Source organism: Paramormyrops kingsleyae, chromosome 12, assembly GCF_048594095.1.
Source record: "Paramormyrops kingsleyae isolate MSU_618 chromosome 12, PKINGS_0.4, whole genome shotgun sequence".
Lineage (NCBI taxonomy): Eukaryota > Metazoa > Chordata > Actinopteri > Osteoglossiformes > Mormyridae > Paramormyrops > Paramormyrops kingsleyae.
The window spans coordinates 5,616,868-5,681,513 of NC_132808.1; the positions used below are offsets into that span (position 1 = coordinate 5,616,868).

At 41.9% G+C, this 64,646-nt stretch overlaps 1 protein-coding gene and 1 long non-coding RNA gene across 3 annotated transcripts; one reads left to right on the forward strand and one right to left on the reverse strand.

The window, feature by feature from the left end:
• The first annotated feature begins 6,272 nt into the window (after positions 1–6,272).
• LOC111837675 (serine/threonine-protein kinase 32B) lies at positions 6,273–60,401 on the forward strand. 2 transcript variants are annotated; one of them, XM_023799931.2, is made up of 12 exons: positions 6,273–6,830; positions 17,833–17,888; positions 22,532–22,683; positions 31,284–31,457; positions 41,272–41,309; positions 43,617–43,706; positions 49,334–49,437; positions 50,286–50,402; positions 52,102–52,227; positions 54,690–54,821; positions 55,329–55,393; positions 56,994–60,401. In XM_023799931.2, exons 1-12 carry the CDS (start codon positions 6,779–6,781, stop codon positions 57,133–57,135), a joined length of 1,248 nt encoding a protein of 415 aa, XP_023655699.2. In that variant the 5' UTR covers positions 6,273–6,778; the 3' UTR covers positions 57,136–60,401. The 2 variants fall into 2 exon arrangements, with proteins under 2 accessions (XP_023655699.2, XP_072574646.1); XM_072718545.1 differs by lacking the exon at positions 6,273–6,830 and adding an exon at positions 15,647–16,047.
• LOC111837676 (uncharacterized) lies at positions 31,139–37,540 on the reverse strand. The gene is made up of 3 exons (XR_002836707.2): positions 37,360–37,540; positions 34,831–34,986; positions 31,139–31,356 (listed from the first exon to the last, which is right to left on the reverse strand). It is a non-coding gene; the product is annotated as an uncharacterized lncRNA (long non-coding RNA).
• Positions 60,402–64,646: the final 4,245 nt, after the last annotated feature.

Consider the following 64,646-nt stretch of genomic DNA (forward strand, 5'->3'; position numbering starts at 1 on the left):
AATTATCTCTATGAATACAGAAAGCTTATATTGCTTAACAGAACATAATATTGGATTGCCCAACAAGTTAATAGTCACAACCATACCACTATTACCCTAATTATATAGGTACTTTTTAACACTTTAGTTTTTGACTTTTTGGTTATTTTTTACAGAAGGTCATGCGAAATGAGATGTTAATAATTACATATCTGCATGCACTATTCCTATATAAATACATCTATATTTTAACGTTTAATAACAAGAAGCACATTTGTGGTTCATTATATTGTTATAAAAACAATCTGTATGTTGAAAAAAATGTATGTAGGCCTATGCTTATTACGTGCATTTTATTATAACTGCAATTTATCTCGAATGTCTCAGAATGAAAAAAACTTCATTACATATATGTTAATTGAATATTTCAGATAATAAACGTAATGTCTCTGCTGTTAACAGTTTTAATTACTTTAATTACAAACCTTCACAAACTAGGCTATTAACAGCATTATAAGCTTTAGAGTAAGACAAAAATACCATTAACACTTTACAACATCATATGATTTATATTAAAGTCTCTGTTTCCGCTTTAAAGGATACCGAGGATAACACAGAGCTAACAAACAATAGTTAATAAAAAGTTTTTTACAATTAGTAACACAAATTTAAAATATCCTTGTCAATAACTGATTAAATATAAACTTGAGGCATTTTCTTCTCTATATTTCTTCTCTTTTTACTATCCATAGGATCAAGACTACATTTATTCAACATTTTAAAAAATACCCTCTAAGATGAATGCTTTACAAAAACCTGTCGCTAGGGGTCACTCTGCAGTAATAACTTCTGCAAGCCAAAATTCATGCAATGATTCATTTGCTGGTTTAACGACTGGGAGAGCAGCACATATAAATTCCAGTAGTTACATATGAAAACTACATAATTCTAATTAGCTGTTCCAGCGTCTCTCACTCCCCTTCAGTTAAATATGCGCAATGATACTAACGAGTGGCAAATTTTAAACTTGGATGCAATATTGTGAATACGGTGACCAGGCTACTTTTGCAGAAATCCTCAAGGGCTGTCTACCATACAGCTTAACGTGCGAAGCTCTACGGAATCATATTTTTCTGAGCATTGATTTTGTCATGTCGTTAAGAAACGGAAGAAGCACATGACATGTCTGGGGAGAGCTGTGGAAAGTTATTCCTGGGTAGCGCTGTATGTTACAGGTCTGACAGTCTGAAATGAAGTGATACTTTCGCAGCATTCAATAAATATATGGTACAGTTACATTCTGGCATAATTAATAGTCTTGTGCCCTCAAATGAAGTGTTACTGCATTTTGAAAGAGTGACATATTGCCATTTTTGTACAATTTGTTAATGCAGGTGTCTACATAGATCCTTCTATCAAATAGCAATATACAATATTTTAACTGGTTCTACTGGTATTGTAAAGAACCAACAGCAGTTCATATCTGAAGACATCTCAGTATCTGGATCTGAATTAAATTTGAGGTCACTGAGGTAATTTTAATTGGGGGTCAGTGCTGTAGGGTGATTAGCGGACAACTTAAATCAGACAAATTTTAAATGTGTCATTATTTGGTGTACATTCTCCTAACATATTAGAAATAAAATTGTGGTCACAACAGGTACTTAATATGCTACAGCTGGATTTATTTAATATTTATTTATCTATTTGATAACCTGTTAATGGAGTCCTGGAGGCAGGCCGGGGCAAGACATCAGTCTGAATGGTGATTCTGTCAACCTTCTATTACACCGGCCGACATTTTAAAATTATTTGTTAGGTGATTTAACAAAAACAAGTGCATGTTCTACAGTTTTTCCATGTAGTTTCAGAATATGGCTTCCAATTTGCCGCCACACATCTGGTTTTCTCACAATTTACAATTAAAGTTCAACATAAATTATAGCAAGTGTTGCATGAAATATTTCATCATGTCTTTGCTGGTCACTTAGCAATGCGAAACTGTTTCCGGTATGATTTTCTTTTGTATGAAGCATCAGGATTTTGTCTGTACAGACTCCAACAATAATCAGCCATCATATTTACATTCCAACGTCCTTGGTATCTTCGCTCCATTTAACTAATCTTGGTGAAATCTCTCACCTTGCTCACCCAAATTTTCAGGAAAGTAATCAAGGTGCGAGTCTAGGAAATGCATCTTGAGACTCATTCTACATCCAAGATCATGAAAACGACATTTCATATCCTTGACGTGAATCTCAGATGACTTCTTGTTTCTGAGAAATCCATCAACGACTTTACGGTATTCTTCCCAGGTTTGCCTCTCCACTGTCACCATTTTGGCTGCAAATACACTGTCCTTCAGCAACCTTCTTATCTGTGGTCCGCCTTCCGAGTACTGAGTGACAGTACCAGAAAGCGGACCACAGTTCTGCATAGAAAGGTCGGCGTCAGTGGACCTGCAGCAGCATACCTGTAAGTTTACATAACTGCAAGCTGCCTGTAGACCCTGCTGACTAGTTTGTACAAAAAATTAGTCTATGACAGGTTACTGGTGATTTTATATCACTGGTATCAGAATGACATTATTAGGTATACAATGCATTGTATATGGAAAAAAGTTAAGTCGAAATCACAGAAAAACCAGACGTGCTGGAGCAAAACTAGATATACTAAAAATGTTTGTTTATGAAGGGTGTTTGAAAATTTTAATTTGATATTATTCACCAAATTTGATGTCAGCTAGTGTTATTTAAGGTCAGCTTCAGCATCAACCATCATGCATCTTGCTGAGCTAAACTATCTAATTGACTTACAGTCACTGGGCCTTGGCCATATGTAATGCCATAATTGGCCATACGTAACATGGCAAGGTGTATGCTTTCCCAGAGAGTCTCTGTGAGCCATCTGGACCACAGAGGAACCACTGCTTGGTTTATCATGGATGTCTAGCAGAAACCCCACATTCTAATGCGGTTACCTTCTTTCATCCAAATTTCCCCTATGTTGACATATCTGATGATTTTACTGATGTTAGGAAGTGTTCTCATGAGGCTTATGATTAAAGCCAGGAGTAAAAGGCAAGGCAGGAACTGCATGAGGAAGTGAATAAAATCAAGCATTCGGCCAGCAGTAGAGAAAGAGGGCAGGCCCACCTTCTTCTGGTGCCCAGTCTCCACTGTGACAGCTGTAGTAACCACTGGGTACAAGCGAATACCTGTACTATGCCTCAGACCTAAGTATCTAATGACATTACGGAAGCAGCCGAGACAAGCTCCACTGAGTGTACTTATTTCACTAATGTTTTCCCCCATGGCATCCTCTGATTGATAATCATTGATTTCTGGGAAGTTTCCAGGCTCACCGAGCCCCGTTTTGTACAAAATGATATGGACTGGGATTTCTAAATTTGATGAGTTTTGTAAGGAGTTTTGGTGAGTCTAAATTGTCCCTGTAGTTGTGTGAGTGTGAGTGTGGCTGTGTAAGGGTGTGTGCCCTGTGGTGTGTTGGCGACTACCTAGGGTTGGTTCCTGCCTGCGCCTATTGTTCCCAGGATAGGCTCCAGTCCCCCTCGCGACCCCGGTTGGGATTAAGTGGTTTCAGAAACTGGATGGATGGATGAATGGATGGATGTAAGGAGTGTATTTAATGCTTTTCCACCAGCAGAAAGTCACTGGTAATAAAAACATTTATGGAAGATGTGTAGATCTTCTATCTATAGTTCTACTCATGAAAAAAGCTGGGTTTTTTTTTGCTGTGCTGTGTGGTTTTACCCTGGTACTCCAGTGTCCTTGTGCTTTCCTAAGACATGCAGATATCCTAATATGTGTCTCTAAATTGTCCATAGAGTATGATTTGTGTGTGTTTGTGTGCGCTCTGCGATGGACTGGCATCCTAGTCTTGTGCCCTACATTTATTAATAATTGATATATTGATATTAGTAATTGGAATGCAATGTTTTTACTGAAATTCTCAGTAAAAATCCCGGTTTCACTGAGACAGTCTCGACTTTAGGCTATTTATCATGGTGTCCCGAGAAATTGCTGAAATATTTGCCCATCTGAAAACTGCTTAATGTGCAGCAAGCACAGCTCAGCTGACACAATCTGCTACATAAGTGTCCTGGTTTAGCACTTTGAAAACACTGTATCTGGTCGTCCTACATTAGCAGTAACTTTAAAGTCATAATGGAATATTATTTCTTCACTTGTGCTGACAATGCAGTATTTTAATAACTAAATGGGGGAATAGTATGAGGAAAGATTACACAGAGACCTGTAGTGTCCCTTCCTGGTTGTAAACAACGTGAGAGCTTAGCATCTCATGCGGAAGCTGATAGAGGACAAGGGCAGCAAAACAGGGTTTATATTGTATTAAAACATTCATCTTCTGTTTTGAGAGCAGTGATATAAACTGAGAATAAAATGAGTCTGCTGGTGGACATAGTAGAGTGGAATACTTTTATTTCTTTGCAGCTTTACTAGACTCATGCAAAACTGATATAGGCACTATTTATTTTTATCTTTATTTTGAGACTTCTCTGTGGATTAAATACATTTCTATACTGAATATTTCTTTTTCTTGATGATATTTGACATGACTGTATAAGCAATTAATCGCCAAGTTGTTTGCTTCCCCATAAAAATATATGAAAGAAAGCTGTCAGAGGGAGCTGGCAGCCCTATCTACAAATTGGTGAGTCATTCTCAACAGTAACTCTATCTTTCTTTCTTAATTCAAAATATATTTACCTGGCTGAACAGGTACTTTTTGAGGAGCGTGCAGCTCTCTGATAATATTACGTGCAGCCTCCATTTCCTCAGAACACGCTGACATCTTCAGACTGTTATTCACTAGCTAGCCGACTAACCAATGGATATTGTCCACTGCGTGCAGGAAGTGTCACACCTGCAAACGTCAGGAAAATGACAGCAAATTTGTATGTCACAATTATTTCTTTTGATAATTACATGTTATTTGCATATGTATCATGTACAGGTATGTGTATATTAACGTGTTGTGATGTCATCGTTTAAACTGTGAAATAGAATGGCACTAATGCATAGCTTTTGCAGATTTTTATCATGGTATGCGACTATACATAGCATGTATTAGGAATGCAGAGGCAAAAGCCCTGTTTTGCCTTAATAGAGTTAGAGGTGAAGGTACAATCAAGGTTCACAGGGTATTTGTATTTTAAATAGTGATTTTTGTAGAAGAGTTGGGTAGTTGCTGATTTCTATAGTAGAGATGAGAAGGGGTAATTTAGAACTCTTAGGCTGAAAGCCAAGCCTCCCTCAACGACATGTATGTCATGTAACTAGATAACATTCAGAGTAAAAGGCATGAGGGAGGTATATATGAGGAATATTTAAGATGCTGCACAGAAGCATATTCACACATGGCCTGCACAGAATTCGCTCAGTGTAGCCTTGACCTGGGTACCGACCTCCAGGGGGGTTTGTGTGCTGCTGAGTGTCTTACCAGCCAGCATTGTCTCCATGATGGACTCATTTAGCACTCATGCAGTCACATTTTGGGAGTGACCTCCACCCCCAAATTAAGAAACCGAGTGGGCAGAACACTTCCAAAGAAGATAATACGGAACAACCACAGAACCTGACTTGAACCAGACTGAACCACCATAATGGCTGAGTGATTTCTTGTGTAATATTTTTATGTTCTGGTTGTTTTGCTATTTTTAAAGTTGCTTCATTTTTGCAGAATTCCAATAATTAGGATATCAAACTAAATTGTTTTTTTACCTAATTAAACTTGCAGAAAATATATATCCCCCAAGGAACAGTATAATTAGGCAGTTTAACGACAAGAGGCACGAGCCTAATAGAGTAGTGGCATATTATCTTATGTGGCCTACAATGTGTATCAACTCAGAAGCAGCTAATTATCAACAGTAAAATGTATTATTCTGATTCTATTTTAGATAAATTAATACAAAGGGGGAAAAAACAGGTTGTTTACAAACTGGGAGAAACATTTCCTGTATCTAAAGTATATTTTTAATAAAGCTAGCAAATAGAAGTGTTCAGAAACTTTGCATCCTAAAATCGTTAAAAAAAATATTAAAAACTTCTAAAAAATATCGATATATGTACACAGTTTCGCAGAATTATTTGCATTAATGAATTTTAACGTTGTATAAACGTTAACTGGCAGCCCGGTTCTTCAAGCAGAAATACAATTAAATTGAATTAAATGACTCCTCTCTCTCAATCCCACATAAATGATCCATGCTTTATCAGATTTTTTTCTTTGCCTTAGGCTGGGGGCGGAGTGGGGTTTCCTGCAGACAGACGGAGAAATCGCGTTTGCAGGACCTGCCAGCAGGCTTTCCACTACATCCCTTTTTTCGACCTCTTTCCTTTTCATTTTCATTGACTATCAATCCTTTCGAAATCCCCCGCACCGAAATAAAACCGAATTAGTCAGAAGCTGGATGCGATTGTTTTAAGGCGCAATGGATCGTCCCCATATACAGCTGGGATTTCTTTTTATTCTCGTCTAAGACATCGGCGCTTCTGTTTAGATCCTTGGTAGTTAAAGAGAGATCAGTTTGTGAGCATGGACGAAAAGGTGTGGGCTTCCACTTTGTTTGTGGCATAGTGAATAGGAGAAAGTCCAGATGAATTAGGAAATCGTATGGACTTCTGTTATCCCGGAAGAAAATACAATAACAACAATAATAAAAAAGCAGAAAAAAATATTTTACTTTTCGTGGGATGCCCGTAACTGACTTATCGGACGACTCCCCGTGGGTTGTGGAGAAAAGCTCCGGAATATGGGCGCAAATCACTCCCACAAAACTCCCGTGTTTGATGAGGACGAAGACGGTAAGGAGCTGTCCAGCGTGCTGTTTTTGGCTCGCATGGTTCAGGTTATCCGTGTAGCGCATACATCCTCAACAATATGCTCAAAAAGCGAAAGCCTAATCGTTTTTTGTGCTTAAAAAAATGTAAAGTTTTTTCTCTGTAGTGAGATGATTTATTAATTCTACTCATCAAACATAAATGAATAACTATTTTTTCTATACATGCCATGATGGTTTCTTCGATGTTTTGGTTGTAAATCTAGTAGCCAGTTTAGCAAGACACTAGGATAATGCTAGTACGACAATTTAGATGCATAAATGTAGCGTTCTACATGGTATCTTTCTACACTGATTTTGGCTTTGACTTTTCTGAGATTTGTACTGAGATTGTATATATAGTGTGTGATTCTGAGAGTGCGTGTTTCGCTGCGATGGACTGGCATCCCATCTCGGAGGTCTTCCCCTAAGCTGCCTGGGATACGATCCAGTGTCCCTATGACGCTGTGCTGGATAAATGGCTGGAAGAAGGATGAATGTATTATTTGTAGCATGGAGTTTTCTGAAATGTATGGGTATATATCTGTATAACGGTGGATCTTGTGTCAGCAATGGTACCGATATGAGGTAACAGAAGGTGTAGGTTAAGGTAAGTGTTATTGAATTCTTGTGTATTTAGTCAGGTTTCAGTACCACAAGAACTGAAATTACTGGCCAACCTCTTCCATAGTGGGCTGTCTGAAGCAATAACAAACCTCTATCAGACTTTTTCTGTTCTGCTGTAGACTTCTTCTGGTGTTAGGCTGCATTAAAACGTAACCATAAATTGAAAAAGGAAAAAATTGTCAGTGAAGGTTGTGTGTAAAATTCTTTTTGTATTACTCCTGTCTTTGACACACACACAGACAAACACACATGTAGGGTAAACATATCCTTATGGGGACCGCTCGTTCATTTCAATGGGAAAAATGCTAACGCTAACTATGACAACCTTAACCCCTACCCTGCCCTAACCATAACCATAAGTAACCTAACAAAATACAAGAGTTTTTGCATTTTTAGTTTTTATATAGCATTCACCAATTTTTATAAAATTGAGTTTTTTTTGCAAAAAAACGGATATTTATCACGTTATGGGGACATTATGTCCCCATAAGGATAGGTAAACCCGCTCACACACACACACACACAGACACACTTCTCACCTGATCAAATCAAACTGAACTGTATTTGTAAGTCTATCAGTAAAGACAGATGAAATGCAAGGGTAGAATCTGTTATTTAACTCCTCTAAGAAAATCAAATTTTAATAAGTCGCCCACCATAGGCATAGAAAGATAACAACATATTCTTCAGAATTAATTAGGGATGAAAGCAGCAGCTGCAAAATATTGCAAGGGATGGCTGATAAAGACAGTTTATTATCAAAGAATCACACAGGTTTTTCAGCTGTAACCATGTAAGGGAACCAAATAAAAAATAAAAATAAAGTGACAAACGAGGTTAGCTGGAGGCCTATTGGGAGCAGCGAGGTGGACAAGTTGTGCTGGTGCTGAAATTCCATGTGCTTCCTCCATCTTGCTGGCTTAGGTTCGGTGGTCTTTGGACCCTGTCTTTGACGTTTGTGGGTGCTTACTTCCCGATTGGGTTAGTCTGCAGAGACATGCTACTACAGTCAACTTTCACAAAACAGCATCTGAGTAACAGAAGGGTCCAGCTCCCTATTCAGCCAGAGTGGCGAAGCCTCATTCGATGGCAGTTCACATCAGAAAGGCCATTTTCATGTTTCTTAGTGCTGAACATCCTTCTAATGCACTTTATGAAATCTCTTGTGCTTCTGTTTTAGTTTGAACATTTGAACATCAGCTATTCTGATTATTATAATATTGCGTGATTAAATTATTCAGATAAACGTTGCTTATTAACCGACGCGCGTGGTCACCTGCATTGCAGATGGCCCCTTTAGTACGTTACTCAGTGAAGAAACAGCAAGGCACATCACACAACTGAGATCTAAGAGCATGTTTTAAAAGAATAAATTATTTATGCCACACGCTGTCAGCTCTGAGCAGCAGCAAACTAAATTAAGGATACGGCAGCACTCTCAGCGTAAACGTGAAAAGCAGCTATGTAAACTGGACAACGCAAGTAAAGCCACTGCAAACGCAATAGTTCTATGCTGAGACCTCATAATATTTTTGTTCATGTTATACTGATCCTAGTTGGTTTAAAAATATACAGCGGATTTATTTGACATTTTTTTGGTATAACTCAAGTGTCTCTGAGAAACATCAGGCTTATAAATAACTGATCTTAATCAATATCTATGTATAGGTGCATTGTTGTCATGTTTAAAAGGGCTAGCGTTAACGATTTACGATATGAAGCGAACTGATACAGTTTCCCGTTGGTACTGTATTTCTGTTTGAAATACTTCTGGGCCAGGTAGCTAATTCACATGATATGGCGAAGTTTCCCTTGTTATAAACATGTACAAGTCCCATTGGATAAAAAGTGCTAAATACGCTGCTAAAATATATTACTAATGATTGATTTAACCTAAACCAGTCCAAGATTGTATTGAGGCGATAAAATATGGTAAACAGTCACTGTTTGGTTAGCGACCAGGCAGTAGCCGGAATACTTTGGAGGACGGATACATTATTCATGGCTTCACCAGGCAGCTGTCCAAGGGAAAACTGGGCAGTGCTCCTGAATTCATGCTAATCAGCTAACCTACAGGTTATTCCCTTATCAGCTGTGGAAACAGGTGCTTACAGGTAGCTAGGGAGTAGCAAACGCTACGCATATGTATAATGTAATAATCTCACCTTTGCAATATTATGAGTCTCCTGCAAGCATAGCAGAAGTACTAACTGTGTATGTGTGTGTTGGGTGTTGCCAGTTTGGCATTCATTTCTCAATTAGCATACATTCTGAGAGCGTGCTGTTTCCAGGTAAGAAGTTGAAGACTAGAGAAGCAAGGGGAGGTTAAACAAACATGTGTGAACTCAAATCAACTCTTAAAAATGCCAAAATTGACATATTTGGAGATTAACTATAATGCAGGGATGGAGTACGAGGCTCCTTCACAGCAAACGAACGATCAGCCTTGTCAAGTTCATCATCTGGAGCCTTGGAAAGCCCTCATCACAGAATCTCTCTTTTTTTAGGCCTTAGGTGAGCAGGGCAGGGAGACAAGTTCACTATGGATTCCTGCTGTTTTACCATTTAAAATAAGGGCTGAACCTGAATTGTACAAGCAATCTACTGGTGTTTTAATGAATAAGGACAGCTGTCTTTATGTTTTAAATAATTATTATTAAATAATAATAAATTCAAATAATTATTATGATTGTCTAATTATTGCAATATTTCTTATGGAAAAAAATAGCATTTTCACCTTTGGTAAATGTAGCACCATAACCATAAGTAAATGCCTTCACTCTTAACATTCAGATTCCTGTGGAGGTGACAGGCACCTCTGCATGACACCCAGGTGCCCACATGGGGGCCCTCTAGCTTTCTAGCTTCTCCGTCATTTCACAGTTACTGGATGTACAGAAGCACACCATCATCAACTTAGTAGAAGGTAACTTTAAATGGTCTTCTCGTAACACCAGTGATGTAGACTACTTTACTGTAAGAGGATCTTGTTGTGCTCCCCCCCCATGCCTCTGGCATACCTCGTGGCCTAGTCCACTGGTTCTCAATTATTTTTGCACCACAACCCAATTTTTACCATGCCAGCTCAGTGGTGACCCTCTATCCAATATAGGTCTAAATTAATGCTATGATCAAGCGTGCAGTGCACTTTGCAATTCACACCAATCAATGCCTATATAAACTTGCAAGTGTGGATGTGCCAGTGAATTTTAAATTAAGCATCGGTGTTTTGGCTTCTTGGATTGGTTGTTTTCACTATATTTGTGATAAGCAGTTGCAGACCCAAAACCCATTTATATACAGTAGGTTAAATTCAAGACTGCGGATGGGAAATCTGATCATAGGAGATTGGTTTTAAAATGCTTACATTTCCAACTCAAGTTTGGGTTGTAACCCACGGATTGAGAATCACTGGCAAGTCAGAGTTTGGGGAGTCTTATTCCGATGAATCATTGAACATACCTGTGCTGAGCCCTACTAAGCGAACATAATGTTCATTTAGTTCAAGTTGCCTTTCACTTTGTTTGTGTTGCCTGGCTACTAATGACCAGATTATGTTCTCACTCTTAGATCATTGGTACTTGCATGTTATCTTGTAGCATTGGGATTTAATGAAGCTAACTCGCATTTTTGTTTGTTTTCAAGCTGATTTTTCTTCAGTTCAACTTTGAATTTAAGGAAGATTTCATTCACTGTAATTTTATGAATTGGTTGGCACCTTTCTGTCATTTTCAGTTGGTCAGCTGTTCAAACAAACATTGTTCAGATGAAGATTGTCCTAACTACTGTATTTCTATCCAGACACTTTTTGGTATTAAAGCTTTTTTTTTTTTTTACCAAACAATGGAACTTAAACAAGAACCAAGAAATATTTAATCATACAAAGAAAGCAACACAGAGTTCCTCAGGTGTGGTGGTTAGTAACATCAGTTTATGAATTGTGCCTGGGTATCATCAAAAAGCCAAGTATTATTGGTTCAACAAGCCAGTTGAAGCAATAATACTCAAAGCTGTCACAGACCCTCCTGGGGAAATCCTAACATTTGAAGACATTCCAGTCAAAGAAAATATTTTCCCTAGGTTCGGTTCAAGGCACAACAATCTTTCTGGAGTTTGAAGGCAGTACCTTCTTGTTAGGAGAAAGGCCCTTGGTCCTCCTTTCACAGCCGTTGAACATTGTCAATGTCGATTGGATCAGTTGTTTTGGAATCCCTGTTTGATGGAGGCAGCCCGGTGTTCGTATTTGTTGAGGCGGCTTTTGTTTCTTGTTAAGATGGCCATGAGTGCATCCAAAAGAAACAGCCCTGTGTTGAGATGGATCATTCATGAATGCCCTCTTTCAGGGAGGAAACGGTGCATGCCGGGGGAAGTGACCCGACGCGTGCTTCTGCCTGAGGGATAGAGGCCTGCCTTTTGATGCAGCTGGAGACACAGATGGCAGCCGTCAGCTCGACTGCGTTCGGCCTGTTGCTAGGAGAGAACACAACTGGGACAAGAAATCAATACACTGATGTCCTGACCAAGCAACCACTCACTGCTACAGGATGTTTTGGAGCCAAAGGAAGCTCAATTACAGGTCCCTAAACCTTGTTAAAGATGAGGAGGCTGCGATGGATATCATGGCGCATTTGTTGGAGATTCATGAAAGGGACGGGGATTGTAGGACAGAGCGACAGGAAGACATCAGCCCTTATTCTGGATATTCATTTTCAAACTGACATCACTATCCCCTTTCTTTTCCATACAGGTGACATCTCTTGGTCCCAGACACATGCCAGATATTTATGTGCAGTGCTCTGGCTATTGTGAGATGGGCAATATTAGGATGTACAAACTGTCTGGTCCCTTGGGTGTCATTACATGTTTCTGTTTGTACTGGATCTCAGGCACCTCTCCTGTTAGAGGGTGAGAGGGTTTTACAGCTCTCACTGGTGTGCCGGTGTTTATCAGGTAAAGCACAGTCCTCCACTTCAGGGCAGAGTGCTAAATCTGCAGGAGGAGAGAGGCAGTCGTCATCTCACATCACCAGGGGTGTCACTGAGACAGAGCCAAACTACTAACAGCCACCAAAGTAAAGCATTGAGCAGCTAAGACATTGATATACAAGGATGGGTGGTCAAAGGGCCAGAACCAGGAGCGCTGGCTCTCAAAAACACTGACAGTCACTGTGACTGGAGCTTTGATAACTTGAAGTACATGCATACTGGGGACCTGGGAGTTGCCAGACCTGGACACTGACAGGGTGAACCTCAAGAGCCAGTGGATCAGGAGTTGTGACACCAGACTCTCCCTCATTTTATGAACAACCCATTCATGCTAGGGCCATATATTTCAGCTGTTCTGAGCTGGAAGTCTGTCCCTCGTCTTACTGCCATGTCACGTCAGTCTTGTTTATATTCAGTAAACCTGTAGGTCAGTGTTGTTGCAAAAGCAAAATATAAGCAGGTTTATTTTTCCATGTCCTCTAATATTAGGCAGCAGTCTCTAGAAAGATCTTCAGACTCACCTGGATCTTCCCCTCCATGTGGGCAGATGAATTCTACTCTTTCACATATAGTATCTGTTTTCATCCACTGTGTAGGTGTACGTATTGTTTCTGTGTGGCAGCCATATTCTAGCCTCAGTCTCACATCTTAACCCCCCACTTATCTTTTCTTGACCAAATGGGAGCAGCTGAAGGTGCATTATGAGTGGCAAGTGCAATACGGGCATTGATAAGTCACCACCATCTGCTGTAACCTGGATTGCATTTCCCGGACAGTCATTTCCGTTTCTCTTTTTCCTCGGCGGGCATTTAAGTGCCCACGAGGTCGGATATAATAGCATTTAGACGTTTGATGATGCATTAACACTGATACTTCAACACCAAGCTCCAAAAATTTGATACACACACACTTTCTTCCGGCTACACAGGGCTGTGGGTGAGGGGGCAGATCTGTAAATTGCTTCCTTATGTCATGAGTACCTCCCTTAATGCTTGCTTGACTGACTGCAGTAAAATGTGCTTAAATTCACAATTCAGAATTGTAACTCCCCCCCCCCCCATCTACCAACTTGCCAACAACACGAGGGAATGTGTTTCTTACTAGGGTTGCAAGGGAAATGTGTCCTTAGTATTTAAATCTGCACTATGAGTGACTTGCACTGACAGTGAGTTATTTCATTTAATATTTTTATGAAAAGTCACAGTGTAACATGAGACCGCAGCACACATGGCACATTCTTGCATCTGCATCACCTTATTGGCCACACGGCTTCAAGCTTGGTGCAAAGCTGAAGCAGAAATGTTAGCTTCTTTAAGCCTTGTGCCTGTGTATCATACTATTACACTCAAACTGTCTTTTTTCCTTTTCAAATATTCTTTTCCTTCTTGATTTGATAGGTATCCTCATGCACCAAGCGGATTACCTTCTATGAGGTGCCAAACCTGACAAAATGAGACAAAATGAGACATTTGGGAGCAAATTAATATATGTGAGAGCAAATCATAGTTTATCTATTTTAAAATAGTAGTTTAATACCCAAGCTTTAACTGTTTTATGAGCACGGTTTCAATGATTCCCATTGCTCACTTGCCTCTTTCCCCATCATCATAAAAATAGGCAGCGTGTGGCTCAGTGGGCTAAGCCTGTGTACCTATAATCAGAAGGTTGCCAGTTCAAACCCAACCTCAGCGTGTCTGTGGGTCCTTAAGAAAGGCCCTTAACCCCCTGGGTGCTACTATGGGCAGCTGCCCTTTGTAGACAACTTGCTCTACAAAGAGTAAGCTGTGGGAGACATAAAAACAATTCCCCCATGGGAGCAATAAAGTGTCTATTACTATTATGCTATTTTCATGTTGATGTGGGGAACAAGCAAGTGGGTAAAAAGTGAATGCATGCTCATAACAAACAGTTAAAGCTTCATTATTAAATTATCATTATTATTATAAGCCAGCTAAACCATGGGTTTCTTTTAACCTAGCTACCTGTCAATGTCCCTTTTCATCTTCTAGTAATGTGTTGGTCCCGTCTGAGAGCTGATTTATTTTCTTTTTCTTTTCGTTTGTTAATTAATACAAGACAATAATAGGATCAACTATTCGCATCACTACTGCACCATTCATGCTAATGGTGTCATGCCCTGTATTGTCTCCTTATTGTGGCTCTAATGAGCCACGCCTGTTCTGTGTGCATCTTACCTCTCGTTTCTGCCCTTGTGTGGATCACTCCAGCTGCCTCTCATTTGCTCCTTCATCAGTCCTGGATAAAAGGGCTTCCCAGTCCTGTGCTCCCCAGTCCTGTCATTGAAGTCATTCCATGTGTGTACTCCAGAGTTTTTCCCGTGTTAACCTACCTGTTTGACCCCTTGTGGTCTGCCTTGTTTTGCCCGGTTTCTGTGTTTATTTCAATAAAGCCCTTTTTCATGTTTGTTTTCTTAAAGGCAGATTGAGCAGGATTTGCTAGAAAGTGTTGCATGAATTACCTTCAAGGTATGGCAACTTTACAATAAATTTCATAAATTCAACATATTAAATTTACTGACAAAGCAGAGGGATATTACAGATCATTGACATTAGGCCTGGCAGTACGAGTAATTTAGTGCTGCTAAACCTAGTCTTACACATGCAAAATAAAATATTATTGGTAGTATGTCTAAGTCTGAATCTGACCCAAATCTTGCCCTATCATTATTTTAGTGATTATTTCACAGATAAGCCTAGCAACCCTCACCCCCTAAAAAAGAAAAAGAAAAATGAACAGCTCTCGGAAAAGAATCGAGCCATAAGATCCAGCTCCTTTCAAAGAGCTGTTATTCCCATCACTAAAATGGAATGGCTCTCTAAAAAGAGCCTGAATTCCCATCACTATCATCTGCTATCTTTGTCTTCTGGAGAAGCTTTTCATAATGGACAGTCAGTTACAAAACTAGGAGCCATCAGCCAATAGCATTTGCTGACAGAACTGGCGATGAGCCCCTCCCCAAACTACCAATACTCAAATGCAAAAATCTTATTTGAGTGCAGAGAGCTGCTGAAGGTAATCCGCTTGGTGCACGAGGATATCTATCAAATCAAGAAGGAACAAAAACATTCAAGGAATAAAGACAATTTGAGCGTGATATTATGATACACGCGATTATTCTTTCTGTGCTTGTGAGTTTAACATTTGCGTATGTAAATGGGATACTTACACCCGCAAAATGTTTAAACTTCCTGGATTATATTTTTCACATTATGTTTTATTGCCTTTTAGTTTTGACATTGATGTGATGCCATAATAGAAGATAGATAAATGTATATATGCTTGAGAATGTGTGTGTGTAGATGTGTGAGCAGAACTGCCACGTGTGTCAGTGTTTGTACTTGAACATTGATGCTTTCAGACGTTTGAACCTTGGTGTTTGTGCTGATCTCTCTATAGATACAAAGCAGATGCGTCTCCATCTCGGCTAACACTGCAAACAGCAATTGACCTGTTTAAATTCTTCTCCCTAATGTTGTTGTGGGAGGAGACTACGATATGTGGTGTTTTCACAGCGGAGGAAGCCAAGTTTGTGATGTCACAAAAGATGGCCATGGTAGTAATGGAAACCCTGTGAGTTTAGCAAAGTTTAATACTTAATCTTCACACACTCAGAAACATTTCAGATCTAAAAATCCATATTTTATTCTTTATATGGCTTTGGTTGCTGGCCTGTCTGAAATGTGAAGGCCACCCACTGCCTGTAACTGAATGCAGGCATTGTCTTCCTCCTGAAGAATTGGAAGGTGTTTAAGATGCTGGGCAGACAGCGTACATGGAGGCATGACCTTCCTTGAACCCCTTCGCCTGTATGATATTCTGCACTGGGAACGAATATGAGGCCAACACAGGTTTAATTGCCTTTTGGGATTCAACATCTTTCCTCTTAACAGGTGTCTCCATTAATGGGAGGAATATTCACACAGATGCATCCGTACAAATACACACAAGCCGGCTGATTTTACACACCTTATCGGCTTCATCTCGCTCAGCTACCCCACAGGAGCACGTCTTCAATGAGCTGAGATCCTTCTCCACTCCCATGAATAAATGAAACCCCGCCCCCTCCCCCCCCCCCCCCCCCCCAACTCCCTGCAACAGCCCCAGAGGCACCAGAGGCAGTTGGCTTTCTCACCAGTGAGATATCAAAGACCTCATTTTCAGAGCGAAGTGGAGGGTGGGGGGGGGGGGGGTGGAACATCTAAAGTGGTAAGAAAAACAGCAGCTCCGTTGGGGAGTGAGCTTCTCCCGGTCTCATTTCCTCTTTACCTTTTTATTACTGGGGGAGGCTGCGCAGCTCACTTCATCCCACGCCAGTGCCAGATCAGTGGTTTGTCGCTCGCTTGATGTCAGGTGAGGCAGTCGACTTTGTCATTTGGGTTGTTCTGGCCCCTTCAGGGCCAGAAGTGACTCGCAGAAGTGAGGATGCATGTGGTGGCCTCTATAGCTTCGCATCTGCCCAGCACACTAATGACATAAACAGACACACACCTCAAACATCCCTGTATACAAGTCTGATCTACTCTTTCTTACCTATTACGTGTCTATATGCCTATAGTCAGATAAAAAATAAACAATTGCTCCTCCACTTCAGAAGGGGGTGAGAGAACCCCTCGTTCTATGTCATGCCATGTCATGTGATCCTTTTCCTCATCCTTACCTCGTGAGTGCACATGAATGAATCTCATCATTTTGGTCAGTAGTGCTTAGCATTTAGGTCACCAGGGTAACATTTCCTTGGCGCAGGCAGTCTAAACCTCTGAACCCCGCATGCAGACTATGTATTTGAAATGTTCGAGGCATATTCTTGGTCGGGTTGGGTGCGTATTATTAATTTCTGTGATGCTGAAAGCCTTTGAAAATATGGTTCTCATACTTTCAAACCTAGATATAATTCGACCCATCTTTGCTCATTGTTCTACAGTTAATAGAGCTGGCAGTGCCCTGTCACGTAGTCCTGTAATGTTTCACATTACAGTATTAATGCCTGTCTGCATAATTACAGGGTAAACATTCAACCAATTAAAATTCATTGGAGATTATTGCGATCGTCAGTTCAGAAGCAAATGCATCACTTTCAGCCTGATGGTTTTTCTGTATTTTTATATCAGTGTGCTTATCTTGCAGTATAACCCACTTCTACAGCACAAAATTCACACAATCAGCTGCCTTTTGATCAAACCATATAGCTAGCAGTGATTCCCCTAAAGTCTTTGATTACCGTTCTTGTTCCTTAATGGCTTTTCCTGCCGCCCAAAATTTTTGAGTCATTTATTTTGTTGTATAAAAATCTCATCTTGACGTGGAATGTATTATATATATTAAAATTAACTTTGAATGCCTTTCATTTTCTTCCAGTTAACTTTGACCACTTCCAGATTCTCAGAGCCATTGGGAAGGGAAGCTTTGGGAAGGTGAGTGAACAATGATCCTCTGACAGCCAAAACGCACTAGAATAGCACTTCCGACAGTGTCAAGAGGAGAACTGTGTATCTGCCCATTCATAGATATGCTGTGTTGCCAATCTATATGCTGTGTGGAGTCTATTAGATTTTCCACCAAATCTGAATGACTTACATTGGAGAAAAACACCTGAAGAACATTCAGAGCCTTGGTGTTAATTATGTGGCATAAATTAGTGCTGGGCCATTGTTTTACTTCCATAGCGGTAATGAGTGACTGAACCACACAGTAAGACTCTGTGCTAAAGTTTGGTGCTGATCTCCTGTCCGCCATCCATCTCGACTGACCTTACATGGAAACATCATGTTTAATTATGGCTGTAAAAAGAAAATTGTGACCATAATTAGTCAAAATAGTGTGGTACCACGCAATGCAGTATTTGATAATGGATCTCAGAGTATAAATAAACATACAGTGTAGCACTGTAGCAGACAGCACAGTCTTTGTGCGTCACTGTCACTGCCCAAGTCACATCTTTCCGTGACGTTGTCAGTACTTGACGTTGACTGCCTGGCAAAGGAAGCTCTCTAGAGCTGCAACAAATGGCTTACCGCAGTACAAATGGCTTCTGCGCTCCACACAGTTGGGTAACAAAGGGCAGCTCGTTAGGGATATTTGGCACGGTCGCCATGGTGATGTACACACGTCAACTCCCTGTCGCTTGAATTGAGACTTTGAAAGGAGATGACGGCAGGAATGAGTGGCTAGAGAGGGTTCCGTCACAGTTTGAATCAGCCGTGGACATATTGTCGCTCATGCACACACACACACAAGCACCGCACACACACACACATACACACACAAACACACAATTTTTCATAACATTGAGATTCCAGTTGTGGAGGCTGAAAAAAATGTTCTTATCACATTGTGGGAAAATTTGGTCCCCATGATGTAATATATACATGATCTCACACACACACACACACACACACACACACACACACACACACTATATATATATATATATATATATATATATATAGTCATTCTTTCATTTGCTTACTGTCAGCAAAATGAAAATGTGCTTCATTAAGTGAATTGTTGACAATATACTGAATCTATTCTGGGGCAATTCAAATTAAAATTAGAAAATTAGATGGTGAGCAAGACTGGCAAAACCTCATCAGCAATGAGATTCTTAAACAAACACAGATACAAAAGCACAAGCTTCAGCATTTCCATAACAAGGCGGACACCCATGCTGACACCTACCTGCATCCACCTTACACCAATTCACACACACCATGTAACCCATGCACAAATGAACTCATTCACGAATACAAAAACCACACCACGAACACAAAACTCATGTTATGTACAAGTCTCTTCTTCCATTTTCTGTTTATGGGGTAACACAGGGGCCATGACTGTCCCTGTAGCGTGTTTCAGTATCTTTTCATTTTATCTTCATGTTTCCACACTATACTGGGTTGACCCAGGTCTCATGCCACATATATGACCCTGATAAAAGACATGCATCCCTAACTAACTGCTTCTGTCACATTCATCTGGTTTCACTCATCACCTTGACATCATGAATGAAGTAAAGCCCGAATTAGAGGATACCTGAAAGATGAAATGCACACTTGGTGACTAGTGTGCCAAGTCACACTGCAGCTCACAACTGCAGAGCTAGTCATCCTCTATCAATGTATGCAAAGTCCTCTGAGTCATTACTGTGGAAAGACACAGTGAGACTATCTTGCTGGCATTCAATCAAGCAAGATTTCCATTATTGTGGCTGTTCGCCCTACCATGACCAACAATGGTTTTGTTGTATTATTTTCATCAGGATCAATTATTGAATTGTTATGCTCACTGTGATAAATAATGACATGCTTGATTTTCAATTCTGTCCATTCAGGAAATTGCAGTTTTTTCTTGCTTGCCCCCTTGATGTTCGATAAATCATAATCGTTGCCGTCTTCAGCTTTGTTCACAATGGGAGACGCCTTCTTCTAGTACTTTTTCTTGTGCTGTATGGGGCCAGGCATACTGTGTTGTAAGTACATGGAAGAAAATGAAACGCTGTTCTGTTCTGATGATATGTGAACCTCTGCCTTGCCCTTTCTAAATGACATGGCTGAATGTGTATTGGAGTACAGCCTACACAAGGACATGAAGCTTTTTAGAAATGAAACGTGTGTATACCACCGGTGCAGGCATCAAAAACAGAACAAGTTAGATATCAGAATTCAAAGCGATTATGCTAAGAATTATGGTCCCTTGCTGCTGGTTTTATGGATGCGTGTGTGTGTGGGTGTGTGTACGTGTGTGTGTATATTTATTTTGATAGCTGACAATCGGTCCATCAAGGCCCCTGCCTTTGACTGCCACCTGATCTACATTGCACCCCCATGGCTCCCCCTGCAGGTGGTGGCCCACAGGAGGGCGGATCCATGTTATTTTTTCCGGCAATGCCTGGCTGGGCCCTATGGAGGAAGGCCCAGCCACCAGGCGCTACCTCTCGAGCTCCTGCCCCAGGCATGGTTCCAGGGCGAGGCCTTGGTCTCCCCAATCCAGATGGGATAACATGCTCCTGTATTGCAATCATCATAGGAGTCTGTTTGAACCGCACTTACTCTGGCCACTCACCTAGGACCAATTTGCCTTGGGAGACCCTACCTGGGGCAATTGCCCCGGACAACATAGCTCCTAGGATCATGGAGGCACACAAACCCCTCCAACACGATAAGGTGGTGGTTCATGGAGGGGTAGAGGAAGTAGAGCTGGAAGACTTGAAGGATGATTTGCCCATCTCTGGGGCTGAGGTCAGTGAAATAGTCAAACAACTACTTGGTGGTAGGACTCTAGGGGTGGATGAGATTCACCCTGAGTTCTTGAAAGCCCTTGATGTTGTTGGGCTGTCTAGGCTGACATGCCTCTTCAACATTGCATGGGTATCGGGGAGAGTGCCTTTGGATTGTCAGACTGGGGTGGTGGCCCCAATATTCAAGAAAGGGGACCAGAGGATGTGTTCCAACTTTAGGGGGATCACACTCCTCAGCCTCCCTGTGAAGGTCTATGCCGGGGTACTGGAGAGGAGGGTCCGTCTGTTGGTCGAACCTCGGATCTAAGAGGACCAATGCGGATTCTGTCCTGGTCACTGAACAGTGGACAATCTCTTTACCCTCGCAAGGACACTGGAGGGTTCATGGGAGTTTGCCCAACCAGTCTACATGTGTTTGTGAACTTGGAAAAGGCATATGAGCATGTCCCTTGGGGGGCCCTATAGGGGGGGCTCCAGGAGTTGAGGAATGAGTTCCGTGGTCGCGGGCCATCAGCCAAGGATAAGAGTTTGCAACGTATGCCACGAGCCTGATACTCTCAGGGCGTACACATACACACACTATGGGCAATTTAGCCTGTCGTAGGAAACCAAAGTATCTGCAATAAAGGTGCACAGCTTGGGGAGAAGATGAATACTCCACACACATGGAGTGGAGGTGCCAGGGCTGACCACTGAGCCATCATTCCATCCATCTGTGCATCAATTTTTCAATAGAGAGTAAACAGGGATCTAGAGCCTATTCCAGTCAGTATAGGACAAAGGCAGGGGTACCGCACTGAATGGGATAGCAGTCTGAGATGCCACGCTGCGCATAATTTTAATAGTGATCATTACAATAGTATAGTAATTGTTTTGTTCAAAAACATGGTGGGTTGCTTCTTCTTACAAAGGGAAAACAAATCAGACAGTAATCATTAACGTCTTTCAGGGGCAGCGACGTGATAATATCTCGCTGAGCATCAATAGAGGGAGATGTGTAGAGGTGGGTCTCAATGTAAACGGACAGAGGGCTCGATTCTGTGCAGGGGATGGGTCACTGAGATAAGACTTTTGTAGGGTTGAGTTCTGAGGTTCAAACTCAGGTGAAGGACATGAAGATAATAATAATAAAAACAAAGAAATAGAAGAGAATAAATCATTTAATCTCCCTGCCCCTCCCTCATCATGGGCCGGCGGTTAACACCAGTTCTCAGGCTCTCAGCATATGATTGCTTGGCAGCAGCTTTGCTGCCTAGATGTGTGTGTCTGTGTGTGTTTGTGCTAAGTGGGATGTAAACGGGGGAGATTCAACTGTTAGATTTTGCTCATAGATACAGGAGGCTACTTGTACCCTGAGTCTGGGAGTATTTACATGTCAGCTAATTGGCTAAGCTAAGTGACGCTAATGTCACTGCGAGCCAAGTGTCAGCACATCGTGGCGATTTATGGCACTCGGGTACAATAACAGCGAGTGTCAGGTTTAATGGAGGTCCTGCAGATTCTTCACTTCATCCTTAAAAGGGGAAACAAACCTTTTGAACAGCAAATTGGGTTATTATTTCTACAAACCTTACTGCTCTCAAGTGGGTGAAATCCTACTTTGTAGCTAATGAGGCAGCTTTCAGCTACAGGGTTTGTGTTTAACAATACAGTTATTCATTACACGAACCTCTAACTAAAACTCTTATGGTTTATTTTTTTTAGAATGAAAATTAGATTTAGAAATAAAAGTGCAGTTTGGAGGTGGGGAGGACCTTTAAATGGGGGGGGGGGGTGAAATGTGCATGAAGGACGTCGACCTTTGGTCTTTGCTCCACCCAGGTATGTATCGTGCAGAAGAGGGACACCAAAAAGATGTACGCCATGAAGTACATGAACAAGCAGAAGTGCATCGAGAGGGACGAGGTGCGCAATGTCTTCAGGGAGCTGCAGGTCATGCAGGGCCTGGAACACCCATTTCTTGTCAATCTGTGGTGAGTTGGACCCTCCCCCCCCCCCCCCCCCAGCCTCGCATCTGAATTCTGAGCCTCAAAGACCAACCTTCTTTGCTGCATATTGTGTCATTGTACTTGAAAATGGTTTCAAGGGCTGCCAAAGTAATGTAAGCTTATCCTTCTTATTGCCTTTAGTCAACGTATCCGAACCTTAGAAATCATGCAAAAGATCTACATTGGATGCAATCCAATGCTGCAGTAGGAAAGACTGGAAAAGACAATTCAGACAACTCAAACACAGACTGTTTATCATCATGAGGCTCCTGCACCGTCTGCCAGAGCATCTCCAAGTGATTGTAGTGCCTTTCAGGCTCTCGTCAGTGCAGAGTCTGCTGTATAAATCCGCAGGAAGCTAAAAACAGCAACTTAAATTCTTACCTCACAGATCTGCACAGGCCTGCATTTTTGACCTGGACAAAATTGGCAGTTTTGCCATGGAAACCAAAGAGGGCAGACAGCCAAGCCCTGCTGGGGCAGGTCTATAAACCCCAACACTCATCAGTTCTGGATAGAGTGCAAATCTGTGTGACTTCCTATGTCCTACTTCTATCTATCTATCTATCTATCTATCTATCTGTCTGTCTGTCTATTTGTCTGTCTGTCTGTCCGTCTGTCTGTCTCTTTTTTTCGCTTGGATTGGGGAGGGGGATTGTTTTGCTTCTACCCACAATGCCTTTACTGGGCTGTCAGAACACGTCTACAAAATGTTTTTGGGGGGGATCCCTGCACCATTGATAACTGGCCATGGATCAAGCTGTTGCCAGCACTTTCCTCACAGAAGGACTCCAGTTCAGGGTTTCTGTTTGTTTTTGTCTTTATTACAAACCTTATTCTGAGGACAAAGAGCTCAGATGTCTGTTGCTGATGTTTATCTGTCACTTTCAAAAGCCTTTCTTGTATTGTGATGAGACAAAAATTTGAGAACCAAGACCACATTCTACCCACAGATATAATGTTAGGCTTTTCAAATAGAATTATTCATTTAAATCATAATCCTTTAAAGTAAGGGTATTTTTAAATCATGATAAGAGTGGGGGTTTGCATGTAAGGCATTTTGGCCTGGGAATGTGGTTGCATGTAATATGCTGATCAGACGTTCTGATGTGGACGTATAGCGATAAGGGACAATCCTGGAAGTTTTGGGAGGTGACCTCCCCGTGGTCAATCTCTTGCAGAGGAAAAAACACAATGACTTTTGATTCTGGGTGGGGTGGGGAGGGGGTGTGGATATAGATGGATGTAGAGCCTCAATCACTGGATTAAGAGAAGATGGGGTGCGATTCCTGAGGCTGGCTTGGGGGGGGGGGGGAGCCTGGCCTGTGGATGACAAGGCACCCTCACTGTGTGGGTACAGAAGCGGTTAAGGCACCAGAGTCTGCGCCCGGTCAGGTCTGGGGCTCGATCCCAGATGGGATCCCCGCTGTTGAGCTCTGTTTCTCATCGTATGGAGCATGCTTCTTACGTTATGTAACCAGACGTTTTAGAACGGACTAGAGTTTTAAAATGCATAGCTCTCTAGTTGCTCAAGCTTGCTTTAAAACGCTTGATCGACCAGCCATGGGCTGATGAGGCAGGATGCAGGAAGCCAGACCTGTCATGTGATGGCAGGGAAGAGTCTCCCTTTCCACACAGGTCCTTTCCAGGGTGACAGACTCAGCGCATCAGGCTTTGATCCTGACTGCCTCCCAGCCAGTGATTAGGGCCTGCTGATGGCCCCCTCCTGGGAACACAGCAGCTCAGGGAGACAGCAGCCTGCACTGATAGGTGGCCTCCGAAGCCCTGATGCTGGCCCAGTGGGTCAAGCTGCCACCAGGAGGCACATACTCAGGACTCTCTTGAAGCTGCACCTGGCCTTTAGTCAGCAGACTCACTATCCTTCTATATACTTAGCAGTGACTTACACAGCTTTTGGGGTCAGAGAGAGCAAAACAAGCCTCTCTGTGGCAGTTAGGGTCAATGATTTGGGTGACAAGGGCAGCCATGGCATTCAGGCTGACAACCTTCCAGACATACATCTACCCCTCTGAGCTACACACAGCCCCCATCACCATTCCACTCTTAGGGCTTCCCCACAGAACCTCTCTTGTTATGGCGGAGCATAATGGAAGGACGATCCACACAGCGGCTCTCAACAAATAGGGTTTAAAGAAACCTACATCATGATGTCAGTATAACAGTGCACTCTGTAGGTATACATACATGTGTGTGTGTGTGTGTGTGTGCTACAGTTTATGTACAGTGTGTAACTGTATAAAGTATATCTACTGTATAGTATGAAATGCAAGTGGAATACTGTAATATGAAACATTACAAAAAGTTTACAGCATTACAATACAGTACACATTGTTGGACTGTATACCTGTTTTCTCAAAAAAATGTTTGAATGACTGAGGACACAGTTGTTCTCCCAACATTCGGCTGCACCCTTTGACCAGCTTCGGTCATTGTAAGGACATGATTGAGGATTTAGTCCACAATTGTGACCCTTATTTCATCAGGAACGCGCCTCTGTTCTTGGCCTCTTCCACCTCTTCCTGTTTTGCCTCCCTACCCTTCCACCATGCAGCCTTACTCCTCTTCTTACCGGCTGTTAATCCTGTTCATTTCCTTTTTGCTCTACCATTGTCAAATTGTAACATGCTGCTGTGCTCTGTCGATGTACGCTTGCCAAAGTTCCTGAGATGCACCTCTGAGGTATTTTAGAGGACTGGTTGATCACTGGTCAACTGAGAGAAATTCATGACACATTTACAAAAAAAAAAAAAAAACTGTAATAGAGATCTATAGAAAATACGCGTGACAGATTATGACAATTTTGACAACCATTTTGCATGTAATGACTTATACAATTAACTAATGCCTAGATGTTTTAGGGGGTAGGGCTATTCAACAGAGAACCGTTATAATACATTTTGATCAATATGACGTAACCGATTGATAATGTAGGAATCAGCAGATGATTGTATATAATCATTTTCAGTACTGTGCCAAAGCATTTGCAATTTGAGCAAATGAATGAGACTTCATATTTATGCGCACAAGTGACTTGATGATGTGGAGATTGTACAGGTAGTTATGAGAATTTCATTTCTGATCTGAGAAATGTATCAAAGCAACTGAAATAACCTATTACAAGAAGCACAACAATAAGCAGGGCATAAGAATATCAAGGAGGGTGAGGCTGGTCTCTAGCCAGCCTCAAACCCATGATGATGTCCACTTAGCCCATTAAGCCACACAATGGCGAAGAATGAGGAAGAAGGGAACACATTAGGTACTAAGGACATAGGATGGCCTGCTGGCCAAACAGGGAACAGACATGGGGCAGGGACTAATCCTGACACTTCCTATTACCGGTAGCATCATAGATGATTGTACACGCCACTAAGGGGGACTTCAGCCACCCTAAAAATGTGATTGTTAGGGATCTGGGGGGTAGCTTAGTGGGAGCTGAGCCCACTTAAGGCTCAAAGTCTACATTCAAAGCTGGTTAGCATCTTCGGTGGTTGGGCGATGCAGTACTCTCGCTCTGAATATGCTTCTCGATCTAGCACTGAAGAGCAAAAAGTGTCTGAGGCTGTGTAGAGGGGGGAGGGGTGGAGTTGAGGGTTTGCAGTCCTTTTGGGGCCTGCACCGTCTCTCAGACACGGTGGATATTCTCTGCTCAGCCGGGCATAATCTTTAAGGCCTCTGTGACGTGCTTAGCCCTTGTCTGATGCCAGCTCTCCTAACATCAGGCCAAGCTCCATTAACTAGCCACATTGACATGGGGACGGATGACTCACGCTTTTCAGAGATCTTTTTTACCCAGAGACTGACGTATTGTCTCTCGAGCGGCCAACAGCAACAAATAACTTCCATCTATTGAGTTTTTAGCTATTTATCTTCAAAAAGCTCTTATCTCGTGATTAATTGCACACAAAATGCATATGCAAGCCATTTGACTATACTGGCAATCATAAGTATAACTAGGCGCTTATGGTTACTGTAACTAGTGAATGAATGCAAAGTGACAACATTATAGGAATATCATTCAGACCACCCTCTCAAGTTCCATTCTTTTGTTAAGTAGCTCCACGGGTTGGGGATCAGTGGCAGTGGTCTTTGGAAGGTCTGCAGAGTAATCATAATATGGTTCAGCCCTCGAGCAAGAACCTTTATTCCAACTGCTCTAGGGATACTGGCTGACCTTGCTCTCTGCTCCTCATTTGCATGTTGCTTTAGACAAAGTATCTGCTAAATGAGCATTTTTAAATATGAATATATTTATATATTATACTTTAAATATGACTTTTAAATACGAGTTGTATTCACCCCTTCTTTTATAAGTCCCGTCTCTACTGTCCTTAGATTTCAGTTTAGCTAAGCACTTAATTAAAATGACCTATGCTGTTGTTTGAACGAGTCATTTACCTTAAAATTTGAATAGCTTTTCATTAAAATCATGTGAAGTCAAATGCACTGCCTAAAGACTTTATTTTTTACAGTTTTGTAATAAATATTGCGGTGTTGGTGGCCCAAGCGCCGACCGGGCAGCATTTTGCATGTCCCAGCATGCCCCGTGAGTGACTGTAGATAGCCCCTTGCAGTATTGTTGTGTGTTAATACTTGTGCTCCCATTTGTTGTGTGTCTGTTTCCCTGTGTCTTATGTGAACCCTGTCCAATCCTCGCCTGTCTTTATCATTGTGTAAATTACCCACCGTGCATGTACCTTACCGTCTGGCATCTAGCCTCCCTGCTTTTCCTTATGTACTATTTGGTTTGGGGCTTGTTGGGTCCTCGTGTGAGTCCTTGTAAGGGCTGTGATAAAAAAGCCTGCTGTTCCCTACAAGCAGGCCTCCTCATCATTTGCTACTACTGCGATTCTTGGGTTTGCCCAGAGCCACATTGGTGTCAGAAATGGAACGCTAGAAGTGGCCCCACATCGTGCAGCAGGTCCAACTCCAGCCTGGCATGCCTGCAGGCAACACTGAAGCTGTGAATCAGGAGAGGTGGCGGTTTTGCAACCATGCTGGCCTGGGAGAAGCTTGTCTGCTGGGGGGCACCAGTTCCACTTCTGCCCAGAATCCTGCCCTAGACCAGCCAGCAGAAGGGCAGAAAGGGCCACAGAGAGGGAGGCACTGCATGAGAAGCTCCGGGCCTGTGCAGTGCACCCTGAAGCTGCCCCTGCCAGCCCACCAGATCCCTGTATCACTGCAGCAGGCCCTGAAGCTGCCCCTGCCAGCCCACCAGATCCCTGTATCACTGCAGCAGGCCCTGAAGCTGCCCCTGCCAGCCCACCAGATCCCTGTATCACTGCAGCAGGCCCTGAAGCTGCCCCTGCCAGCCCACCAGATCCCTGTATCACTGCAGCAGGCCCTGAAGCTGCCCCTGCCAGCCCACCAGATTCCTGTATCACTGCAGCAGGCCCTGAAGCTGCTCTTGCCATCCTGCTGGCTCCCCGTCCGAGAATGCGTCACTAATCGGGGAGTTTGGGCACTCACAGAGGCTCTGCCTGCTTGCCAGCCACTAGCAGTGGAGCGACCCCAGCCATGAGAACACCCAATGGAGGCAGCAGGCTGAGACTGCTCTTCTTAGTCATGAGGCCCTGCAGGGGAACCAGCCTGGTGGTAAACAACTGATCCACCCTAAAGTCGCAGAAGAAGAACTAAGAGGTCGGGGGGACCGGGATCTTGCTAGCCGCCCAGCACCTACTAGGAGCCCGGCTCCTCCAGAGATCCATAGCTGTTCCATGCATTGGCAGTCCCGGAGATTGGGTGCTGGCTGTGGGAATCACTGGGTGTGGTGTTCCCCAGAGCGGATGACCATTGAGGGGGCGTCCCTGTCATGCCACTGACAGCCAGCAGCTCAGCCTTGCTAGAGCTCAGGAGCTGACGGCTTCTTCCCCCTCCTCATCGGGGATGAACCAGCGGCCGCTGCCGGACCCTGGAACTTTGTGCCGAACTGAGGTGGGACTGGATGTAAGGGGTCGCTGGGATGGCTGACCCTTGGCGGGGGGGTCATGTTGCCTCAGCAGGCCAAACCCCGATTGGGCTAGATTTGCATGTCCAAACATGCCCCATGAGTGACTGTGAATAGCCCTTTGTAGTGTTGTGTTATTGTTAATACTCGTTGTACTCTCTTATTGTGGCATGTATGTTTGCCCGTGTCTTATTCAAACCCTGGCCAGTCCTCACGTGCCTTTAGCATTGTGTAAATTACCCACTGTGTCTGTACCTTACTGTCTGGTGTCAAACCACCATTTTCCCCCATTATATTTGGTTCAGTGTACATTGGGTGCATGTGAGAGTCCATGTAAGGGCTGTAATAAAAGAACCTGTTCTTCCCTGAAAGCAAGTTGCCTCATCATTCGCTGCAGTCACAATACTTCAGTCTGCCCGGCACCACAATATTAGTGATAACAGTAATGGTGATAAAATCAGTTTTTCAAGTCTTGCTTGAGTTATCTTACATCTGGCTAATGGTGAGACTCATAGCTGAAACATACACTGAGCTGGGAAGCAGTTCTTATTTTGTAGTTTTCCATACTGGGTAATCAAGAGGCCGTCCTTCAGTAGGGTCAAAGAGGCCTGACTGTAGGAGGCAGTCATCATCCTGCATCTCTGACATCAGCAACCAGTCAAGGCCTTATAGATCATTCCGAGTCCAACCGCCGATGTTTTTTGGGATTATGAGCAAAAGGCTCAAGGATGGAATACACCAAGCATGGGAAATCAATACATTGCTCGGGCACACACAAAATCCTACACACAAGCACATGATACGAGTAATTTAGAGATGACGGCAAGAGCGGGATGGCGTGGCAGAGAGAGTGTGCATGTTTTCCCAATCTCTCTGTTGGACTTGTGGGGCTCAGTTAACAGTCAACCTTCAGGTAACATTTCCACAGCAAATTAATTCAGCGTAATTGACTTCCCTTATCAATTCGCAATGCTGCTAAGCCAAAAATTGTTATGGGTTATATTTAACGTGTGGCCAAACATTCCGGCAGATTTCAGAGGAAAACAACAGTAATAGCTTGAAATAGAATTTACTTTAATAACGACACTATATCATGCTCCAGTTGAGTTTCCAAAATTATGGGAACAGGCGGTGTTTTTATTGCTCTATTATCTTAATTGTAAATACAAATGAATGCTGCACCATGAAAGCCCCCCACCCCCCGAGAGTCTGTCCTCCCATCAGCTCTCCCCAGTATTTCCCACTCTGCAGCTGTGACACATGGGCCAGACCAGCATGTCCTCTGTTAGTCAAGGGCCTTGTTGTTCTCTGCTCTGAACCCACTAGGAGACTCAGGTGTCCAAATGATCTCCACAGCAGTTTTCCCATATAACTGCCCCCTTATAATAGAAAAGTCGACTTTTTGACATCTTGGAGCTTTTATGTCAGTTTTTTTTTACATTTTTAAATGCATTAAGAAGATACTTATTACAGAGATTGTTCATGTTAAGCTGTGTAGCCTGACATTGGAGGGCTGTGGGTTCTGGTCCAGTTTGGTTTTAGTTTTTAAGTCGATTGAAGATGGAATGCAGGTCAAGAATGTTGTTTTTTTCTAGTTAAAAAACAAGAAATGAAGGAGCTTGAGAAAGACTTGCAGAACTTTCTTTTTTGTCAAACTATAAAGTATTCCAGCTTTAGGACATTTTAATGATCAGCTGTCTTGCCAAGAATGGCTTTCCTTAGATGTTTTATAACAATGGATTTCTCTCTTTGCTAGGATTTATGGGACTGGATTCTTTTGATCCAAGTGTCAAGGAAATGGTTGCAATTAGTCCCTTTCTGTGTTATTATTGCACATACAGATTAAATCATGAAAAATTTCATTCCACAGACAGGGAGTTTATTCTTTCAGAGGCCTTTGACCTTTAGCCTTCATGAGGGAGGATGCTTTCCTGGACTGACATGTGACTCCAATGATATTTCATAGCTGACTGTGACATCACAACTCTAACATTTTCAGTCAAATGCCTTTGACAACCAGCTGGCTGGCCCTTTAACACACCCACCCACAGCGCACCCTGGCTACTACTTGGATGTTAATTTCAGGATGTGCTTTAATAAGCTAATGGTTACAGGGAGACCTCTGAGGGCAGAATAAAACATCAGAAGAGGGGCATAAATCGTCGGGGGTATCGCTGCCCCTTTTATTACTGCCCACTCGTGGGAAGGGTTACAGTACATCATTTCTTTAGTCAGCACTTAGGGCCCTTAGGCCTCCTGCAAAGTGCCATGGGAATTCACTCCGTTGAAAGTATGTGTAGCATGCAGGACAAATAAAGTGGCCCCTCTAGGACTCCATAGGGCAAAAAATATCACCAGCTAAAGTGAATGTGGCACGGATATAATCAATGCATAAGTTTTATATATTTTCCTTAAAAATGCGGTAGAACTGACAATACTCATTGTTTCACTTATTGCGTTAATTTTATTTTAAAGCTTTTTCAAAATTTTAACACAAGGAAATAACACTGTTTCCTGTGTACACAGAGAGAACTTTCTTTGTATTAGAACAAGTCTGGCGTCCAGCTTAAAGCAGTCAGATTTTCATTGTGAGTGGTGCCTCCTCTTTACCTTCCAGGTACTCCTTTCAGGATGAGGAGGACATGTTCATGGTGGTGGACCTTCTGCTCGGGGGAGACTTGCGTTACCACCTGCAACAGAATGTACAGTTCAAGGAGGAAACTGTGAAGCTGTACATCTGTGAGCTGGCCTTAGCCCTCTACTACCTGCAATGCTGCCACATTATCCATCGGTGAGTGCTCTTACCATAGCAACCAAAAACACTGACACACTGCTGCATGTTCTCATTGTCATTATCATTGATATTATTGTTGCCATAATCAGATGTCATTGTTCTTTTCATTAATGATATTTTAGCATTGTAATGGTTATTATTGTTATTCACATGAATAAATATATTCTTGAAGGCATTGTTTATACCTAATGATGTCACAGTAAAGAACCAAAGGCTATTTTCCCTGTGAATAAATCTTTGCAGCTCGTGTTAAACAATCATTCGGTTTCTTAGCCATCTCAGCAGTATAACTGCAGGCTGTTAAAAATGCAATAAAAAATGCAGCAGATGTCCGTGTTATTGGAATTTGCTTATCTTGTCAACATCCCATGAAAAATAATTGTAATATATTTAGTGCATATTTAAATGAATTGCACATTTCCCTTTTTTGGTTGTAACACTCATCAAGTGTGTGACTATAAAGATTCGGTTTATTTGAAGCAAATGACTGGTCTTAAAGGCACCACATGCAAAAATAGAACTACAATAATCTAGTATAAAAAGCCTCTTTGAATTAAACACCAGTGATGGTATCTGTCTTGTAATTAGAGGGAAGGCTACAATCTAGACTTCTGCAGAAAACAGAGAGAGCAGACTTTAATTCTACAGCATATGCCAACAAAACGAATGGCTATGCTGAATGGTAAGCAGAAGATGAATCACCTCTAAACAGCAAGGATTATGAATAAACAATGTACTAGCAATCCTCTCAAACAAAGTATTAAGTTTTGTTTGAACACTTACAGACCATCTGTTTAATTGATTAGGAAATAACTCAATATAGTTTGTTATTCACAAAAAAAGGGTGAATAAGGGAAGTGATTAAACAGCTGTAATCTTGTTGGCTGAGGTCTGAACGATGTTCAAAAGGGAAGTATCATGGTGAAAAAGCCCTATTTTGCCAATGCTAATTGAAGAAGAGAACTATTTTCACAAGATCATCCCCAGAAATTATCTATAACATGACTCTTTCATCTTGAAAAGCTAGACAGCCAAGCAGGAAAGACTAGCATTAGTAACAATGAGGATAAGAAATTGCTATTCATCCTATACTTGGCTGCAAAGGGGAACTGACAGAATGAATTATTATCTCAGAATCTCAGATGACAAGGATTTCACTATTGTGTTAATTGCAAGTGAGAGCAAAAAAGATTTGTTTTTCTGTTTGTTAACATGTACATATATTTGTATCTTCTTTAAAACATGCCATACCTTATTGAAGTGGTAGAAATGTTAGTAGCTCATTACAATGTGGATTTCTAACGTGAAATCATGTGTAGTTAGAGAATTAACATTAACCCAATATAGTTTCCATTTATATTTATTTAACAGACATTTGTCCAAAGTGAGTACGAGGGAGGTAACACAAGTGTACAGTTATCAAGGAGACTATTTAGGCACAAGTGCTTCCAAGCTAAGCTTCCAGTGAGTTTCCAGTAACAAGTGCAAGATTGGTCTGTTGTGAAGTAGAGCTATGTTTTTGTTCTGCGTTGAAACTATATTTAATCTTCAGAGAATACTAAAAGAAATCTGTAGATTCCCTTTGCTGTTTAAGCACCAAAGTAACAATCTCTACTTCTTCAGTATTGAAGTACAAAGAAGATTTTTACTCTACTCAAAAACTCGCTTCTTGCAAAGTCCCTGAGGGATCACAGAGTAATTCAAAAAGCACTTTGCATACAGTCATCTGTATAATTCAAATTCCCTTGGTTACTGACCTCACAGATCCAAAAAAAAATCTGTGACCCCCCTCCAGAGTAGCCCTCAAATATGAAAGGCTGCACATGAATCACAGACATCGATTTTCGCCAATTTGTTTCTGGACACCATATTGTCGTGGCTGCCTTTCTCTATTGTTCAAATAAATTACAACAAACAAGCAGCTTCGACCATGCCATTCAAATAAAAAGTGCTATTGACAAGGTAAAACTGTGTTTAGGTAGGTCACTTGGTGGCAAGATGTCTACCTGTTGCTTATTATTGCTGTTGTGTACTGGTTTTGTAAGAATTGTTCATTTTTTTCTAGAGGGATTTTTGTACAGAAACAGACTTGATATCAAATTTGGCTCCCTTATGGAATCTCAGGTTTATTGGTTTGCTCAGCTGAGTCAATCATGTTCTGTGGAGTTTATTTACTCGCTCCATTATGCAATTGGAGAACAGAGAATACACTGTAAGTAACCATGTTGGGATTTGTGCTCACTCTGCTAGAGATAATGACCCCCGGCTCTCCAGTGTCAACAGCAGCTCAGCCACACAGGACAGGCCACACTTACACAGTGGGCACTGAGGCGAGTCCACATTATTATCCTCGACAATCTTGGTGTCGTTCTGTTCACTCTGTGTCTCGTTGATCCCTGGGAGCTCTAAACTCAAGAGATACTAGAAATTGTAACTCAAGCAGCTTCACACCAAGGACAACCATTGGTCAAGGAGCGGAATGTCACGGGGGCTCCGACAGTCATTGGCCATGTCAGAGTCAGCTGCTGTTGTCCCAGTCTGTGCCCTTTTCCCCGTTGTCCTAGTCTGTAGTGTTCCCCCTGCTCCCCGTCGGCCACATGGCTCTCTGAGATGAGTATGCAGTTGTCTGTTACTCCCTCTGTTGTATGTTTGAATCCTGCCTCTTCTGTTTTTGTATTTTGTTCCCTAGTGTTTCATTTGTATGAGTTTTATAGTTCCTGTGTCTTGTACTTGGTTTTGATTTCATGCTTTGTGCCTGTGCTTGTGTTTTTTACCTGTCTGTAATTCCCCTAGTGTAGATTCTGTTTCCTCATTTCTGTCAGAGTTTTAGTTTTCCCCTCCCAGTCCCTGAGTTAATTAGTTCTACCTGTTGCCTGTTCTTGTGCCTGCCCTTGTGTGTTTTCCTGATTGCTCGTTGTCCTGCACCCTCCCCGATTGGTTAATTGTCTATCTCACTCCTGCTGTCTCGTTACCCAATGCAGTTTTCATATTTAAGTTCCTGCTTGAGTTCAGTTCCTCAGTGGTTCATTGATTGTGATTGTTGATGTTAGATGTATGTCCTGCCCACATTTGTAATTAGTCTTTGGTTTACCCCTTGGCTTTTGACCCCTCGTGGTCCTTTTTGTTTTTTGTAGTATTCCTAGTGTTTTCTGTTTTGGTTAATAAACCCTGTTTTGTCCTTCGAGCCGTAAGTGGGTCGTCCACATTTCTGCCAGCATCATGCCTCGTTCTCGCGCCCGAATTGCCTCGTTTTGTGACAGAATGATTCACTCAAAAGGACGATCCCCAGGCTCCATAACACCCCTCATGCTGGGATATGTGTCCCTAGCACCAGCTACTGTGCCTGCAGTGCTCGAGTTGGAGAACTCACCCCCTGGACCAGTTCCTGTTCCTGACCTGCACCGACATGGTGAAGTCCGTTCTCTGAGTGCCTACTATGGCACCCGCCTGGCTTTTAAATGTTCCCGGTCTCCTGTGGATACCATCCCTCGAGTCCACAAGTTCCCTAGAAAGGGGAGTTAAGCTCCTGCAGAATCAGCAGTGGAGCAAATAAGCAAAAAATAAGCAAAATGCCAAAAAGTGTTAAAGGTATTATTGTGACACTGGGAATGATTTTCTGTAACATTTATGCATTTACTAAATATCTAGTCCGTTGACTGTATTAGAAGATGGCCAAAGATGATAATCTTGTCCATGACTCATTAATACAATAATACCTAGACATTCAATTTTTAGCAGAAATGTGAAACCCTTGACCTTCAGGAACTTGTCTAAAGACTAAATATGATTATTATAAATCACGAATACCTTAATAAGTGATGTTACTTATTAAGGCTTGAAATGCTTTTGATGGTTTTGAATAATTTTGAATAATTTAAATACTGTGGCATTTAATATCTCCTAATATCTAAAAAACTCAAGTGCTTTCATTATTATGAATCTTGACTGAGGTATCAACCATATATTCTATTTGCTTTACATATTACCCATGTTAAACAGAAAGATAGCTTTTTTGTTTCAAGTATACAAGTTTCTTTTTGATGACACTGGATGACTGAAATATAAGTCATCAGATGGATCAATAGTCATTTTTTAAAGCTTTAGCCAAGAGTTTCAGCACTGAAAGTTGCTGGAGAGGCTGATCAAGATCAAATCTCTATCAACCACCATTATCTCTGCACACTTCTGATTTACCTCCACTATTGAAAAAAGCGCAGAACTGCCATTCTGAATGCATAATGGATGGTGTGTTATTCTTTAAAGCATGTTTTCAACAGGAAAGGTATTTGCACAGGCAGCTTTGCACTGCAACGGTACCAAGATGTGGTAAAAGCTGCATTTTCTGGGCAAAATGTGAGAACATTGATAACCTCTCTAGGTTGCCATGGAGACTCATTTATGGAATGGGAATCTATCTCGGGTCTTTTGTAATTAACTGAACTATCTCGTGTTTTCTTCAAGCCTGAAAAATAGGTCTAGTATCTGTGTTAAACTAAACACCCGCTAGAAGCATTTGCTGTTTATTGTGTAAATTAAATATTGTCCCTGAAATGCAGGGACAATGCTACAATGTCTGTCTTGTATGCAGGCTGGATCCAAATTTTAGTCATTTGAAAGTAAGCTAATTTATCCAAATACACCCTAATGCAGGGGTCACCCACATGGTTCTAAAAATGTTCTAAAAATAGCACAACTCACCAGTAAGCATTGTCTAAAATTTTATTTTATCCTGTAGCTATTCTTCTTTAATCACATTTGCATTTATATAGATTTGAAAATGACAATATCTTAAAAAAACATTTAAAACATGTTTATTATACATGAAGTTTAGATAAGTTTAGGAGGGCGTTTTAAACTGGTAGCCATTCGTATGTAAGCATGAAGTAGCTCTCAGTTTCAAAAAGGTTGGTGACCCCTGCCGTAATGTGCTACAGGAGCGTAAGTAGTATTATAAGCAAAAGACTGGTGAAGTTATGGAATATTTAAATGAAATATGGAAGGAATGTGCTGAACTGAGGGTTTTAAATATAAAAATATAGCAAAGTACCAAGTTAACATACAGGCATATTGATAATCAAGGATGAAATTACAGGGGTTCCTTACATGGAAATATAACATTCAAATAACTTTCTGAGGGATAGCCAACATGGATTTAGGATAGGTAAATCCAGTTTAACTAATCAAGTTCTTTGAGGAAGCTACAAGAGGAATTTATCACAAAAAGGCCTACGATGTGATCTACTTAGATTTCCATAAGGCCTTTGCTGTTGTCCCCCACAAATGGCTCTTGCTTAAGCTCAAAGCTGCAGGGATTTTAGGAACTGTAGCAGCTTGGATCGAAAACTGGTTAACTGACAGGAAGCAGCGAGTAGTTATTAGAGTCACAGTGGGCCTGCGTTCATAGTGGGGTACCACAGGGTTCAATTTTTGGACCACTATTGTTCCTAATTTACATTAATGATATTGACACCAATACATACAGTAAACTGGTTAAATTTGCAGACCACACCAAGGTGGGTGATGTAGCAAATACTGATCTAGCAGCAGAGAGGCTACAACGGGATCTTGATTTAATTAGCGACTGGGCTGATATCTGGCAGATGAAATTTAACGTAGATAAATGTAAGGTAATCCATGCAGGGAGCAGAAATATAAAGTTCAGATATTTTATGGGTTCCACTGAAATACAGGTAGCTGAGTACGAGAAAGACCTCGGCGTGTATGTTGATGCTTCCATGTCCCACTCTCGCCAGTGTGGGGAAGCAATTAAAAAGGTCAATAGGATGTTGGGTTACATCTCTAGGTGTGTGGAGTTAAGTCAAGGGAGGTGATGCTACGATTATACAATTCCTTGGTAAGACCCCACCTAAAATATTGTGTGCAGGTTTGGTCACCATACCTTAAGAAGGACATTGCTGTCTTGAAAAAGGTTCAACGTAGGACTACAAGAATGATTCCTGGTCTTAGAGGAATGTCTTATGAGGAGAGGTTAGCTGAGCTGAATCTGTTCAGCCTAGAGAAAAGGAGATTAAGGGGGGACATGATCCAGGTATATAAGGTCTGATCTGGATGCTATTCAGCCAAATGGCTACTTCAATATTAGTTTAAATACTAGAACTTGTGACCATAGGTGGAAATTAGCGGGAGAACATTTTAAACTGAATTTGAGAAAACACTTCTTTACAAAGCATTTAGTTAGAGTATGGAATAGTCTTCCTGCTAGTGTAGTGCAAGCTAAAACCCTGGGTTCCTTTAAATAAGAGCTAGATAAGATTTTAACAACTCTGAGCTATTAGTTAAGTTCTCCCCAAACAAGCTTGATGGGCTGAATGGCCTCCTCTCGTTTGTAAATTTCTTATGTTCTTATGAACTGTTTACAAAAATCCTGTCTGTGTAAAAGATTCACATAATCCTTAAATGACATCCAACCAGGACACTTGGAAATGGATTCCCTATATCCCTCATCAAAAATGACATTGCCCCCTGCCTCTTTAATCAATAATATAGGTCAGGAATTGACCTGGATTTGAAGTCACATTTTCCTTATTGGTGACCTCTGCAGACCTCTGCTGCCTCCCAAGCCATTCAATAGGACCCTAGAATGCACACGAGTTATTTCCATATATATACCCACATTGTTACAAACAAAAGGGTGAGAAAATAAATTATTTTATTTATATTAAATTTAAATGTATTCATTTTAAATAAATCCCACTGGCTTCATACATCAGGAAAAATAAACAGCCAATTCCATTTTAGGTCCCAGCATGATTAAAATTGAAATATCAACAGTAGCTCAACAATAATGAGGAGAATCCTTTCAGAAAAATCCATCAGTACAGTCTGATTTTGCTCGGATAACATCTCTGGAAATGTGAGACTGACTTGCCTCGTTTTCAGAGATCTGCTCGAAAGGATATCCACAGTAAACCACCGTAGTACATATTATGTCTGTTGTCTGACTGAATGCAATTTATACATAGAAATTATTTATGGGCAGATTAATGTCTGCACTGGGAAGTTTGGGGGTGTTTCCATTTTTTCTTTATACCTCCACTGAGACCATTGCACATGAGTTTGAATGTTTTTCTCAGTCTGATGAGAAATACAGTTGTACCTCGGTTCTCGAACTTAATCCATTCCGGACTCCGGATCGAATCCTAAAAAGTTCGAGTTCTGATCGAATTTTTCCCATAAGGAATAATGGAAAACCAATTAATTGGTTCCCGGCCCAGCAAAATTGCACCTAATTTTTTAGCATTTAAACACAAAATGAACAGGATAAAACAAGAAGAGCATTTTTTTCAAAATGGCTTCCAAAACAATAAAGATCTTATCCTAACATTACCCCTGTGCTGCCCTGATCGTCCGCTCCTTCCGTGTGCCACGCCCCCTCGTTAACCTCGTGTGGGATCCCCATGTGATCAGCTGTTTCTGGTTGTTGTCATTAGTCCGCGTTTTAGTTTGTTTCCCCAGTCCGAGAAGGGTCCAGCTGCAGACGCCTGTAGAGTGGAGCTCCACCGGAAATACGTCACCTCCACAGGAAATACATGATTTTAAGGGGCGTAAAGTGGAGCTCCACAGGAAACACGTGACCAAACTGTGTGTTACAGCGCAATTTCAGTTGTAAAATTCTCAAAAAGTATGTTTTTGTTCATTTATACGCTAGAGAAATTATTATATATATATATATATATACACATATATATATATATCTGGTCTGATCTAGTTTGTGGAATATATATATATTGGTCATAAGATGAGCAGTTATAAACATGCCATACATACGCAATTGCTATTATGTTACTTTCCATACACATTACTAATATATATATTGGTCTTGCCTTAACTGTTATAAACATATATACGATTGCTGGAACAGCGCAAATGCGTACGTATTTTATGTGCATTTGCGCTGATATGACAAGAAATTATTGTGCATTTTAACCTGTATATGCTAATTCGTACTTCATTTGCGGTATATAGGTTGAAATGCACGGTATTTTCTTGTCATATCAGCGCAAATGCACATAAAATACGTACGCATTTACACTGTCACAGCAATCGATTGCCGCACGTATCGCTTTTAAAGGTGAATGCGTACTTGCGTACCAGTTATATGCAGCCCTGTATGTGTTGTATAAATGATGATCAACATGTAACAATTATATTCAATCAACTGCTAAATTTATTTAGACAGCAACAACAAACAGAATTAAATAAAAAAAAAATCAATCAACACACTCATGTGCCAGTAATTTAATCTTTCTCATAACAGACAGCATTAACCCGGAGGCCCCGCTGGTCAACACAGGCATGTAAAAATAATTCCATGTCACGTGTTTCCTGTGGAGCTCCACTTTACGCCCCTTAAAATCACGTATTTCCTGTGGAGATGACGTATTTCCGGTGGAGCTCCACTCTACAGGCGTCTGCAGCTGGACACTCTTGGGGCCCAGTCCGGTCATTGGGTGCGTTCGACTTGCTTACAGCGCTGGCTTAAAGCAACGCATTCTGATTTCTGATCCTGACGCAATGCATTACGGTTAGATGCATTGCGACCTCTCACCCGGCTACACAAACTGGAACCGCCTCCGTGACGACACACCTTTGCCCTTATTGGCTGAAGAGTTTAGTTTACACGCATGACGTTTGTATCCCAGGCAGCGTAATCTGCTATTTCTCCAGAATATTACGTAAAGCAGTGAGAACTGGTTTTCAGTTAATTTACCTGGTAAAATAAAGTTTAAATAAATGACATTACTGCTCTAATAGTACATGTAAGTTAGTGGTTTATTTATTGTTAGTTACTGTAATGTTGCGCTGCTTTATCTGGTTAATCGTCCAGTCTGTGAAGAAGGCATTCAAGTAAGAATTGCATTGTAGTTAGACTCATTTCCTGGTGCGTACAATTTATATTAGGTCAGCGTTCACGCTTCGACTTCTGATATTCAGATCGAGTTCTAGGTCAAACTGGTTTGTTCGACTTTTAAGAAATTCGAGTTCTAGTGAGTTCAAGAACCGAGGTACCACTGTACATCTTTCTGTGTGTGGGAATGTGTTACATTTAACCCAAATAGGGACTTAAGTAAATGTTACCATTTAACCCCCTTTCAAACAAATTACATATGGATAATCTTTGGGTATAGTCTCGGATTTCCTCGTTTATTTCATGCCTTCACCTTTGGACGTCACTTCAAGTTCGCAGAAATGGAATCCTGGGTACGGAAATGGAAATGAAGGCACATTTAGTCTTCCAAAGGGGACTCTGCTCATTTACATAAATGCCTCGCAAGACAATTTGCATTATTTTAGTGGGAATTTCCCATTCCTCTTCACAAAGACTTGACTATCTTGATTTCTAAAAGGCTCTGATTTATCTTGCGTACCCGTATAGCAGATACCACAGTGTGGTGTCTCATTAAATAGACAATTAAGAACAGACATCAGATTGAAATATAGCTGATTGCCCTTTGGGAATGTTTATGCAAATTCTTCACTTCGTTTTAATTGGACTGCACACTCATTAAAATTGAGATGCAAATGCAATTTGCCTGTCTAAAAATACTCCCGCCTCCCCCTGATATGCATCTATCTTGACATCTGATGAATTACTGTGTGTGTGTGTGTGTTGGTAGCTAAATCAGTAATGCAACAGGCAGCTTCTTATGAGCAGTGCAATGTCAACACTGTGCCATAAGGATCTCTCCCCATCAGTGTACAACTGGCTAATACCTGATAAATGAACTCAGTATGCATTTATAGGACAGTATGTCTCATATGTACCTTTCCTTCTGTTTTCCCTTTCCAGAGATATAAAACCAGATAACATTCTTCTGGATGAGCATGGTAAGTTGAGCTAAAGGACCGCATTACTTTCTTTTAAAAACTTATGAAACGTTACACACTAATTTCATGCCTTGTTTGTTTACTAGATTTCCATCAGACTAGCATGCATTTAATCCGGAATGTCGTCCCCGAAGCACTACTACCTACACAGATCTGCTATGGGTCATTTCTGTTGCATTTTAGCCTCACGTTCAGTGGCTAAGTCCTGCAGTGAGCTTCCCTTACCCAGCAGCCTGTGCTCCAGCTGGCTCAGAGATATTAAGCTCCAGCCTTGGACTGGTCTTCAAGGCAAACATAGATAATCATAGAAAATCACAGAAATGTGAAAGGTGGGGGAAGGAGGAAACTTGATTCAGTCCTTAGCTTGTTCAAGTTGCTCCTCTACATTCTGATGCTGAGTGCAAGGCGTTCTGACGGATAAATGCCAAACTATTGGTGAAATTAATAGTGGCACTTGTGTATTACCTAATGCTTCATAAGAAATAATGGACCATAAACGAACAGATGCATGAAAGGTAAAAAAAAAATAAAAAATCAATGTAATTACATTACATCGCCTGGAGTATTTTCAACAATCAAAAAATCGTTACACAATGCCAGTAACTTCACTGGATTCTCCTAGTGTTCCACATTTTCATGGATGGAAGCACATGAGCCAAGAAAATATTTCTCAGACTACTGAATGTCATGTGGACACTGATTTATGAAGAACAATCAAAATCCACTCCCTCCCTCTTGGACATTATAAATTTTGATGGCTCTTAAAACTGTTTGCTAAATACTCCCTTCTTCATAAACCCTCAGAGCAGCAATATATTACTGTGTAATATTTTATCCCAGAATTATTAGAAGCTCATCATGGTGGTCTTTGGTTTGAAGGGAGTTAATGTCAAACCAGCGAGACAAAATGCTCATGTTAAGGGTGAATGGACAGACATACAGATGGAAGCACTTGTTGAGCTCAGGGTGAAGGGCTGGGGGAACCTCTCTTTGTTGGCCTGAACTTACCACTCTCACGGCATTGCCCCAGTTCTGCAATATGTTTTGCAATATCTGCCGTGTCATATTATCATATATCATATTATATACTGTATGACGATCCTTTTACTTTCCACAAAAGCTTACGGGTTGTGGTGAGCTGTAAGCTTATGCCAAGTAGCATATCTCGAGAAGCCTAGACAGGCAGTCAGGTCATCACAGAGCACAGTATGGGCAACTTAGAGCCACTAAATCACCTGAATGCATGTCTTTGGACTGGGGGGGAAATTGACTTTCATTTACTGAACTAGTAGCATAAATGAAACCAACAACTGAGCCTACAGTGTTACATACTGAGCCACTATAAAAAAAGTAGGTATGCAATTTTAATTTTACACTCTTTGGGTCATGTTTAGTTTCTTGGGCGTTCATAATGTCAGTGTTTGTTACATTACTAGAGCCTGTTTCTGACACTGTGACAAACTTTAGCACACAAATCCCAGTTAGCATCAATGCCCACAAATGCTTGCAAGATGAACTCCTTCAATTCCACCACTGTGTGGGGCTTCCTCTCAAAAACCTTCTCCTTTACTATGCCCCCAGAAAAACTCCACAGGTGTCCGGTCAGATGAACGTGGTGGCCAGTCAATGCTGCCCCGTCGACCTGATCCAGCGCTGTGGAAAAGTGCTGTCGAGTTAGCTAACGTATGTCACAGTGTCAGGGACAGGCTCTAGGAATGTATCAATGTTGACGGAGAACATTTCAAACAACTAAGAGGCTAAATATGACCCAATAAGTACTGTAAAATAAAAACTGCATACCTACTTTTAAGAATAACTTTGCAAAATTAAAACTTTACTTTGCAAATAGAACATTTACTTTGTAAAAAAAAAAGAAACTACTTTTGACCCACCCTATATATGTGTATATTATATTCAGATTATGCTTGAAGGTTTTCAGTGCCTGTTTTTCTAATCAGGGTAGTTCTACAGGGTTCCAGAGCTTATAATAGGAGGCATACAGAGAATCTACACTGGAAGGGACGTGAGTTCATCACAGGCCAGTAGCACACATTTGAGCAAATAGCACAGCACAGTGAATTCCGTGTCTTTATTTAGGCACACAATCATTGGCACTGCCTAACATTCAGTCTCATTTATTATAATGAAAAAACAGTAAAACGACGACCATACAGTATGTCACTGTTGTTCTGGTTAAGCTCCAAAGCTCTATCCAACCCAGCTGGGTGTTCAGCTGGACCTGGAGGCCCATGCTTGGGGCAACTGAGGTTCTAAACAGACAGCAGCTCTCCTTTTTGTTCCCTGCAGGTCACGTGCATGTCACAGACTTCAATATCGCCACTGTTTTGAAGGACTCCGAGAAGGCAATGTCCATGGCTGGAACCAAACCCTATATGGGTGAGTGGGACTGGGGCTGCACCACTATTTGCGTTATAACATGTGATACAATTCTCATTCTGATCTTTACTTAAAACGTGAGACTCTTAGTTAAAACTGAAAAGGAGAAGGGAAATGTGGTTTTGCTGAGGAAGATTTTTCCCCTGTATCATTGTACCGAGTTGTAAATTCACACAGTGGTTTTTATCACGTTCTTCAAGTCCACCTCCACAAGGAGGTCACACAATGTCTGATAAATGTGCCAAATGAGTGATGCTTAAGCAAAAGATTTTTATCAGAGAGATGAAAAGCCCACAGACGATCAGAAGAGCTGGTGGTCCATCTTCAAAGGCAGCCCCTAACCCTCTCCCCATTTTCAAAGACGCTGCATAATGGATCATTGGTGACAGAAACAATTTCTGGCCCGAATCAGTACTTTCATATTTGGGAAATCAGGCACTGTCACCCTTGCAAAGTTTATTAGACGTCATTTTGTGTTCCAGACTTGAAAAGTGATGGAAATATCCATCTTTACAAGTGGCAAATGTCCCTTCCAACGCATGAAGGCCCAATACCCTTCATTGCATCTGTTAGTAATTTTCACACAAAGCTTGGTTGTAAAATCTCTTTAATGATGCATTTGTCCGTTTTATTTTCACCTCCTCTGCCTAAGCTAAGGATCAGATTTGGACCAGAATGAATTTATACACTGTTTAATCCTCCCCCAAACGCTAACATCTGCTGCAAGAAACAAGGCGATAAACAGCAAGCTTTCGCTTTCATGCTTGGGAACGAGCCAAAATCAATTAATTTTTTGTGGTCAGGGACTTTCTGCTACAGCCAGTAATCTAAAATAGATTAGATAGAATTTCACTTTCCAAGTTATAACTGAATACCAAAGGCATTTATGAGTGATCTTGAGACCTGTCACATGCATAAACATCTGTAAAAATCACCAGAGTAACATTGCTAGAGACTCTTGTATGGGCAATTATATAAAGTATGTACCTTTACAAACATGAGTATGACCGCATAAAGTACAGATTGCAATTTTGCACTCATGTCTGAAAATCAAACCTCTCTTTCTTTATCATGGTGCTTCAATATTTTAATTTAGATATGAAAACAAGCATATTTGAGTATGGCTGGTGATGAGAAACAGGCTGCAGCAGTGGACTGTAAACTGTCTCTGAACAGCCCTGTTGTTGGAGGGGAAGCTGTCAGAGGAGGTTCCCACAGGGCCCGGAAGCCACTTTCTGGTCCTGTTGTTCTGTGCCTGAAGGAGGCAGTCAGAGCCGCATCCGGCATTCAGGAAGCCCTCAGGGAACCAGGCTTCAACACTGCAAGTCTTGCGGCCAGGCAGTAGGGAGACATCTGTGGTTCAGAAAATAACTTTTTAAAAAAGGCTTCCACTACAGAGTCATGCTGAGGGAGACGAGAAACATTTCCCGTCTTTTGCTTGTATGTTCCTGAGATTTGCTACTTAAAAGGCAGCAGGCAGAGAAGAAATTTAGTCACCTCTCCTGAGGATTGACTGAGGGAACCACAGCACTGAAAACGTCCAGAATGTACTGCAGCTCCAGCTCCATAATTCTTTCAGTAATGGTTTTTCCTACATCTTTTTAAAAATTCAATTCAGTTTATTTTGTGTAGTGCTTTTCACAATACTGTCGCCCCAAGGCACTTAACAAAAGTGTGTGGTAATGCATTACTACATCATTTATACAAAATGGTGCATGAAACAGGGAAAAGGGAAATGTGAAAGAAAGAATGTCAAAAGACAACTGCAGATGGGAACCAAAAACTCCAGAGTGAGGAGACAATAAACCTAAGGACCAAGGTTAACTGGTTGCCTAACCCCCCTCGACATGCTAATATTATAGAAAACAGAGCAAATACACCTAAAAAGAATAAGGTGGAAACCCTAATGTATCTCTTAGTTTCTTGGATAGCATCTTCTCTCTTAGGAAATGGTCAAAGCTGATGATGCAGCTGATAGGCTAACTGGAGCAAGCAAATCACTGGGTGGAGAAGTAAGGTGACTGTGGATATGGCTCAGGATTAAAGGATCATGGTCAACCCCCATTCCTGCTCCTCATAGAGATGCCTGTGGAGGCTCATAGCTCTTAACAGACAGAAGCACAACAAAGGTAGCTCCACTTTTAAAGTTATACAACAGAAAGCAAAACATATTGCATGTACAGCCAGATATGTGACAATCAATGATCACTATAGTAGGAACAAGAAAAAAAGATTTGTCACAGGGTCAAACTGAATTAAAGCACTTAGGGTTCATGCGAATCAGCGTTGGAGAGGCTGCATTTATTAGGGGTCACAACAGAGATGGGTTAGATAAATGAGATGGAGAAACATCCACCCCAATGCAAACTCCAGTCACAACAGCTAGAATAGCTAGTTATGCAGGCAGTAGTTCCAGCTCTCTTCCTAGGTCTAGTCAGGGAGGCTTTTTACAGGGAGCTATGGTGCTGGGGACGTTGGAGCAGCTGGTGTGACCATTGGCCAGTGGGTCATTGTGGGTGTGGCCTTGTGGTCACATGTTGCTCTGCTCTCCAAAACACTAGTCTTGAAATTTGAGAGATGGGTGCTGTCTGAGGTCCTGCTATAAGCACATGGTCACCTTTCCATTGGCATGAGTGTGAGGGTCCCAGAGGTGCTTTCCTGGTGCACTGGGCGTGGTGTGTGGCTTTGTGGGTCAGACCTCTGTGTCTGTAATTGGAAGGTCTCTGATTTAAATCTCGTGATTTGGCAGAATAGTCATGTAACCATTTGCCATTTAGCAAGGACCCTTAACCCCTGGGGCACAGGATAAACATCCTGTGCTCTGATCCCAAATCTTACTGGCAAGTTTGATAGGAGAGCAAAGCTGGATATGGAAAAACAGAATTCCTATATACCTGTACTTGTTCTTGTACAAAAAAACAAAGAAAAGTTTACGATATAGCTGGGCGATATGGCAAAATATTTAATTCATATCTGTTGATATTAATAATTATCACAATACAATTCAAGTCATTATTTCTTTATTTCAGTGCTCCGTTTTTGTTTAAAATTCCCTTAGAATTGCAGAACATGAAACAAGTGAGAAATTCAATGCACTGCAAAATGAAATCTAATTTTAATTAAAAAATCATAAAAAAATAAACTTTTTTTTTGTTGCAGAAACACAGACAATACAGTTTGTTGTTAGGTTTTTTTTCTGACAGCCTTGCTGTGCAGGGAACAGGGTTGACTTTGCTGAGAGAGTTGTTGCTCGTTCTGTAATGAAAAATAAAATTCTGTGTCCCATTCTGTGTAACCAATTCAGGGTGTAACTTGCCCCATATTTCTTCAGAGTGAAAGTGGAAACCCTAATTGCTTGTGTTTGTGATTGTAAGGGCTTGCATTTTGTATGTTCTACTGGATGACAGTGCTTCAAGTGGTGAAATCCAGCCTAGATATATAATTTCTCCTGTGTGCCTTGGGTCTCCCCCTGGTTAGACTTGCCCGAAACACCTCCCCAGAAGGCATCCTAAAAGATGCTCGAACCACCTCAACTGACTCCTTTTGATGCGGAGGAGCAGCGGCTCTACTCTTAGCCCCCCCCCCAAATGTCTGAGCTCCTCAGCTCCTCATCTCTCAGACTGAGCCCAGCCACCATGCAGAGGAAGCTTCATTTTTGCCGCTTCGATCTGGAATCTCATTCTTTCGGTTTCTGCCCAGAGCTCATGACCATAGGTAAGGGCAGGAACATAGATGGACTGGTAAATCAAAAGCTTTGTCTTTGGGCTCAGCTCCCTCTTTACCATGATAGAACAGTACCGTGTCCGCATTACTGCCAACACTGCACCGACCCATCTGTTGATCTCCCGCTCCCTTCTTCCCTTACTTGTGAACAAGACCCCAAGATACTTAAACTCCTCTGTTTGAGGCAGAAATTCATCCCCTACCAGAAGAGAGCAAACCATCCTTTGAACTATAGCCTCAGACTTGGAGGTGCCTGATCGTCCTCTGAGCCACCTCACGCTTAGCTGCAAACCACCCCATTGCATGCTGCATGTCACAACCCGACGACGTCAGCAGGACCACATCATCTGCGAAAACCAATGATGCGATCCTGAGGCCTCCGATCCAGACCCGTCTGCCCCTTAACTATGCCTAGAAATTCTGTCCATAAACGTTATGAACAGATCGGTGACAAGGGGCAGCCCTGGCAGAGCCCACCGCCCACTGGGAACAAGTCAACTTACTGCTGGAAAAGCGAACCAAGCTCTCGCTCTGTGTGTACAAGGACCCCCCCCCCCCCCCAAGAGACATGAGTGTACACATTTTCCAAGTCCACAGGACACATGTAGACTGGTTGGGCAAAGTTGCATGAACCCTCCATTATCCTTGTGACGGTGAAGAGCCGGTCCAGCATTCCACGACCAGGATATAATCTGCATTATTCCCCCTGGATTTGAACCCTGGGGGGCTATAAGTAGATCCACCCCTACCTCTCACTATCAGCAACTTCACAGTAGAATAGAGTCCATCCCCTTTCCTGGAGTTTGGTTCTAGGGCCTGAGCCATGCATTGATGTGATCCAGAATATATTTAGTCGGTATGTCTCTACCTCCCACCCCAGCTCAGACTCCTTTCCCTCCACAGAGGTTACATTCCATGTACCAAGAGCCAGTTTTGGTAGCCAATGATTGATCTTTTGAGGCCCCTGCCTCCAACTGCCACCCGACCTGTATTGCACCCGACCCCCATGGCACCCCTTGCAGGTGGTGGGCCAACAGGAGGGTGGACCCATGTTATTTCTTTGGGCTATGCCTGGCCAGGCTCCATGGGTAGAGGCTGGGACACCAGGCACTCGCCTTTGAGCTCCCACCCAAGGCCTGGCTCCAGGGTGAGGCCCTGGTCTCCCCAGTCCGGGCAGGGTAACGTGATCCATTGTATTATTAGCCATCATGGGGATGCTCTGATTCGTACTTATGCTAGCCATTCACCTATGACCAATTTGCCTTGGGAGTCTCTACCAGGGCCAATTGCCCATAGCAACATAGCTCCTAGGATCATAGAGGCACATAAACCCCTCTACCACAATAAAGTGGCGATTCATGGAGGGGAAGTGGTGAAATGTCTGCAATATTTCCAGTTTTAGTAGGCACAAGACACAGCACCAGTCTGTTGTGTGTTGGACTTAAAACTGTGAAAAGGACCAATGTACCAGTGAATTCTTTTTACCATGTTTACCCACATTATCCCCTAAATAAAAGATGAGGCTGCTGAGCTGTCACTTTCTTCACTGGCACTCAGTTTCCTCAGAGGGAGCACATCGCTCTTCCATGATATTACCTAAATGGATGTGTGTGGTGTGCTCTGCTCATCTCAAAGCACTAAAATATGATTGGTTTGGATTCAATTTGTCTCTGTGGTGTAATAGGTTGATGGTTGCTGCAAGGCAATGTTTGTTATTGAGTATTTATCTGTTACTCATTTTCTTATTGCTTAAATTTTGTATGATGAAATGATGTTTATATCGCCCAGCCCCACCTCACAGTATATTTGGACATATACCTCTCCATAACTTGTTGTCCAACACATTAAACTTACACTTTAATATTATTTCAAATAAGTCCATCCATTGTTTGTGCATCTCACAGCTCCAGAAGTATTCCAGTCCTTCATAGATGGAGGCCCCGGTTACTCTTACCCTGTGGACTGGTGGTCACTGGGGATCACTGCTTATGAACTGCTCCGTGGATGGGTAAGCACTGCAGAGCACCGCCAGCTGCAACAGTTATGATGTAGCCGCTGTGCATATTTCCAACAGTAAAATGCTAAGACAAAATAGTTGTACTAAGTAGTTTAGATACTTCGCAGATAGTGCTGTATTTTAAACCTTATTATGGCACAATATGAAAACATTAAGTACAGTGCAGTACTCTACAATAATGCAATAATCTTTTTATATTTTATAAAACACGAAACACTGTGCTTTACGTCCTAACGTCAGTTTTAAGAAGTTTCATATTTTATTTTTTTATTGTATGTTTTTATAGCACGGCCGTTAATGGACATTGATCGAATGGACTTTAAATGGGGGATACCTGTATTGAACATTCATTGCAACAATTAAGGTTACAGAGCAGAAATGCCTTGATGATTTTGATTTTATTTTACTTGCTTTCATAGTTCTTTTAAATTTATTTATTAAAATGTGAAAAAATATTTTTTAATACTTACTATGACAAGTCAAGTAGGGTTGCAAAATTCTAGGAATATTCTTGTTAATTCCCATACTTTCCCGTTAATTCCCATGGAAAGTTTCTAATGAGGAATATTTCCAAAATTCCCCAGCTTAACTTCCCATGGAACGGAAAGTTTCAGGAAAATTTCCAGAAATTTTCCAGCCCTTTGCAACCCTAAAGTCAAGTGAAGGAAATGAAAGCTGCGTTTATCCTTCTGGTCTCATAAACAAAGATGGATTCAGGATTGATTGCAATAATAGCTCGATATACAGTAAGTGTTAATTATATAAATGATGCTATGAGGCCAGTAAGCCAGGTCATAATTGAAAAATCTGCTGCTTTTCTGTGTGTTTTTGTTTCTCAGCGGCCTTACGACATCCACTCTAGCCTGGCTGTGGATGACATCACCAACATATTCCGCGGCGAGCGTGTGCACTACTCCTCCACCTGGTCTAAGGGCATGGTGTCGCTGCTGCGCAAAGTGAGTTCCTGCTGGAATCTGCCCCGTTCAGCTGTACTGAAACAACCCAAACCACTGAAGTTATATGACCGATATGCCCTCCACAGATGTAGTAAAAGTAAAGCTATGACTAATGTTGAAATATTTATTTTTTAACCCTTCCCACTGGGTGAATTTCCTTATATCAGTAATTGAACGCTGTCATGAGTGTTCCATACTAGTGTAAAAATTCATTGATGCATCACGGTGAATTGACTATTAAGGCAATATTAACTGCATTGATCTGTAACATTAGATTCAGTTATAAGTGGTTTTTTGGAGGCAAAATCCCCCTTAAAGTTACGCTTACTTTCAGGTTGTACGCTCTCACACTCACATGCTGCAGGTAGACAACAAGTAATTGCTGGCATGAGAATTTTTGGAACATAGGATGGCAAGGATAGGCTCATTATTATTCATACAGGAAGTATGACACTTTTAGGAAACTTGGCCCTATTTTGTAACACAGAGCACATTCTGTAATGGTTAAGATAATATTTGTACTAGGATGCTTTTGGGAAACACCCCTCTTTTGTAGTGAAAATGCTCGCTACAGTAGCAATGTTCAAGACTCTGATGTAGCTAACTAGCTAGGTAAGGAAAAAGTAATGTTAGCCTTAAGTCCATTTCACACCAAACAAACAGCTTTATTTCAATGAAATCTTTCATACCAAGTCCGTCCCAGATTGGCGTACCACAGGTTAACCTAGATCTGGTATCTAAATCGTGAAACCACACCCCCTGCCCCCACCCCCCCCCCCCCACTACATTGGCGAAATTCACTTAGGGTCAGGAGCGGTGCCAGAGATTTTCTTTTTGCTGGTTCTATGGGGTTGCTTGACTTTTCAGCAAGTATGCTCTGAAATTTAGGGCTTTGCCTGCAACACCCCCGACAGACATACAGTATAATAACAACTGGTTTATTTTATTGATGCATTTATTTTTCAGAGTAAAAATGATATTATTCAATTCAAATATTAATAATAAACGATTCTAAATAAACCACCGAAGTTTCTTTGGGTGCTAAGGGGGAACTTCAGCATCCTCAAACCCTCCCACCTCCCAGATCATCAAAATATACCATATACAGTACCATCATTAGCTCCCCAGATTATTTTATTTATAAATGTATCTCTCATTGTAAAAAAGATTGGAGACCAGTGGCAGATTGTGGCAGAAATGAAAGCTTTTCAATGCATTCAATCATTCCCTAAATAATAATGATCAAATCGATTGGCCTCGGGGCAAATGATTCACACACCTATTTCATACCCATGGGAATGTGCATAGCTTGTTCACAAATTAATTGTTCAATTTCCTTAAGGGGTTGTAAGGGGATTTCCCAGGCAAGATGTGACATAATCAGAGTAAGATGTGCTCTATCCTGAAAACATACACGTTGTGTTTTCTGAGCTAATGAACCTGACACATGCAAGGGAATTGCCCTTGGCATCTTCATCTTCCAGGCACTGCAGGCACGTGTCTGCATAATATGCTCGTGCCCCACTCTTCCAAACATGCTTAGTAATCAGCATATGGTGGCAAGCGGCAGGTTATAAGACACAGGGGGCCGTTCCACAGTATAGACAAGGGCTGTGCTAACATTCTATTCTCCTGGATATCACTCTGGCAGTTTCATTCGTGAGAGGGTAACTGCATACCTTTGTTCCCATCCCCCCAGCTTTTAGACAAAGACCCAGAAGGCCGGCTTTCAACCATCAGTGACATCCAGAATTCTCCATACTTGGCTGATGTCAACTGGGACGCCATCTTGGAGAAAGCTGTCCCCCCTGGCTTTGTTCCAAATGTGAGTTATTCTCTGTCATTACTTATTAGCATCATCATTGTCCTAATTGCAATGAATGGTGACCATCAAGGCCTACTCTGCATTGACTGTGCTCAGGGACAGATCCACTGGGTGTGACCAAACTCAATATTCCTATCAGCATTGTCTCTGCCCTTTGAAGCAAACCCACCATGTTGAACGGCACATATACAGCACGGACGATTACGACATATCCTTTGCCCATTGCTTTTTTACAGCTCAGCTATGAACACGAGCCACAAGACACACATGTTTCAGCCGAAGCTGCATGGGGACATAATGATGAGAGTAGTGCTTGACATTCAAAATGATTTGAATACCTTTGCTTTCATCTTTCTGCCATCCCACGAGCACATCTGAGCGAAGCAAACATTTAATGGACAGGCTTTCATTTCTCATCCCTTATGTCCCTTTCTCACATCTTGCTCCCTCTCATTTGCCTCGAATATTCATCTTTTGTTGTGCATTAGGCTGCAAAACAAGGACTAAATAATTCCCTCCGGTGTGAAATAACATCCAAATAATTGTATTGCATGCCGTACTTTATAAAGACCATGTTTAGTGAAATGTGGCTCCTTGTAATGTCGTGCTTAACTACATAGGACTTATTAAGGTAAAAGACTTCCCACAGGGGAATGAATTCTGACTCAGCTTCAATCACACAAAAAGAACACATTTAATTGATTCTGGGAACAGAGTAGCTGAAGAGCAAAACAAGAATGAACAAAAAGCAGAATGGACAATATGGCTTACAAGAAACATCAGAAAACACAATATATGAAGCACTTTTGTCATTTTTTTAAGCCCCAAAATATGTGTAATTCTACCTAGGGGGAGGAACATGAGACGTACCACATGACTGAGATGTATCACATGACTGAGACGTACCACATGACTGAGATGTATCACATGACTGAGATGTACCACATGACTGAGATGTACCACATATACATACATATCTATGGATGTCATCACCTCCTGCCTTACTATATGACAGTATGTCATATAGTGGTAAGATGGGAATGGTCAGAGGTATTATAAGTAGCACAAAGGCTATATATGCAAAAATGTAAAAAAAAGGAATTTTGTCAGTGTTGTAGGGAAAAGAGGGTCCTACCCAGTATTAGGCAGATGTACCTAATAAAAATGACCACTGAATTGTTTTCTTACTAGATGCTGGGGCAATCATTAGAATTGTAATGATGGGACAGGGAGGTGACCCAAGTGTTAGAATTGTGGTCTACAGAAAGGCAAAGGGTTGAAATCCAGGGAGAAGCAAGCAAACAGATACAAATTGTGATCCAAAATCATGGTCCAAACAGAGGCAGGAAATCATAAAGCCAACAAAGGGAGCAGAGAGGAAATACAGTGGTACCTCGTAACTCGGACTTAATCTGTTCAGAACTCCAGATCGAATCCCAAAAAGTCGAGTTCTGATCGAATTTTCCCAATAAGAAACAATTAATTGGTTCCCGGCCCCAAAAAATTACACGTAAATATGTTTTTTTTTTAGTATTTAAACACAAAATGAACTGGATAAAACAAGAAGAGCATATACTGTACTAAACACATCTGAGCACATTTATCAAAACAGTAATTTGTAAAGTAAGAAAATAAATTTATCCAAACAATGTGTCCTGCCCCGATCGTCCGCTCCTTCCGTGTGCCACGCCCCCACGTTAACCCCGTCTGGAATCCCCGTGTGATCAGCTGTTTCTGGTTGTTTTGTATTAGCTCTCCGTATTTCGTTCATGTTTCAGTTTGTTTCCCCAGTCCGGTCATTGTATTGTCTGTCTGCGTTTTGCCTGCCTTACCTGTAATTAAACCCCGTATTCCCTGATACCCTGACGTCTGCGCCTTTGTCTCCCCCCGCTCGGCACGACAATATTATTATAATTAAATGTATTGATGGTTTATTATTAATATTAAAATAATGAATAAGAAATCTTTATTTTAAATGTAACAAACACTTAGCATGCTGGGACAATCAATGTCTCCAAGTAGTTAAAGGAGACCAAGAGTGTTTAATCTATGCCAGCTGACCAGGTTGATGAGCTTCGGGTGTGCGTTAATATTCAGGGGAGGCAGTGCAAGAAATGACTGGGTGTGGCTGGATGGGTGTGGCAGGAACGTGGTGTCTGGCAGCTATTGGATGAAATCTTGGAATTACCTGAAGTTGTCTGGAGGTCCGTGTGAGTTTCTCTGGGTAATTAGGCAGAATCAGACAGACCTCAAATATGGGAGGTAGTCTGAAGAGTTATTCATTGTGATTGACAGGTGTTATTTTGTAGTTCATTCTGCACCTAGAGATTATTTATGAATTTCAGTCAAGCTGCTATTTCAGGAGAGTAAGCATGGAGGTGGACAGCTCAATGGTCCTTCACATGTCACATGCAAATGAAGAAACCCCAAGGTTGACCTGTCCTTCTGTCTTTTCCGTCCAGAAGGGAAGGCTAAACTGTGACCCTACTTTCGAGCTTGAAGAGATGATTCTGGAATCTAAGCCTTTGCACAAGAAGAAGAAACGTCTCGCTAAGAGCAAGTCACGTGACGCAACCAAAGAGTCCTCTCCTTTGGTCAGTTGGGCCCTGTTTTTATTTGCTTATTACAGAGAATGCACAGGCTGGAATGCATGATTCTCTCTGCTAATGTCTGTATCCAGTGAAGGCCAAGACAATAACCTAGTTATTTATATAGTGTGCTATTTACTGAACATTTCTGTAAGATTGATGCACCTACCTTCTGGCCCAGATCTGTGTTTTTCTTCCATAGTCGTAAAACTACATTGTGTTATAGATAGGATTATTCGTGTAGCCAGAGGAGATTTTCATATTTCATTTTCTTTGAATAGTCAGTAAATCAGTTCTTAAGATTGTTGCAAAATTGTCCATCGCCATTTGAGACATTTAGATCACTAATGGGCAAAGTTGGAGGCTGGTCTAACGTGTCCTTGCATTAAAACTATGATTTGCAGAGCTCAGTCTTTAAGGCATCATTCTGTGAGCCAAACTATAATAAGCTGTTTCTTTTGTGTGCACCTTTATTGGACTGCACCGCTGTCAATCATCCCGCCCCTACAAAAGCCTGCCCATCTGCAGCAGTGCCTGGAAACGGTTCGCCAGGAGTTCATCATCTTCAACAGGGAGAAGTAAGTGGGTGTCCTTGGGGCACGACGGGAGGCTGGTGGGGGGAGGGGGGGCTCCTTGCAGAACAACCACACAGCACGGGACTGTCAATCAAGAGAAAGCCCAAATACACGGTCGCATAATGAAGCTCCAGCACTCATGAATAATACAAGTCAGCATCAGGAGGAAGGCCCCTAATTGGCTGGGGAGATAACAAGGCAGGGCATGTGTGGCTGTATTTGACTTTGGAAAGGTGGCATGCAGGGAAGCCTCATTAATCCAGGAAAACATGAGGGAGGAGGCTAGATGGCACGTCGTGTTATAACCCGAGGGCCAGAATTAAAGAATTACTCACCAAGCTCCCCCCAGGTGCCCCCCATCAGCAGAGGGCACTGGATGGCATGCAATACCAGCTGCGTGCACTCAGCTCCACGTCCAGCCGCTGTCTTTCAAAGGAAGGACATAAAAGGAGACCCCAGGAACAGCAGGGGGCTATGCAGATAGAGGAGGTTCCGGATCAGCCAGATGGATCCCTGAAGTAGTCATTCATTTACTGCTGGCCTCCACACGATACATGCTCGGGATTTTGGCCAAGCTATCGGGAGGTGGGGGCATTTACCAAAGAGCAAAGACAGAAATAGAGCTTTTTTTCTGGGGGGGTAGCAGTCTAAGCATGCATCTCAGGGCGCTGTGATCTCTGCTGGGAATCTTCTGAAGGAAATGCCATCAGAGTGGAGCAAAGATGAAAACCATCATCTTTTGGCAGATGTTTTCAGTCCGTGGAATCTCATTGAAATCATTTTTCAGACCTAGATCAGTTCAGATTTAAGGGTGCGTGATCAACCTGTAAGGTGCTTTTTTGACTTTATAATAAAAAAGACAGTTTCTACTATGCTACATCAGCTGTCCATATCGCAGAGGACACACTGGCTTGCATTCATTTGGTTGGGATCAGACGACCTGGTTCTCCTATCACTCAACATCAACATCTGCTGTTGGCTCTGGACCCTGAGGCTGTTAGATCACTGAAGGACACCCAGGGCCTGTAAATTGGAACAAATCAAGTAACTGGGACCATATGAATTGGGGTGGGCGGGAGGCTGCGTTGTTGATGAGTGTAATGCGTTGGGAGGAAGGCATGCGTTGGAGGTAAGTGGGCGCTATATTCCTCCAGCAGTGCCACTTAAGGTTTGATCATGAGGCCCAGCAATACAGTAAGAATCTGTGTGGGTGATGGTGTTACTAACCTACTGGGCAAGTCGTCCAAACATTTTCACCGTGGATAATTAGGAAGGATATTCAGCGTCAAATTAAATGATTGGATTAGCATGACGGTAAGAAGTAACAGTGCTAACTCCGCTTTCGTAGCTGCTCCGTAACGATCCCCTTGCGAATTGCAATGTCATGCACAACTGATTTTAATAAGATTTATTTTTGGCAGTAAAGCCAATTATAGACCCCATGAATCACAAGCTGACATTAAGCAGTTGCTTATTAAAGGTACGGAATACATCCAATGCTAAGGTGTTGCTAACTGAACCTGCTGTGGCTTCACTGTCTTAGCAAGGCTGACATCCTGAGCCATGCAAATCTGCAGTGGCCCAGACCGCCTCTCTTCCCCAGGTTACGGCAGCAAGCGTCCACCAACCACCCAGCCAGTACACCCTTCCTGGAGCCCTCACCACAGGCCCAGAGGAAGACGCAAGATGGGCACAACAACAACATGCTCCCGGCTTCAGAGGAGACCGGCGTGTATGGAAGCTAGGCTGGAGATGAGGATGGGGGCAGGACGAGGCGCTCAAGCTTCAGATCATGGGGCTTCAGAGCATGGGGCTTCAGAGCATGGGGATAAGCCACCAGCCATGACTCCCTGTGTTTTACTTCTCTGCATGTGTTATTATTACTCCTTTGGTCGGTACGGCAACGAAAAATGGCGCATGGCTACACGGAGCCTCCGGCGCGGACTGTGAAATCACCTGGTTGCTCACTGCCTGACGCCCAAAAAAAGACAAAAAAGAAAAAGGAAACAAAGGAGTTTGGCTCCTTAACCATTGTCTTCAGTCGGCTGCTGCTTTGCCTTACAAGTGTGTCCCTTTGGATACCCAAGGGCCTATGTGTGTGTGTGTGTGTGTGTGTGTGTGCGTGAGAACCTTCACCTGCCTCTCTCTCCTGCATCACTGTGTGCCATAAACTGACTGGAGAAACTCTGAAATGAAAGCCAACCCTCATCAGTACCTGACGTTACATTACAACAACAAGCTTGACAGGCGTTTTAATCCAGAGTGACACCTACAGGCCGACTTTGGCAAGCCTTTTAAATGGTACGACAGAAGCTACCCTCCTGAGATGTGAGCTTACAACTGTCTGGTGCCGTTCTTTAATTGATCAGTGCAGCTCCCACTGTGCCCAGTGTCTTAAAACAAGTACCCCAGTGCAGAGATGCAGACAGCGGTTATAAGAAGTAGTAATAAGTAACAAGTACAACAAGTCTCATCTCCGGTGGGAACACTCTGAGCCATTGAGGCAAATAAAAGCTGTATTATTTTTGTTCAACTTCAAAACCCTGTAGCATTTATATATAAATGAGGGTTTGCACTTTTCATTTATTTAAAATAAACATTTAAAATGCCTTATTTATTTTCACAAGTTGAGCACCGCATTCTCTAATTTTACCTAAAAGCAGTCCCAGGATCAATGGAATTCAATAAAACCACATATTCAGCTGCAGGTCGATTTTAATGAAAACCTCTGTAACTTAGGGATTTCTATAATGTTTTAGAAAGTTTGCAGTTTAATAAACAGAATCAGAAGACATATTGTCTGACGGGGAAAACTCACAGTCTAAGGATCCTCTAATATGTATTGGATTTTTTAAACAGCCGTTTCTGTTCATTTTTATAACAGAGGTCTGACCAAAACAGCAGCCTCCATATTCTGGTAGATCTCTCCTTTTACCATATTTAGACCAGTAGAGTTGCCTGTGTCTGATCAGGCTGTGGGGAGGTTGCATTTTAATAATGGAGGAGCTTCACTGTGTTCTGTGCCTGACCACTCTTACCTCTCTCGAGGCACCTGGGGCAAAGCAAACCTGATGGCCCTTAATATTTTAGTTTCCATTAGTCGGCTTAGATGTCTGTTTATTGTCGCTCTTGTTGTTGTGTCGTATTCACAGTGTAGCATTAAGACGCCGGTTTTCTTCCATCCGACTGAATATCCTGAGACAAGGTGCATTAACCAGGGGAGTGCTCCATTCTGATGACATCAGCGCCACACTCTGCAATGTGCGACTTCAGCATCAATGCTCTGCAATGCGAGCAGCCCCCACCTATCCTTAAAGGTCAATAAATTCCTTTTGTCTCACGTCATAGTCGGGTTGACGTCTTCTGCTCCAGTGCCGGTTTTGCTAAAGGGCAGCTTACTCAAGCGACGCAAGGACAACATCACTGTGTATGTTGGCACAGGGAGAGAGGTGGCTGTCATTGTAGATGAAGGAATGGCCAGCTGGCTTCTGTGAGCCAAAATGGGCAGGGAAAGGAGTAGGGCTCAGGTTGGCCAGGAACTAGCCTTGAGTTAAGGTCTTCCTGGTCTCTGGGACTGTCTTAGTGTACCTCCATGAAGCTACCGACGGGGCACCTTGAATTATACTTACAGAAGAGATGTTAAGCTAGTCATAATTTCTGAGTTACCACAGAGCATAACCAGGATAATGATTGGTGCTGCTGATTAGCCTGTCATGTGGCCGCCTTGCCCCTTCATTGTTGTCTCCTCCAGCCCCCATTATAACACTTACAGGATTACAGCCTTGCCAAAAGCAGTCTTTCACATTTGCCAAAGGACTCTTTGGAACAAAAATGATTAAGACGCACAGGAAATGAAACTGGTGCTCTTTAATCCTTCAGCAGCAATGTAGCATGACTGGGCAACAACCGTAGAGGGAAACATATCCATCAGGAGTATCCACCTGGTGTTGCTACTCATTGTAGAGACAGATTTGGGGAGCATTTAGACCAAGCCAGAATACATTCAGTATCCTGAACCCTAATATATATATATACCTGTGCATGTGTTGCAACCTTTTTAAATAATTTATGTATGTTATTCACTAAAAAGCAGATAAGCTTGTTGTAAAGTAAGTTTCAAAATATATAGATATATACAAAGACGCTACATACACAAACTTTTGATAAAAAAAAACAAGCTTATCTGCTTTCCTTGGTCTTCAAGTAGCTTTTTACTGGAGTAAAATATTTCATTTAGGACGTCCTGCTGATCTCTTTCCTTCTTGTTCCCTGTTATTACCTGGATGTACAAAGACACAGATGAGATGATGATGATGGTTTGGAGAGCAGGCAACTTGAATACTCAGGTAGCCCAGGAGATGGAGTGGTTAATGGATAAAGGGAAAGCTAGACCACAGTATGCAGATAAGCAGTTGCTCTGTTGTCTTGTCGTTGCTAGGACTCAGCTGCCTGGTTCCCAGAGTGGGTGAGGGGGGACACCCCCCAATACTGAGGACGCACTCTAACTGAGAACACAAATATCTCAGCACACTTCCTGTGATTCAGCTAGACGTACCAGCTCATCCAAGCAGAGTCTGCATATCTGGTGAACCAGGATACTGGGGGGAGCAAACAACACTTAATTGGTCTTCAGGAGTTCTTATTGTTCACACGCATCAGGGCCATTTTAGGCTTGTTTAAGAGGGAAGCCTTTCTCAGAAATCACACAGAAGCTGCCCATCTCCATCTGAACGTAAAGCAAGCTTTTTGTGTGCTCATGTTCCTTCTGCTTGAGGACTAAACATGGCCTTTCTGTGTGGTGTGTCGAATGACTCATATATCTGTTCATTTCATGGCAAAGAGCTGCTTTGCTTTTGTGCTTGTGTTCGACACGTTTATGTGTAGTTATGCTTCACTGTTTAAATGTTTCTATATTATTATAATGGTTTACATTGCTGGCTGTTTACCAAGCACAATAACATGCAAATCTAGGTGATGTTTTTCCAAAAAACTACAAAAATAAAGGTCATGCCTCAAATTTTTAAAAGTGTGTCTTTCAAATACCTGCGTCACTCTTTTGGTTGAGTATGTCAGTGTGATCGTACACAAATTTTACTTATCTATAAAGAATGCATTTAATAACCTGCATTGTCACACTAAGTGGAGAATGGACAAACCTTGTCATCAGTTTTATCCATTAAAAACCAAATAAATGTTGTATTTTACAGTATGAAATTATCAAAGGACACGCCTTATTTAAATGTTCCAGCCAGAAGTGGTATGGAATAATAGTTTCTTATGACTGAATGCTCGTCAGACTTGGTTTTGCTTGAACAAAAGGTTTTATTTCCACATAGAACCTGATAGATATGTGCTGTGAAATGTCAAAGTATTTATTAACTTGGGGATTATGATGTTCCCCCTGGTCTCCTATTGACATTTCTGCTTCTATGAAAGTAAAGACCACCCACATAATTTCAACTCTCTTGGATCCAACGTCACTTCATTCTGGAAGAACCAGGTCCAAAAACGCAGAACATGAAATTAATCAACATCCTCTTTGTTCAAACCCTGGAGAAGGCAGATCTTTGGACATTGAAGACTAAGAAGGTGACAGACAAGAGAAAATTGTAGCCTCCTTAGTGATGACTGCTTCTGTACTGAATGCCAGTTCAACATCAATCACATACACAAACACATGTTAGCAGGCTGCTCTTTGCATTGCACCAGATATGGACACCGCCCTGGATGCAGAGTGAGGTATGCATGTCCCAACCAGCTGTCAGTACCTTTCTGTCTCACTCTAGGGCTCAGATGTTCAGTCTATTACTCTTGGGCTCTTCAAGGTGTCAAGCAAGCCCCATTATTTTGAGCACTAATTGTCTTTCCCTGACCTGCTGTATAAGTCCTGTGACTGAAGTCTCACTAATAATAGTGATAAATTGAAAGCTTTATTACTTGGAATGGTCAGATGGGGGCTATACTGTGCTATTTATAATCAGAACTAAGTACTGACAAGGGAAGGGAATGGAGAAGTTCACCCCAATGCCTCACAGGCACCACATTAATAAGGAATTCAGCACAAATCAGTGCATTATGGGATTTCATCTGTATATTAGCGAAAGAGTCCTTCAGATTTACGGTAAATTTAATATTTAATGAATTATGTATGCCATTCCAAATGCCGTTTGCATAAAAGTTGCCTTCTGTAAACATGTATCCCCAAAAGACACTTCTTTGAATAAATTGGTCCATTTGGGTAGCAAAACTTCAACATCAATCTGATGTCTAAGGGATGAAAAATGATTGCTTTGTCAGAGTTAAACAGCGGTGGTCAGGCAGGGTGGCAGAGGATGCAGCAGTTAGAGAAACAGAAAATGGCAAGTCTTGGGTTATTCATTTACATGAGAAATGTACTTTTCCTTAGATGCTTCAGTAGAAATGGAACAGTAAAAAGATGAGTAACCCCAACAACATGTTCATATGGAGTGTCAGTCGACTTTGCGGCCCAAAACCACAAGCTGTTAGCAAGTGACATCCCATGGTCGCCTGAAACAGGCAGCAGGATCTGACAACTGTCAAACTACAAGGCCAGCTAGCATTTGTCCTCCAGCAGAGCTTTCCTTCTCTTCCAAACCTTTTTACTTGGTCTCTCGTATTAGAGGTCACACATTTTAAAACACCAACCCATTTAAAAACTCGACTGGAATAAAAAAAGAACACTCTGATCAAATTAATTAGGATATGGATGGTACTGTGATACTGCAGTCTCTATGAGGCCTTGATAAACGATTTATTGTTACACCCCATGGGCCATGGAACCGGAGGGGCTGGAGTGGGAGGGAGGGGGGGCACCTGGGCCTGTGTCCGGGCAAATTTTGGTACATCATTAAGAATGCAGTGATGAAAAATCAAACTATTTATAACAAAAAAAGTTGATCTTGAAGTGAGAGGCAGATGGTAATATCTGAGATTTTCAAATGCAAAAAGCAAGTGGACACCACCCCCACCCCCCCACACACACAAGTGGGCACCCGCCCCCCTCCCAAGTGGACATCCCCCAGCCCTCTTCAGATGAATCCATGTTACACCCTTTTCAGACACCAGAACCGAGCTAGGACACTGTTCCTGAAAAACAATGAATAATGTCTACCACATAGCACAGTTAGTACAATAAAAGATTACTGGGAATACAGTAAAGAGGAAATATTTCAGTTTTATCTAGTGTAACATTGTACTAATGAAATATATGGATCAATCGAGCCTGGAGCTGAAGAGGGATATAAATTAAACCACATTAGCCACCATTTGGGGGAGGTTAGGCATTCTTAAAAGTGAGGTAAACTGATGAACAACCAAGGGCAACCAAGCCTTGTGCGCTGATTTAGTTGTTACCACAAACCAGATGTAACATTTCAAGCTGGAAACCACTCATGAGCGTGTTATTTTTTTTTGAGAGGAGGGTGATGAGGGCAAGCCATCCTGTTTCAACAGAGAGAGAGACACACAACAACAGTTGGTTGCCATTCACCGTTCATTCCTCTGTGTCTCCACGGAGACGATGAGTCATTCCTGGATGTGCATCGAAGCATCTCCTTTAGCCAAATGGAGCAGCACAGCAAAGCAATGATCGATCGACACCCTCAGCCAAATATGTTTGTGCTCTGAACTGCAATGTTTTTTCTCAACGTGAAGCACGGGACCAACAATGACCACTGGTCCAGAAAATGCATTAAAAAATAGAACTGGCTAGTTTTTAATCTTTTAGCATGGATAGATAAAAAAGCAAGAGATGAATAATGTGCTTTTACCAAAGTCTAACCACAAATTACAGACACTCCTGCCATATAAGTGTTGCGTGCGAGCTACACGCATTCTGGAGTGCCAGGAAAACAAGACTCCAATCTCACCATTACTCAGATTATTTCATCAGTGTTGGAAAAAGCTGCTGTGTGTGACTAAAGTGACTAAGGTTGAAATGAGTGCATAAAGGTTTTTAAATACATATTCAATAAGAAATTTGATGTTAAATTGCATTAATACACGAACAAGCTGTACAAAATCTTAGATGCATTTGTTTATGCCACATTACCATTTCATGTTATAGAAGTTACATCCATACCTGTCGACTTATTTCAACATTTAAATTGAGTAGCTAAGGACCATTTATCCCGAAGTCAGTGAGCCCATAGTGGGAGTTAGAGTGCATGCGGGGTAGCCAGTGAGCATGACAGCACCTCCAGACCACAAAATCCAGGCCTTTGTTTAACTACATATAGCGATTGCCTCAGTCCAGCCACCAACAGACACCACCAGTTACCATCCAGCAGCACGTGGCTGAATTACCAGCTATAGTGGGGCTATAGATGTATAGCACCCAAGTACAGTGGTACCTTACGAGCATAATTCGTTCCGGAAACATGCTTGTAATCCAAAGCACTCGTATATCAAAGCGAATTTTCCCATCAGAAATAATGGAAACTCATATGATCCATTCCACAACTCAAAAATATTCATATAAAAATTATTAATACAAAATATAAAGTAAAAATACATAAAACAAATTAACCTGTGCTTTACCTTTGAAAAGAATCATGGATGGTGTGAGGGAGAGAGGAGAAGAGAAGGGTTATTTTGTAGGATGACTTTCACTATAATTAACGGAATCACTGCTATCTGTTGGCTCACTGGAATCTTTTTCTGTTTGTGCGACTTTAACAAGGAACCCATCCAATGACAGCCTCTTTTGCCTCCTTTTCGATTTCGCAAAAATGTGGACATTGCATTGTCGTTAAACAGATTCATCGCTCGCACTGCTACGCCCTTATTCAGGTGGTGCTTTTCTACTAAATTTTGACTATACAAGTGAGGCATGCCGAGCATGGGAGACGATTACCCACAACTCTGCAGTGTGAAAAAGTGAATAACCATTGGTTCAGTTGTGATGACGTGCGCTCGGCGTCAAAACAAGAAGCACACGCATGCGCTTCCTGTTTTGAAGCTGAGCGCATGTAAAAACAAGAAAAACAAGGAGCGCATGTGTGCCATATGATTTTTGATGATACTTGGCGCTCGTAAACCAGGACTTGCTCGGTTTCCAAGTCAAAATTTATTAAAAAGCTTTGCTCGTCTTGCGGTACACTCGTAAACCGCGTTACTCGTAATCCGAGGTTCCACTGTACAAACAAGGACACGATGGCGGGATAAGGAGCTGCCACCCTACAACACTTCCTTCCTGAGGTGGAACCAGAGTCTTGGCTGACTTAGTCGGTTCATG

Coding starts and splice junctions, on each gene's coding strand:
- LOC111837675 (XM_023799931.2), top strand. CDS start 6,779: ATGGGCGCAAATCACTCCCACAAAACTCCCGTGTTTGATGAGGACGAA. Junction 41,310..43,616: donor CATTCTTCTGGATGAGCATG/GTAAGTTGAGCT, acceptor TGTTCCCTGCAG/GTCACGTGCATGTCACAGAC. Junction 43,707..49,333: donor TGGAACCAAACCCTATATGG/GTGAGTGGGACT, acceptor TGCATCTCACAG/CTCCAGAAGTATTCCAGTCC.